At 39.9% G+C, this 72089-nt stretch overlaps 1 long non-coding RNA gene across 1 annotated transcript; it reads right to left on the bottom strand.

The window, feature by feature from the left end:
• Positions 1-22772: 22772 nt before the first annotated feature.
• Positions 22773-61486, bottom strand: LOC122461034. The gene is made up of 3 exons (XR_006282720.1): positions 61377-61486; positions 23918-24011; positions 22773-22835 (listed from the first exon to the last, which is right to left on the bottom strand). It is a non-coding gene; the product is annotated as an uncharacterized LOC122461034 (long non-coding RNA).
• Positions 61487-72089: the final 10603 nt, after the last annotated feature.

Raw genomic sequence — 72089 nt, 5'->3', positions numbered from 1 at the left:
AAGCAAATATAAAAAATGATGCTTCTGTCTCTAGTTTTGACTTTCACATACAGTCTCACTTCTGCAAAAACATAGGCATAGCACAAGCTCTTATCAGCTATTCCAAGACCCAGCAAACTTGTACCGGTCAGGCCGTTTAGGGCAATGCTTGTAGCTGTCTTTTCAATCACAGGCTCACAACTGTATTGCAAAAGATGCAGTCTTGGCTGGCTATGTCACACTCACATTAAGCAAAAGGCAAAAGGAGAGGGATAGGAAATAGAAGAAATGAGATAGAAAAGAAAAGGACACAAAATGGAAGGTGACAAAGTCTCATGTCCCAGATAGTGTTCAGGAGTCAGCCAGAGTTAGTGAAGAGGGTGATGTCATGTGTAGCCTGTCTGGTCAGGACATTCCTCAGGATTAGGAGGATGAAGGCCCAGTGGTGTTAGAGTGGATCCTGGGATCCCAGGAAATGATGTGGGTAGTAGCCACAATGGTAAAGTTCACTCATTCCTATTGTCCCACTCCCATCTTTTAGTCAGCCAGTGTTTGCTTCCCGATTCCCCCCAAAAGTCTTTTCTTTGAAGAACGCCAAAAGGGAGCTATGAGCAGAATAGGCTGTCCTCTCATTAAGTTGTCGACCAGTTAGGCCTAATTTCTGACACACTGATTTTGGTTTATTGATTTACAGACCCACACTTCTCTTGTTTATCAGGTATGATCTTAATATACTTCTTAAGATATATGAATAGGCTTTTTAGTTTATACTAATTCAGTCTGCCTATCTTTTGCACCTTTTCCCATCAACATTTGTTATAGATTATTATGACATTTTATGAACTTTCACTTACTTTTCACAATTGAGATCACAATTACGGTAAATTTGTAGGCCCGATTATTATAAACAGACCGCTTATCCATATGCATTATTATATCATCTTTAACTACATGATCATGATGGTTTTTTTATGGGCCACCTGCCTGATTCAGTACATGGATGGACCTGCTACGTGCAGTGAAGGAGACTGTTGTCTGTAAGATCTCCGCTTCATTTTTGCAGAAATTGGAAGATGTGAAGAGAATGAAGCAGGGGACTCCAGGAACAGAAAGGATGGTTTCCTGGTTAAGGCAGCTGAATACTCTCCTGGAAAATTGGATTCTATCCCTGCCTCTGCCACAAAGTGCTTATATGATGCTAATCAAGTCGCTTAAACCAAACTTTTCATGTGTAGTCACTAATTGTGTGTTCCTCATTTTCTGGGTGCCTGACTTGAGACCCTGAAGTTTGATTTGAAGAAGTGCTGAGAACTCACAGCTGCAACTCAAGTCATTGGAAGTTGTGCTTTCAACATATCAAGTGCTGCTTTAATGCTAAGTATCTGAAACATCAACTGTTAGGCATCTCAGATTGAACACCCAAAATTAGTGGATACTTTTGACCATAGTTTCTTACAGTATGTCTACACTGCAATTAAAAACCTATGGCTGGCACGTGCCGTTGATTCAGGCTCTTGGGGTTTGGGCTAAGGAGCTGTTTAATTGCGGTGTAGATGTTTGGGCTCGAGCTGCAGCCCAGTCTCTGTGACCCTCCCATCTCACAGAGTCCTAGAGCCCAGTCTCCAGCCCAAGACCGAACGTCTACACCACAATTACACAGCCCCTTAGCCCAAGCCCTGCAAGCCTGAGTCAACTGGCATAGGCCAGCCAAGGTGTCTAATTGCAGTGTAGACGTACCCTGCATGCCTCAGTTTTCCAGCTGCAAAATAGGGCAATACCACTCCTCATCTCACAGAGGATGTTGTGAAAATAACATGTTTGTGAAGCACTTAGATAATGCAGTGATAAGCGCCCAGAAAAACCTATGAGGAAATTAATAATTCTGTCTTCAGAATAGGGTTTGGATAGTAAATAAGGCCTGTGGTCACACACTGAACAATAAGGAGAAGACAAAATATTGAATAGCTGCTCATTAAGTGAGCACTGTCCAGTCTGTCCACTGAATGAGGCAGGGATCCAGTGGAAAAATAGTACGTGATCATGTAATTAAGGACTGCATCATAATGCAGGCACCCAAGAGGGTCAAAGGAAGGTTGCACAGAAAACCTTAATACTGGCATTTCCTAACTTTTGAGTTTTTGACTTTGCAACCTTAATAATTTTCTTTTAACATAAATGTTGTGGGTAGTATATATTAGAGAGGCAGTGTGGCCTAGTGAAGCGAGCACAGGCTGGGACCTCAGAAGACCTAGGTTCCATTCCTGGTTCTGCCACTGGCTTTGTGTGGTCTTGGGCAAGTTACTTCACCTTTGTGCATCAGTTTCCCCATCTATAAACAGAATAACAATATTTACCTTGTTCATAAAACGCACTGAGATCTACAGCTGAAAAGTGCTATGTAAGAGCTTGTTGTTGCTATTACGGTCCAACTCTCAAAGTGCCTTCTTCAAGGTACAGAGGATCCACAACTCTCACTGAAGTGAATGCATCTACTTGCATGTTGCAGGACTGGGCCTTTCCTTATCAAGTATGATAATTATAGCAACAGCCACTAGTGTTGCTGCAACTAAGGGTTTGTGAAGAGTGTTCTTTGAAAAACTAGATTTTCAGCCATACAAATTCTCTCCTGGCTGAATCTAGTTAGATAATCTAATAGAAGATCCAACTCCAGCAGAGAATGTTTTCTACAGCTATGGCGGGGGGGGGGGGGGCGGGTGGATGTGTGGGAGACTAATTGGAAGGAAAGATAGCAATTACTCCAATCAAACTATGTTTAGGAAGAACAAAGGAAATATTCATTCAATATTTCATGTAATAATGGTGGCTCTTTCACCTTGACTTAAGACAAAGGAATCTGAAAATGGAACAAACTCTTGTAGGAGTACAAAACACACCAAACAGAAATGAATGTTTACTAGTTTTAGATAATTTTTTTTGCACTTCTATATAAGAGGACCCAATTCTGTTACCACTAAAATAAATCCCAAAATGAGCAATGAGAGCAGGATCAGTCCCATAATTATCATCTGTTTTACAATGAAGTTGCATCACCCAGAAGGCCAAATCCCAGCCTTTCCTGCACAAAACCCAAGTAAAGAGGGCTTTGCAACAGGGAACCAGGAAGGTACAAAAGGAGGCCACAGTCTACACCTATGCTTCAGTTGATACTGCATCCTACAGGCAGGATTAGTTACTATGACCCTCTGCACGGCACTTATTTGGGAGTTTGGCCCCGTGGAATCATGCTCTGTCCACTACCCATGGCCCACTATTCCCTTGGTCCTGGCCTGTACTCCCGTGAGGAGAACTGCCCTCAATGCTGCTCTGTGGCAAGCTAGTGATTTAAAAATCCCTGCACCCAGTGCAAGGAACAGAACAGGGGACCAGGACTATAACTTCTGTTTAATTTCCAACCTTGGGTGCCTGAGGATGGAGCAAAGGCAGAATGTAGCCCTAAGTCTAACTTTTGAGGGGATACCTACTGTAAGTTATATCAAATATGCACAGTCTATATTGTAATGGCTCAAAAACATACATATGAATATTATAGACTATACCAAAATGTGCTACAATACCTAGGCACAGTAGAATGGTTTAAGGATGGACTGCCACTCTTATTTCTAATTTTTCTGTCTTTGCTGTTTTAAATCAGATCATTAATATTATTTGAATGTACAGTTTTTTTCTGTGGTTTAATATAGCTATAGCTTTTACCACCAGCCACATATTCCAGCTCTGACACATCTGAAGATAGAAGATCTACAGGGAAATGTAGAATCAAGAGCCATAAGACACTGGGTTACAGTTCATGAGAATTTGCAATTTAAGTATATGATGACTGAGAAAGAGATGTAGATGCATTGTGAAATGTATCTTTTAGCTGATACAGCTACAAGTAGGTTAATTAAGTCACCAACATTCTGCAGAGAAGAGGGTAAAACACAGTTATCAAGTGAACTCTTCTCAAAGGTTACACAATTTGTTCCCTAACTGTAAAAAAATGTAGAGCTCTCCACCACAGTTACCTAATACACTGTGTTATACAATGGCTATCCTAACAACGTGCATTATGACACAAATAAAAAAGTCCTCCTTTAATTCAATTAAATCTTGAATGTCTAGATCAAATTTCCAAAGCTCTTATGATAATTATTACTGGAGGTTTTCTTATTCTGTCTTCAAGGAAGTCTGACCTATGTATCTGGTGAGTTATGCAAGTGAAATGATAACTGCTCAATTCTGCAAGGTACTGAGTTTCGTTAAACTCCCATTAAAGTCAATGGTAGCTAAGTTAACTCAGCTCCTTATAGGAGATAATCAGCACCCTACAGGGTTGGGCCCTGTCGTATGGGTTATGTGACAGGGAAGAACGACTCTCCGCCCCCTGGTGGGTGAAGCCAGGCAAGCTATACCCCGACCAGAAGCAGAGGGGTGGGACAGGAAGTTTAAAAGACAGGCCCTGCGGTTCAATTGCGCAAGAGCCAGAGAAGGAAGCAGATGCCTGCCTGCCTGCCACACTGAGGACCCAGAATTGGCAATGGGACTGCCAACCGACCATTACCCAGAGGAGCTACTGGGACTGCCGCTGGCCATGTACCCCAGGGAGATGAAGGAATCCTAGGAGATGGAGGTATACACAGAAGTAGCCCAGAGACACCAGACAATAGTCTGGTTGTGTTGCCAGAGTTCAGATCAGCATGTTTCAGTGGGATCCCAGAACGTTTCATCCACAGATCTCAGTGTGCTTTACAAACAAGGTAAGTATCATTATCGTGACCGAGTGATGGAACCACATGCCACCGTTAGGAACCTGGTCTGGGACCTGATGGAGTAGGGTGGGCCTGGGTCCCTGCAGCCAGCCCACCCTGGGGTGGCCATTTACCCACCTTAGGCAGACACCTGTGTTTACCTGCTGTCTGCCTGAGCCAGCAAACCAGGCAATAGACTGCTGATTGCTCTGCCCTGCACAGCCAGCCAGAACTCTGAGACCGCTAATTCTCCATTACATTCTCCTGAGCCTTACATTTATAGACATTCGGCAGTGAGGGGGCTTGGCCTCCCTCAAAGACTGATGGAGAGGGATGGCCACAGGGATACACACCCTAAAATCTTCCAAATTATGAAAATTAGCATATGGAAATTCTGCTGTTGAGGAAGCAGTGGAGATGCATAAGTGATTTGTAGATTATAAAATCATAAGGAAGGATTGTGATCATCTAGTCTGATCTCCTGTATAGGACAGGCTATAGGACATAAAAGGGTGCAGACAGTTAAACAGGATGAATTCAGACCAATAATCAAGTTATTCATTGTCTCCAGTGAATTGTAAGTTACTGCAGTAACACACCCAAATATAAGGTAGTTCTCCCAGAAAAACTTGCCTCTCTTCACGAAGAAGCATCTCCAAAATACGTAAGGGAATACTCGTACACATGTTCTGGAGTTGTTCCCCGTTGTTGGAAAAGTATTGGAGGGAAGTGTTAAGTGCCATGTCTGATACTATGAAAATACCACTACCATGTCCTAAACTAGGTACTCTTCATATAACAAAAGACATTGCCCCAGATAAATAACAGAACAGATTTGTTAATGCTCTGTTACTGGCAGCTAAAAACCTGATCACTCTAGACTGGAAGTTTGAACTACTGCCATCCAATAACAAATGGATGGCTCAGCTTAAGGAGTTACTGCCAATGGGTAAGGGTGAAAGTGCTATACAAATACAGAAATAAACTAAAAGAGTTGGAGAAAGCATTAACTTTGTTGCATGCTTTCCACAAAACATAGGCAAGTTGGCAGCAGACAAGAAAGAAGCTCCTAATAATTTAAACATTGTTCCCTGCCTCCTTCCCGCTCTCTTTGGAGTAGTACATGCCCCAGTGGCATGGGGAGGCGCAGTGTCAGTACTTTCCTGAGCACAGGGATGCAACTTTGCCTGGCTATTTATTCTGGCTGCGAAAGAGAGTGGGAGAAGGCTCTTTATACCTCCCCACACTATTGTGCTCCAGTGTAAGGAACAGACCCAAAACTGAGTCCGAATCAAAACTCAACAGTTGAGCACACATGAACTTTGGGTAAGTTTGGGTCCAAATCCAAACTGTAAAGGAGTCGTCAATCTCAAATAATAGAAAATATTCATGGCCAGATTTTGGCAGTTGATTTTTTCCCCCTTCATATCACTCTAGCAGGATCCACCGTGCCTCCCATAGTTCATTCTACAGGGGAGCCTATCCACCATGTCACCTCACGGCTCTGCAAAATGGTACACCGGGGAGGAAGGCATAGCCCTCTGGGGAAAGCTTGCAGCACAGAAGGGGTTAGTAGCGAGCGGGCAAGGAAGAGGCAGGCAGTGTGCATGATCATGAGAGCCAGCTACAATCAGGCCCCATAAATAGATTTTCCTAATAAAAACATATATAAAAGAAAACAACACAGCTTTAACTCACATTGCAGCCACATACCCATGTCTAAATATAGCTCTTCTGTTTCACTCTCTCCCCACCACTGGCACTGAAATCATTTAAGAGCAGATGGAAAAAAAAAACAACCTGTCAAAAGCACACAAATCTCAAAGGCCAGGCTCTAGCCCAAACAGCCATGTAGCAGCACTAAAGCCCCCATACCAATCTCCTATGTATGGCACATAACACTGAAAAAATTCTGCTACCGTACAACCACAGTAGGGTGTATTTTGAGATATCCTGGATATCACCGCCACATACCTGCAATTAGCTGAGACTTAAAGATAAGAATGTCTATTTTTTTAAAAAATTGTGGTAATGCCAATGTATTTTTGCCACCTCAGTCTAACAATAAGTAACTTGTAAGTGGGGAAACTGCCTAAGGGATTGATTTATCTGAATCTATGATAGCAAACATTTGAAACTTCGTATCCCTTTTCTTCTTTCACAGGAGGACATAATTTGGCCATTGAGGGTATTATCATAATTGTTTAGATTTAATGGCTTTTTGGGAAGCTCAAGTTTTTTGTTGCCATTGAACAATTCACTTTGGATGCACTGAGGTCTTTCCAAGACACTACAAGATTTTTAAAAAGGTCTTTGAAGATTTATGTTCAGAAATACTTCTGATTTTGCCCTGAATATTCTCCTCAGTTGTATCAGTTTATTATTATTTTAGGAAATCCATTATATAATATACATATTTTAAACAGCACCATAATAATTATCACTCATTAACAGCTGGCTGGCAATCACAACAGAAAGGCCAAAGATCGAATGAGCAGGGAGAAGGAACTCACTTCTCATGCACAGTGGTCTGCTCCAGGTGATGGTTGTGGCACACTGATTGGGAAGCAAGGCCTCTACCCGTCCTATACTGATTTAGTGATAAATTGAGGATTTTGCTCTCCTCCAGTGCTGTCAAGCAGGCCACCTTCATGATCAGTAAGTTTACAGATGCACAAAAGTAGGGTTTTTAAATAGTATTTATACACAGTAGCCACTTGTCAAATTAAATATCTTATCTGGTTTGATTTTTTTTTTAATTTAAGTCACTAAACTGCCTCAAAAAAAATCTCAGAAGAGAATAGACAATGTTATCTAATAAACAGTTTTTTAACAAAACAGTCCTTTAAAAATTGAGATATTTTGTAACATGGATGCAAATAGGGCACCTGAAACTGGTAGCTCTCTCTTTTTAAGCACTCAGAAATAAAGAAGCCCAGATATGTACTGGAAAATCTGAATAAACTTTTATGCTGTGTCGTGAACTTGCATGGTACATTTAAGCAATGACTATATTGTCATGACTGTTATATAATCCTGTGATTAGGTGAATAGTACCCACAGCTGACCAAGTTAATGATCTGTACTGGACAGGGGGACTGAAGCCAGGCCAGCAACACCTGCAGGTGATATGAAACCTAATGAGAAGGCCCTCCAGGTGGAAAAAATAAAAAGACAGGAACAGGCTTCAGAGTTGCTGTCCTGTCAGAAGGAAAGGAGTACTTGTGGCACCTTAGAGACTAACAAATTTATTTGAGCATAAGCTTTCGTGAGCTACAGCTCACTTCATCGGATGCATCCTTATGCTCAAATAAATTTGTTAGTCTCTAAGGTGCCACAAGTACTCCTTTTCTTTTTGCGAATACAGACTAACATGGCTGCTACTCTGAAACCTGTCCTGTCAGAGAGATCTTGAGTCTGAGGCATAGAGGACTTGAGGGTTAGGCTGAACAGGTTAACCCTGTTCTAGGAACCCTAGGAGCAACTACACCTCAGGAGGAGGCTTTGGCTGGACTTAGCATACTGTTAACACAAAATAAACCACTTAAAGGAAAACCACTAAAACTTTAGTTTTGTTTTCAGCAAAGTTTTCCAACCAGTTCTTTATTAAAGCCAAACCTTAAGAAAGGGGTAGGAGGGAGGCAGGTGGATTGTGTCTTGGAGGAAATGGGAAAGTCACCTGCGTACTAACCTCTTAAATAATGAATAACTCCTAACTGTAGAGGTGCCAATTTATATTGCCAGATATACAGAGACTTCACATTTTGTATTATTATTTCAGGAAAATACTTAAATGACCTAGAGATGCTATACTGAAGGCTCAAGGGCTGATTTGCCACTCCATTACACAGAAGTGTAATCAGTAGAAAAACACCAGTATAACCCTGATATAACAGAGTGGAGAATCAGGCCCTATTATCTTAGAAAATTAATTACATCTATCAGGTAATTATTTGTACACAGCAGGTTATTAATCTTTGCACATTGAACATTAACAATTCCAAGACAAGACAGTTAAAATGTACATTGCTCTATCACTGTAAATTTAATAACAAGAATTAAAGACACAGTAAGGAGGACTATTTTATACAGTGAGTCTGGAACAGGAAAAGCAAGACTACTAACTGTATTTAGAGGAAACTCGAAAGAGGAAAAAAGTTTCCTAGTGAACATAAAGATTTGAATTTGATAATTACTTGGAACCCAATTAATATCAGAATGGCTGCCATTATTCTCAGAGGACAGCCATTTCATCTATTGTGCAGGTGTACTCTCCAGTAGTAGATCATACTGATGAAAGACTGAAAGAATTTCAATGACACCTTGAGGGATCTTATGAATAAAATATCAAAAATTGACATCTTTTTTGTCTATGAAGATTTTAATATCAGATTTGAAATAGGTCTATGGTACAGCAAGAACATTGAGATGATAAGATTTATTCTGTCTCTAGCTAGACAGGCAGGTCATAGCCAAATCAAGCTTTTTGATAATGATGGAACCTTTTTGTATAGACTCAAGTTCTCCTAGTCTTTAACAAGACAGTCCCTCTAGTTAGAATAATACATAAACATAGCAACTACACATTAGTAAACCAACACAAGTCTCTCAGGCACAAAGCCATTCCCAACACCTGGAAAGTTGAAAGTTTAACATCACCAGGCTTTAATAAAATAAATATTTTATTAAATATTTAATAAATTTCCTATTGTTCCACATGTTAAAATATGAACAATACAATAAATAAAGAAATTGAAAAATTATTTACTTATATCTACTCAAAGAATAACAACCTCGTTCTCAAGAAAAGGAAGCAGCAGGAAGTTGTTTAAAGGAATAAATTTATGATACATATTCCCAAGTCAGTATTTAAACATATTACCGAATGGGCTTAGGGATTTTCTTCTTCGTTTGATCAACTAGGTCTCAGCTGTGCATTGGAGCAAGTTGGTAAAATCATGGTGTGAAATCACCAGAAATGCCCAAAGGCTTTGGACAATCAGCTTTCACAGCCACACTCCTGTAAGTCTTTTCCATCTCCTAATTCTGCCCTTGTAGGATAGAGGAGGGGAAATGCTGATGGGGTGGAAGGAGGAGTCAGTGGAGTGATATAAGGAGATGGTATAAGGCATGTCAGGTTGCAAGTGATGAAGGACACAGCTTTAGTTACAATATTTTTGAATGAACTGGAAAGGAGCAGTGGCACAAGTGCAGCAAACAGAGTTGTAAAAAGGGGAGTTTGAGTGGGAATTCTGTTGGAGAAGATGGGAGGAACAAGCCCCTGGTCTTTCAGGGCAATGAGTGAGTTTTTGTGAGTGTTATGTGGGTTTTTTTCTGTTTTTGCAGGGTGGAGGTTCCTTAACAGGAATTTAGATGGGAAGACTATGACAGTTATAGAGGTAACAGTGGTAGTGACCAAAGCCATGGAAGAGACAATGAAGATGAATGGATGTGGAAGCTGCGGGATGTACGTGATCCTGGAGTGGGTACCTGAAAAGAGCTTCATTTGTATGAAGTGCCACTTGATAGAGCTGATGAAAGAGAAGATCTGAGGCTTGGAGATGCAGGTGGAAATTATGCTTGAGTTTTGAAGGGGGTTTGAGCAGATGATGGTGCAAAGGCAAGAGGGGGCTGAACAGAAAAGTCAAGAATTGCAGATATATGCTGGACTGAAGAACTTGGAGGGAAGACCGCTGGGTGAGGAAAGTGGGAAGTGGAAGCATGTGACTACAAGAACCAAGCAGAGGAAAAGATCAGCTAGTGAAGGTGAATAAGAACCCAGGAACTGGTTTGCTGAGTTGGAAAATGAAGAAGGAGCATAGCAGGCTGTAACTGAAGGAGGGAGGGCAAGGAAGAAGAGAAAAGCAGCTAGTTCTGTAAGAAGAGGAGAAAGCCAATGGAGATATGCAGAGTTCAGAGCCCCAGAAGACTACAGGATGACTTGCAGAAGATTGCAAGAGAGAATAAAAGACAAGAGGACTTGCAGCCAGAAAGAACAGGAGGAAGTCTGGAGGATCACACCATCACCAGGAAAAGACAGGTCTATGTGACTGGGGACTCCCTACTAAGAAGAATAAACAGGCCTTGTCGCTAGAGCTGATCTACAGAACAGAAAGGTATGCTGTCTTCCAGGAGCTAAGATACAGGATGTGGACCCGATGCTGAAGAGGATCCTAATGGGAGCAGAAAAGAATCCACTGATTCTCCTTCAAGTGGGAACAAATGATACTGCTAGATACTTGCTGGAACATATCAAGGGAGACTATGCCAAGCTGGGGAAGATGCTTAAAGAAATGGAGGCTCAGGTGATCTTCAGTGGGATTCTACCTGTCTATATGGGAGGAGAATGAAGGCGAGGCAAGATTATGATGATCAACAGATGGTTCAGGAAGTGTTGCTATAAGGAGGGTTTGGGGATGTTTGACCACTTGAAGTCATTCATGGATAGAGGACTGTTCTCATGGATGAACTCCACCTGAATAGGGAGGGAAACAGACTTCTGAGATGGAGGTTGACACAACTAGGAACTCAAGGGAGACAGTTGGGAGATGCTCATGTCATCTCCAGACCTGATTCTAACAGTGAGTGGGAAGAAAAATCAAGAGAGAATACAGCAATGGAGAAAGGAACAGCGGTGGATAGGAGAATGGACATTAAAAGGAAAGATAGTGCCCATACCAATGAAGCTAACAATCAGGTAGGTGATACTGGCAATAGAATGACTGTACCCAATCAGGTGAGAAACTGGGCAAAGCCAACCAGAAACAACTAAAATGTTGGTACACCAGTGGAAGGAGCCTGGGTAACAAAATGGAGGAACTAGAACTAGTGGTGCAGGATGTGAAACCAGATAGTATAGGGATAACAGAAACATGGTGGAAAAGTAGTCATGACTGAAGTACAGGTATCAAAGGGTATGTGCTGTTCAGAAAAGACAGAAAGGTAAAGGTAAAGATGGTGGAGTAGCATTTTATATTAATGATGAAGTAGACAGTAAAGAAATTAGAAGTGATGCAATGGAAAAGATAGAGTCTGTTTGGAACAAAATCACTTTGGGGAACAAAGCTACTAGAGGTTCCCCTGTTATAATGCTTGGTGTGTGTTACAGACCACCAGGATCCGATCTGGATATGGATAGAAACCTCTTTGAAGTTTTTAATGAAATAAATACTACTGGGAATTGTGTGATTATGGGAAACTTTAACTTCCCAGATATAGATTTCAGAGTAGCAGCCGTGTTAGTCTGTATTCGCAAAAAGAAAAGGAGTACTTGTGGCACCTTAGAGACTAACAAATTTATTAGAGCATAAGCTTTCAATGCATCCGATGAAGTGAGCTGTCTGTAGCTCACGAAAGCTTATGCTCTAATAAATTTGTTAGTCTCTAAGGTGCCACAAGTACTCCTTTTCTTTTTGCAGATATAGATTGGAAGACAAGTGCTACTAATAACAGTAGGGCCCAGATTTTCCTGTATATGATAGCTGACAGATTTCTTCATCAAATACTTGCTGAACCAACAAGAGGTGATGCCATTTTAGATTTGGTACTGGTGAGTAGTGAGGACCTCATAGAAGAACTGGTTGTACAGGACAACCTTGGTTCGCGTGATCATGAGTTAATTCAGTTTAAACTACATGGAAGGATAAACAAAAATAGATCTGCAACAAGGGTCCTTGATTTCAAAAAGCTAACGTTAATAAATTAAGGAAATTAGTTAGGGTAGTGGACTGGACTGAAGAACTCAAGGATCTGAACCCGGCATCAGAAGCAAGGGGAAAATAATCATCAGGAAGGGTTGCAGACCCAGCTAGATGAGCAAGCATCTCAGATAGGTGATTAAAAGAAAGCAGAAAGCCCACAAGGAATGGGAAATGGTTCAGCAAGTAAAGCTACCTCTTGGAGGTCAGAAAGTGCAAGGATAAAGTGAGAACTGCCAAACAGCAAGCACAGTTGGACTTTACAAAGGGAATTAAAATCAATAGTAAAAGGTTCTATAGCCATATAAATAAGAAGAAAAGAAGAGGTGGGACCACTAAGTACTGAGAATGGGGTGAAGATTAAAGATTATCTAGATATGGCCCAACACCTAAACAAATACTTTGCCAAAGTTTTTAATGAGGCTAATGAAGAATTTAGGGGTGGTGGCAGGGTGACTAACAGCAGCAAGTATATAGAGGTAGAAATTACCACATCTGAGGTGGAAGTCAATCTCCTTCTTTGAGAAGATAACTGATTTTTTTAGACAAAGGTCTTATCTACATGGATTTTCATAAGGCATTTGATACAGTTCCACACAGAAAATTATTAGTTAAACTGGAGAACATGGGGATTAAAATGAGAATTGAAAAGTGGATAAGGAACTGGTTAAAGGGGCAACAACAACGGGTCATACTGAAAAGTGAAATGTCAGACAGAAGGGAGGCTACTAATGGAGTTCCTCAGGGATTGGTCTTGGGACCAATCTTATTTCACATTTTTATTACTGATGTTGGCATAAAAAGTGAGTGCACTAAAAAAATTTGTGGATGACACCAAGTTGGGAGGTACTGCCAATACAGAGGAGGACCGGAATATCATACAAGAAGATCTGATGACCTTGTAAACTGGAATTATAGCAATGGGATGAAATTTAATAGTTCAAAATGCAAGATCATACATTTAAGGGCCAACAAGAAGAATTTTTTGCTATAAATTTGCTATAAGCTGGGGACTTATCAATTGGAAGCAACAGAGGAGGAGAAAGACCTGCGTATATTGGTTGATCACAGGATGACTATGAACCATCAATGTCATGTAGCCAGGAAAAAGGCAAATGCAATCCTAGGATGCATCAGGCAAGGTATTTCCAGTAGAGAGAGGGAAGTGTTAGAACCATTATACAAGGCACTAGTGCAGGGGTGGGCAAACTACGGTCCAGGGGCCACATCCGGCCCTTCAGATGTTTTAATCCGGCCCCCGAACTCCTGCTGGGGAGCGGAGTTGGGGGCTTGCTCCACACAGCTTCTATGTGTAGGGACAGCCAGGGGACTCCACATGCTGCCTCCACCCCAAGCACCACCCCCACAGCTCCCATTGGCCAGCAAACGGGGCCAGTGGGAGCTGCAGGGGTGGTGCCTGCAGATGGGGCAGTGTACAGAGCCGCCTGGCCGTGCTTCCATGTAGGAGCTGGAGGGGGGACATGCCGCTACTTCCGGGAGCTGCTAGAGGTAAGCACCGCCCAGAGCCTGCACTCCTGACCCCCTGTTGTGCCCCAACTCCCTGCCCTGATCCCTCTCCTGGCCTCTGAACCCCTCGGTCCCACCCTCCTTCACCTCAGAGCCCTCACCCCAACTCTCTGTCCCTGTCTGGAGCCCCCTCCCGCACCCTGAACTCCTTATTTCTGGCCCCACCCGAGAGCCCATACCCCCATCTGGACCCCTCACTCACTCCCACACACCAACCCCCAATTTCATGAGCGTTCATGGCCCACCATACAATTTCCATACCCAGATGTGGCCCTTGGGCCAAAAAGTTTGCCCACCCCTGCACTAGTGAGACCTCATCTGGAACACTGTGTGTAATTCTGGTCTCCCATGTTTAAGAAAGATTAATTCAAACTGGAACAGGTGCAGAGAAGGGCTACTAGGATGATCCGAGGAATGAACAACCTACCTTATGAGAAGAGACACAAAGACCTTAGCTTATTTAACCCAATCAAAAGGAGGGTGAGGGGAGATATAATTGTTCTCTCTAAATACATCAGAGAGATAAATACGAGGGAGAGAGAGGAGTTATTTAATGTAAGCACCAGTGTTAACACAAGAACAAATGGCCATCAAAAGTTTAGGCTTGAAATTAGGCGAAGATTTCTAACCTCAGAGGAGTGAAGTTCTGGAACAGCCTTTTAAGGGAAGCAGTGGGGGCAAAAAACCTAACTGGCTTAAGACTGAGCTTGATAAATTTATGGCGGGGATGGAATAATGAGACTGCCTATAATGGCATGTGGCCCTTCAGCGACTACCAGTAGCAAAAATCCCCAACTGCTGCAGGTGGGACGCTATATGGGGAGGGCTCCAAGTTACTAAAGAGAATTCTTCCCAGGTATCTGGCTGGTGGGTCTTGCCCACATGCTCAGGATTTAACTGACTGCCATATATGGGGTTGGGAAAGAATTTCCCCACAGGTCAGATTCACTGAGACTCTGGGGGGTTTATTGGCTTCCTCTGCAGCATGGGGCCTGGGTCACTTGCAGATTTAAACTTGTGTAAATGGTGAATTCTCTGTAACTTGAACTCTCTAAATCATGATTTGAGGACATCAGTAGCTCAGCCACAGGTTAGGGGTTAATTTCAGGAGTGAGTGAGGTTCTGTGCCCTGCAATGTCCAGGAAGTCAGACTAGACACGATGGTCCCTTCTGAATTTAAAATCTATGAGTATACGACAAGGGATATTTGCATCAGAGAGGCCAGAAAGGAGAAGGCTGTAATAACCAAGATGGGTTATGATGAACGTGTGGACAAGCATTCTGTCTGCCTGGATAAAGATGGAATTTCAATATGTTGTGGAAGAAGAAATGGCAGGATTTGATTAAATGACCTGAATCACACCACTAGCTCAAGGGAAAGGAAAAATTGAAGACTGAAGTGCCTTTGGTTTGTGATGTGTAGTGGTAACATGCAGTAAATTCAGAGATACCACACAAGCTACATCATAAGAAATCATGTGACAGTGAAAACATTTTGTCCCATTGAAAAAAATTGAGATATTTTCCTATAAATCTCACAAAAATATATAATTCCTATGATACTTGTGAAATTACTGTGGTTGTCACCACTTTATGTAGAAGATTTAGGGCATATGGTAGAAAAAACAGTGGGTTACACAAAGAGCACTGGAATTTCTGCAGAAGTTTCTGAGTATCGGATTGACATAGTGCAGAATACAACGATGCAGAAACTACAACACTGTGAAAGGAAGTGATTTAAGAGAGTGATTTGGAAGCAAGCACAGTTTGTACAACTGCTGCCAGTGCTCTTTGATGTCATCATAGAAAACGTGTGGCAGGAACCTTGGATGATGGCAAGGCAAGGCATAGCTGTGTAAGGATGTCACTGACAGAGATGAAGAGAGAAGCAGAAGCTGAAAGCACTAGAAGTCAGCGGTGTGATGCACAGTTACCCCACAACCATTCAGAAAGAAGATAGAAAAAGGGAAATCGTCTGCCTGTTGTCATTATGGCTTATTGCTTTTAATTTTCTTTTCATGGATAAGATCACCTTTTCTTGATTCATTTAACTATATTGCTACAATCCTAGGTACTTAGTAATGTATTGTGCCTCCCTCCCACTTATTCCTCTAAGTGAGAAGGCTCTTTAAGACATTATGCTGCACAGTAACATGCCACTGGGACTCGCAACATTTCAAATGTATATGTTTGCCTGCTAATCTGCATCTAGTCAGTTTATATTATGTAAGATGTTTAGGTTCAAGGGTGTTTTAGTAGCATAGCTTATTGGGGACTACATTTTCTCCAGGGTACAAGCCAAGCTCTACATCAAAGCCTGATTGAGCAGAAAATATGTGCTAATGTTCACAGCAGTACTCTATTATAGTATAAGTATGCTTGTAAATATTCACTACATGTTATTACGCCATTTGAACCAAGAATATTGCGGGGTTAAAGGTCAGCCCTAATGCTCTCTCAGGAGGCAGCAGTTTTGAATATAACCAAATGGGATAATGGTCAGGAATACCCAGAGGGGGCAATGTAGCACATCGTAAAGAATTGTGCTGTGAGTTTTAAGTTTTCAGGACAACAAAGATGCCAACGGGATGGCTCATAAGCAGTCATTATTAATGGAATGACAAGGCTAATGTTAAGCAGGATGTCTTTACTATAATAAATCTTGTCCCTGTGCCATTAGTAGTCCTTACAACTGCAAATAGCAGTTAGGTTGTAACCTAACATGGCAGAATTTTATCCTCTCAATCTCTAATGTATTTTATAATGCTGTTAAAGCAGGAATAGCAACTGTTTAAGCTCACTTAATCTATGAGAAGTTTAAACATGAATTTAAATCCAAAATCTGCTTTGATATTAGTTTCTTTTAATTAAATAGAAGATTTTTTTAGAAGTAGACCTTTTAAAATATACACTGTGCTGTATTAGAAGGTGGGAGGAATATTGTTGAATTTAAAATGTTAAACATTTTCCTTCAGATATAACTCTTGAATTCCTGGGGAAAAATAGGTGTTTTTTTTTCATTTTAATAGAAAATTGTTTCTTTTTATTACATCAGTCTTCTATTGTTCTAGTACTCTTATTATACCAGTCTAAAAAATAAAATTCAAACAGTATTCTTTAAATTTTAAATAAGTATTTTTATAGTTAAAGATTCTCACTTTTAAAAAGGCTCTCTTTTTAAAACTATGGGTCAGATTCTGATCTCAACATAGTGCTGTAAATCCAGAGTAAAGTAAATGGAGTTATTATAGAAATATAATAAACTCAGAATCTGGTCCAAAGGAATTACATTATTTTCTACATCATTCTTCAAAATGATTTACAGAGCGAGCATACCCAGGTATGCATATATATATATAATAATAATTTTCAAAGGTTAAAAACAAATACATTACTACAGCACAGCAATAATTCACCTTAATGTATCAGGTGCAGTGAACTTAAATACAGTTCATGAAATGAAACATTCAAATGGAAGCTGAATTTTAGCAAATTGTTGAAATATGTTTTTAAACAGCTTCTCTGCAGGCCATCCATTCCACCTGCTTTGCTGGTTTTCTCCTGACCTTCCACTGAAATCTATAGAGATCTACAGCTCATCAATTGTAACTAGTACACCTGGCATCATTGTAAGGTGCTCTTTGCTGGACTAACCTGGTATATTAGTCAGGAGTCAACACGTTAGTCTACAATACAATAATGTTTCTGAAATCTGCCAGTCTGGGAGAGATGATTAACTGTGAATCTAGCATTATTTTCCCTTTGAATAGAAAGCTGCCCTCATGGCTGCCTGGTCCAAAAAAATCCATAACCTAACAATCCGTGAGCAAACTAGACTCTGGAGAAAGTCCAAAATGTTGAAACTGTAACTAGAGATAGCCCAAATATACAGATACAGATTATTCCCCAAGCCAGAGGATGTTCAGAGCCACAAAGTTGTCTCAGCCCAGTTGTGACATTTTAAATCCAGATCTGAATCCAAACTTCCTTAAAGTTTGGGATTGTTCAAGCCTGGAATATTGGTTCATGTACATCTCTAGTTAAAATAGCCTATGATTTCAGTTACAGAGATAAAATAGTCTAGTGCAACTTTTTTTTTATATTGGACAAGTAACAGCAACCCCTATCCTCGAAAGTAACAAATAAACTCAAATCAAACCATACCACAGAGAAACTTTCAGTCCAGTTTGAATTTTGTATAAAGAATAGTGACCTTATTCAGAGGGTTTGGTTTTCCATGACATTGCAATGAATGTCTAATTATTTTTTTAAAATTCTGAAATGTAGCCTGTTGCCTTGCCAGCTATAAACCACAACGGCAAAAAACATTTGACATGTTACTGTAAACCCTATAAACCCATGGGTTACTGTAAACCCAGATATTTACTAGGTCACAGTTTTAGAACTAAGAGATTTTGGTCATATTTGAGTATTCTCAGGTATGTTTTGCAGCACAACCAATTGTGGATTCAAGTTTTTGTAGTGCAGTAGAGTATGCTGTACTTTGGCCTACTTGTTCAGAAGATAATAATGGTACACTATTTTCCAGAGGACAGTGAGTATTAATTCTCTATTTAGTATGCTCCATCTTTATCTTTTCAAATACATTCAAACTTAGAGTGAACTTAAATGAACCTCTTGAATAAACAGAACTACATAATTGGTTAGATGTACTGACATTATCTGAGCATGGGAGTTCACAGAGAGATGTGCCTCAGATGAAGTGAGTACAGCTTCAACTCAATGAAAAGATTGTGTTGATAGAGTAATTCTATTGACTCTTTGTAGTCAATACTAGCACTGTAACACAAGAAACTGATTTCTTTCAACTATAAAAACACTTTTTGAACAGGATATATAATTAACCCTTCAGCTACTAGGATTGGGATCATTTGTTTTCTTACTATGAACAGGATGTTTGTTACACTCCAACGCACTAGATATCTAACATCTTTATCAAGAGGGTACATTAACCTAAAGTTGTGTAGTTAAGAAGTAGCTTTGCTGTGCCTTAAAACAAGTTGCATAAGACTCACATCTGCCCACACACTTCCCCCTACATCGTTAAAATAATATATTGAACACCATTGTGTCCAATATACTGGATAATGTCATTTACACATGACAAATCAACATTAAATATGGGAATTGTACTAATACATACAAACAGTACCCATCTCTTTTCTTACCCCAACAGCATGTGTAGGTAACACACTCCTGGAATTAATATCCCCCATGCCAAGTAAAAATAACCTTATGGACTGAGGACCGAATTCATCACTGCACCACTGCAGAGCTGAGCTCAGAATAGGGTCTGGGTTAGAGGGCGCTTTATGTTACCTTTGTAACTCCACTATGCTGGAGGTGCCAGGGCGGTATCCTAAAGGCTGAAGTACCCCTTCCCTTCCTAACCACCAGACCATCCTGCCTCCTATCTGCAAAGACTGCCACAGAATTTCTCCCTTATCATGAAGAGACCAGTTCTTGATTCTATTTCATGCCAAGGGTACTCAAATAAGGTATGCCAATATGGGCAGCACATCATTTACACTATCCATACCAGTAAGGCCTCTGAACATTATGCTTTCTGCATACCTCTCAATCTTCTAAACATAACATTTCAGATTCTTACCACTGGCCTTTGATTTTGCAAATACAATTTGGCACCTGCAAGTGGTTGCAGCTGCACAGAATTGCAGGTTTAAATATTAGGAGTGAAATGTCTAATTACCTATTATAGGTGGGAAATGAGGGTGAATGAATTACTCTGAAATGAAAATTTGACCCTAAATGTGTAGCGGAGACCTCCAAAGGTAGAACCAAGGGCCCAAATTGGTAGTAGTCACTTTTTCCCATGCTTACATACAACTGTGATGATACACCATTGGAAAGGATATATCTGTGGGTGCAGATTTTGCACAGCCTTACGAGGATGTCCAAAGGGGAGGTATGGCACAGAGGACTGCACAAGGCTAGAAGCCAGAGTAGTGCTAGTGTCGCAAAGTGAAGAGTTGCCACCTTTCATGGTTTTATCACGAGTTTAATAATAATTCATGTTATACTTAAAGCATCAGTTTCTGGAGTCATGAGATTACATGAGACTCAATTTTCATTATAAGGATAGCAGGTAGTTACCCCTATTTTAAGGTTACCTAACACTTTCCAAAAGATTCTTGCAGCCTTTTTTCAGAAGCTAGCTGTAAAACCTCCATTGTTTGCAGCAGGCTTTTGATTTTGGGCAGGGAGAAAGTCCTCAGGCTAGGGAAGTGCCTTTTCCTTTTCCTTTTCCCATTACATACACATTCAGGTTTAGCTGAGTGATAAATTACTAAAAAATACACTTTTATTCTCTGGGGGAAGAGAACCCCAGAAAAACTGATACTGTCAGGAAAAGGATGCAGCGATTGCAGCCAGAACCAGAGTAGTGGCTGGGCAGCAAATACAAAGCATGCACATGGGGGAGGGAGAAGGTAGAGCTGCTGAGCACTTCGGATTTTCCCACCCAAATGCAGAGCACTCTGCAGAATACAGAGTGCTTAAGAGGTCTTCTCTCTGGTGAGGTTCAACATTAAGATGTGACAAGGTCCTCATATACAAGAGTATAAATTATATGCAAAGTCTATAGTCTTTGTTCTGACAACTGTCCAGAGGGAAAATGCTTTAGATAAAGCTGTAGCTTTCTATGTCATAAGGGTAGGGTGGGTAGCGTGAAGATTTTGTCAAAGGAGTTGAGCACAGGAGCACTAGAAATCCCAGCACTTCCTTCGTCTGCACCTTTTCCCCACTCCAATCTGTTGTCCTTATTTCATTGCCAGCCTGTCCAACCACCGGAAAGGACAGAAAACTACTTCCAGCAAGTATAAGGTGCTTAGTTTTATTTGATATGGATGCACCAAAGCAAAATTTTGACTGACTGAAAAACAATAAGAAAGACCACAGAGAACTTTTCCAAATAGCTCATCTGTTTGGCAAGTAAAGAGTAGCTTTGTGCCACAACCAAAATATAACAAGACCATGAATCAGTCATTCAAACACTAAGATCAGAAACTCACGTAGCAGTTAAAGAATAATATACTGTATTCACTAATACTAATTATTGTGCCAACCAGGATTTCTACATATCAGACCAAATTCATCTAGTTCACTTATGCCAGCAGTTTGGCATGGAACTACTCATATGTGTAAACCAAGCCAGATTTAGGCCTAGAATATTATTAAAAATAGCTTTAAAAAACCATGTGATTTCATTTTCAAGAAAAATATATCATCTCACAGATAAACCTTCTAGTTTCTTCTGATTGTATGTTTTTCAAAATTACACAACAAGACTATTATTTTAAGGCCTCTCAATGGAAGCTTTCAATCTATCTGTCTAGGTACTTATGTGGCTCTTACCATGTTGGTCCAGTCTAGGACCAGAACCAAAATTATGGAAGCTAAAAGCATGTGTGTGTTGGGGGAATGGGAAATAAACCCACTATTACCGTCATATGCTTTAGAAACAGTCATAAGCCCTGATCTTGTGTTGAGTAACATGCAGATGGACTCCTGCACTCATGTGGCACTAACTTCTGTGCAGGCTAAGGAATCTGACCACATGGAGCACATTGTAAAATCAAGGCTACACTGAGGTAGGTTTGTGATCCTGACAAGCCCTGTACTTTCCGCACTTAGCAACAGGTACTATGAACCAAAGCATACTGAAGTTAAATAAGACACACGGAGTGGCTGCAAATCTCCATTAATAACAGTTGTCCATTAAAATAATTCTATAATTCCACAATCAAAACATCCTGTTTTAGTTTATTAGAGATTAACAAACTAATTCATTATTATGATGACCTTATGTAATTAGTGAATTTAAATCCCAGTGATACAGGATAGTATGAATTTGATATTACAGCAATAATACTATAAACAAAGATAGAAGAGAGGAAATTTAAATATTGGCTATCTTGTTGAAAAAGTTAAATCTATTTGAAATCTATTTTAATATTAGAGGACAGTTCTCTTTTACTGGCAACATGCTATATATTTATTTTGTCCATACATCTACATTAAGTGGTTTAGCTGCTATACAGTAAATTTGGGATTGCACTTTCCCAAAATGCTGTAACATGATTATATTCCAAATTAAGCTATATTTTAATTTACATAGGATTCCTAAACAGTGACATCAAACCAAATAAATATGCAAATAAGGCTTAAACATCAAACACAATGAAAATCACCCGGAAATGGTATTACAGAAAAAATCCCAGTGATATTAATTAAAATTTGGAAAATAACTCACAGTGGCAACATTCCTATTGACATCAGTGGTGCAGGATCAGTTGCTGTTTGAATTTGCTGAACTTTTTTTGGAGACCCATCACTGTAGGAAAGACAAGGGGTTGTCTACTACACTCTTGCCAAACCACCTCCCATGCAGGCACCCTTTCATATGCACAAATATTTGCAGGATCAGGGCCTCAGACTCCAATCCTACAATTTAGCACATGGACGGACTGCTATACCCATGCAGGGTCTCACTGAAGGCAATATCAGTTGTTATTTTCTCTCTGTATTCACAAGTCTATCTCAGTTTTTTCTTTTTAAAAATGGCACCTGCTAGAGTTCTGAGCTCGTGCCATCTGACTCTGTAATTTGTTCTCTTTCTCCTGTTGCTGTTGAGGAATTTATCTTTCTATGGTTTTGTCTTCCCTCTTTTCCTCCTACTCACTGCTAGTTCCTTCCCAATATCTCTCTTTCGCCTTTCAAACTCTACTCCCTCTCACCTCATCACCCCAGATTCCCCTGATCCCAAATGATCATCCCTCACCTTATGATTCTTTGCCCCTGCTTTTAGATGGGCTCCTCCTCATGATTCTGTCTCTTCTTTAATCTACAAAGCAAGGTTCTGCAACTGATTCAGGAGACAGCTAACTTTAAGCCAAGCTCCTGCCACTCTCCCAACTCTGCTTTCAGTTCTGGCTCTGTGTGCCAGCTGCCCAAGCTATACTCACAGCAGGGTTGGGAGCAGCAGGCACATTAAACCAGCTCTGGGCAAGTGTAGTTGCAGTCCTGATGGAACATAGTCAGAGATGCAACAGGATGCAGCAACAGAAACTCAGCTGCCAGAGTACTGCTGCGGCTTAAATCTTTTGAACTGTCCTAATGGAGTCCCTGCAGTGTCAGGCATCTGTGTACCATCGCAGCTGCAAGGGAAGGATTTACATTCCTGAATACGAAAGCTAAACCTAGGAGTTCTGACTCCCAGTTCCTCCCTCCCCTCCCACTCCAACTCGAATCACGAGAGCACACAACCCCTGAGCTAAAAGGAAGATATGTTGGGATGCAAACGGGTGGGATGGGGTGAAATCTCTGGATGTATTTGGACATCTTTATGATGGGCTAGTAACCCTGTACTTTATTATATAGATTGCTATAGGGTTTTGTGTTTCTCTCTCTCTCCCTGTTTTTCTCCCACATATTGAGACAATTTGGCAAGAAATATTGAGGACCCTTTGTATCCCCTGATGGCTCACTTGGAGCCATCAGAACCAGCTCCATTTTCAGTGGACCCTCAGAAGAGTCTCTAGAAGCAGCTTTGGGCACAGTGTGCAAATTTAGCACCATCCTTCATGATTTACACCAGCTTTGCAGCTACTCTACATTATACTCCACCTTTCACAAGTTATGTGCTCCCTGCCAGGTAGTTTAGATTCAAAAGTATACTTTAGTCATAGTTTAGCTGCTGAGAACTGAATATGATCCAATGGGACTACTCCTGTGAGTAAAATTAGCAGGATTTGGACATTCATTACTCCAAGCATGACATTAAGTATTGTTTGAGTTTTGCAACACTTTAAATTTGTTTGTATGACCTGTGAAAAATGTCTTTCTAACTACAGAAAGGTTGCCGCTCCTCCAACAAAAGGTCAAACAGTATTTCCAAGCAATGAATGTAAACAGTACGTATTTTACCTTGCGCTGTTTTAATGTTGCAGTTCTCATATATCCTTATCCTGACAAAGTTGAGCCTGAATAGCTATTTTGCTCGGTGCATAACCATATTTGCCTGCGAGGAATAAAAACAACACATTTTGGAATTCCAGTGGCATTTATTTAAAATAAAAACAACCTAGGAGTAATCTATTGTTGGAAAGTATGGCATTTTAAAAGTATAGTTGGCTAGAGAATTAAAATAATTTAGCATTGAATATTAAATACTATTATAGTACATTTTATGTGACTGGCAATTGACAAATCAGAGCCTAAGAGAAACAACAAATTTTGTTGATCAAAAGCATAGTTAGTCTTTTTCAGCATGCTGCTTATATAAATGCAACATCAGTATTAAAAATATGCCCTTAGTAATGTTTATCTCAAAACTGTAAAGTTTATTGGTTATTAGATATTGTTTTAATGCACACAGTATGCCTCCACAATATGGCAATAAGTCCCAAAGATGTATGTAAAATATCTTTTTTTTATCATGTCTAGTTTCGTAGACAAAAGTAATCACTAAAAAGCCACTGGCTACAAAAACTGCAAACAAAATGAACCTTTTAAAAGCTAATTACTTAAGGGTGATTTTACAGACATAAAGTATGTTAGGGGCTTACACTATTTGTCATTAACACATATTTTGAAAGCTTGGCTAATATAATGTGACACAAAATTAGTCAAACACAATTCATGCAATATTGTTTAATTTTACTCCTCATTTAACGTGGTTTTAAGCAAAATCATTATGTCACATGATAACATTCACTTGAACAAGAAATAGTTTATAATGGTCTCTCCATTTAGAAATGAGTTATTATGAACTACATGCTGAACACATTCTTAACTATGAAAACTATAAAGCTAATAGCTTAATCATATTTTGACAACATCTATGTACTTTATGCATTATTTACAAGTAAGATATAAAAATGAAACCACTGAATATCTCACACCATACTTCACAGTCATAGTTAACTGGTTAAAAATATAACACATTTATCTTCTAGTGGTTTTATATTTGCATAGGGATATTTGCATACCATGTTGTGATGTGCTCTTAATGTAAAATTTAACCTTTGTACTTTCTCTCTGATGTGTAAGGTATACTGATTAAGTTAAAAATAATGGTAAAAATAGTCTGCTAGTGAAATACAATTTAAGAATGATTCCCTTGAGCTGAGAGGAAAGGTGAAATACATGTGGGAAAATGTTTGTAATTTAATTTATTTCTTATTTTTTATATTTTCATTTTTACTTTTCAGGGATTGAGAGCAATTTGACTGGTATTTGTCAACCATGTGAAGTACACAAAATTTTATCTTAATTATTCAAGTCTCTAACATCCCCTTAATCCTATATGAAAGGAAGGTTACATTTCAACGTACAGATGTAAGCCTCTAAAATGTATGATATTAATTCCATGGTCATTTACTGTGCTTTGGGACTTTGTAAGAGATGCATAAAGCACAATTTATTTTGTTGTTATTGAACCTTTGGACGAAGTTTATAAGCTTCAGATCTGATCTAATTCCCTAAAATTCAGATGCTAATTCTGATCTTTAATTTGAAACAAGGCTAATAATATTGACTTCAATATCTGTCTAAAAAAACTGCCTGATTATTTTTCAATTACTTCTCTCTTGTTATGGTTAGGCTTTACACACTAAAATAACCTGTTTAGTTCCAGAGAAATACATGACTATTAAGGACCTTAAGAATGTATGATCCACCAGGACTGCGTCTTACACACCTAGGAATATATATGCAATATATAGTAGTTTAGCAGCTTGACTGCTCCAAAGTAGTTAATAGCTGTACCTTGTATTCCTTTCTTTCCAAAAATTCATCCAAGTACTCCCATGAACTCATACTTCTGCTACTGAGTTCTCCAATTTGTTCATACTCTAAAAACCCTTTGTGTAAAGAAATTCTGCATGAATTGCTTACATACTGTAATTGGAACATGTTTGTTTATTTTTTCCTTTTTAGGGCAGATCTAGTGTTGGAGTTTCTCTACTCTGACCCACCAATGACCTCTAATGTTGACCTCCAAGGACTACTTTCTCTTTTGGTAAGGGATAGTTCAGTTTCTTTGGTATGCCTCCAGTCAAAATTATGTCTTGTGATTTTGTGATGTGGACTACTGTCTACTAAGGACTGAACTAATACCACTATATTCAATTAATTCAGGACCTCAAGATGGCCTTGAACTATAGTCCCAGTTGGTGAATGACTGTCTCCAGTTAGCTACCCAGTTCCCTGTAGAATGTGCACCTTTAATAAACATTACTATTTAAAAATAGACACAAAGCATATAAAATATGTAAATGTATGTATACATTTCATAAAGTGAGTTATATTCCAGTCTCTAGTTCACTTTAGTATAGATAAAACTACAGAGACAGAGAATTCCTGGACAGTATATAATTGCTTTACCATCCTTAACAAACGAATGATTTGAAACGAAAATTATATCACCACAGAAAGTTTTAAATAAATAGTAACAGGCTCTATTTCCTGAGTAGCAGATTCACTGTATATACTGGAGAAATGCTGTATTGAACTTTTACTCATTTACTATATCATCTGGACTCCTGCAATATGCGCCAGTGATTGCTCTTGTAAAGGTTCTTACTGAGGTAAATAAAACTGTAGAACCTTAGGAACATGCTATTATTACACCACACAGCTAAGCTGTACAGAACAGGAAATAACTCTCTGAGGGATAAATTACATGTGATGAGGGCCAAAAGAATACAGTTCCTATTTCAGGAAGTCTTCCAGGCAAAAGCAGAGATTTGGCAGTTTTAGCTTTCCTTTCAAGACAATACACGTACACCAAAAACATTATTCTTCACAGAGTACCCCAGAGGCCTTTCCAATCATCTGGATGCTCGTAGTTATTCCATTCCCTCAAATTCAACACAGATCTTCTTTATTAATTTTAATTTGTCATCAATAACCTGACAGGCTCTCTTTCGGCAAGAAATACTGTATTAACTGTTTCACTCACTGTGGCAGCTATTAAAAATGTGATAATGATTAGCAGTAATGAGGTCAAATAGAATAATGTGAGTATAAGTTGCTACCAGCGAAATATATAACACAAGAGGATTTATTATGTTCACTTGCTGAAATGTAATTTAAAAACAGGATATTACCACCTGCTATGCTGGCTCATAGGGTTATCCAGATCATTTAAGCATTTCCTGCTAATATGTTTATTTGCTTCTGGCAGATATTACCACTACTGTATTTCAAATAACTACAGTTAAAACAAAGTTAATTGTTGCTATCTACTTAATATAAACAAGATTATGTTATCAAATCATGAGATAATTAGCTTCCTCAATGACAAATAAAATGATTTGAGCATCAATATTATCTGGAGAAAATGTACAAGATTGTATGCAATGAATCAATCTTTCTTAACAGCTAAACTTGTGATTAAGAAACCTTGTTGCCCCTTAAATATTGTAAGACCAGAGCTGTTGAAATACTGTCTTCAGATATGCTAAACCTATAATAGATATAACCTTTAGACACAGAGTGAAATGTTAAAACTTTGCCAATGAAAGAAATCTACAGATAATCTCATTATTCACCTATAACCTCTAAAAAGATTTAAGATTTAGATGTCTTTATATTACTTTTCAATATGTTGATCTAAATATAATAATCCCAGGGTTTTGACTGTAGTAACATAGAACAACCTGACAGGAACCTGGATGAAACTGTAACTCTGCCTGATCTACAAAAGCTTTTTTAGATTGGGGAGATAAGAATTTAATACAAAAAAAAAGCTTTTTCTCACTTGGTTGAGCTTTAATTTTGAGCAAAAAAAAATATTATGGATGCAAGGCCAGATTCTGGCTCCTAGTTAGTTTGGTTTAAATCCACTGAAATAAGTGGATATTCTCATCTTTAAACCTGTGTAATGTAGAGCAGAATTTGGTCCGAGGACTTTGAAATTGTTATACCTTGTGAAGAACTGGTCTCAAAATAGAAGTCCCTCTGGATAAAGGAGATATCAACTGGATTATTTTTTATGTGAAATATGTATTATAAATTGGCTCTTGGCAGTTAATCCCTACATTACAGATTTTTTAAGTGTAAACTGCCTGACTAATATTTTCTATTGTTTGTCCTTTCCATATACTATTTTGAAGAGTAATAACATATTAATTACAAATGAGCAAAAAGAAAAGTAAAAAGGAATAACAAATGAGTGATTGTTACAGGTCATGTTAAGAGCATAGAATGGATAGATGTTTTGGAAACAAACAGAAAAAATATAACTGTCTTTTAATTTTGTCTATTTAAACTAATAGATTTTAATTTATTTTATGCTTCTTTATGCTATCATACTTGCACATGTCTGTTGAATAAATTTTGACTATAAAAGTGATATTCCCTGAGAAGTATAGAAACTATATTCAAAAATAAGTTCCACATGTATCACTTTAAATTATTGCTATAGAACAAAGTAGTAAAAAAATAAGAATTTTGAGTAATTGTAGGAGTGTAACCTGCAATTACCATTAACACTATGATGTAAAGGCTTTCTCCGCCTGCATCTTCCTGAGCATACTAGAGGGGGAACCAGTGCTGCTAGTCATGTCATAAAGACATGCAAAGATACCAGGAAAAAGGATTGTCTGTTTTGACATTTTTGCAATATAAAGCAGGGTATTTCACTCAAAGCAAGCAGTGCAGGAATATTTTGGACTAAAACCTGTTCATCTCATTTGAGTAAGGAAAGCTGATGGTTCCCTATTCACAGTGTTCTTCCAAGCACTAGAAACTGAAAGAGAAAGATCCTGATCCACAGTTACATTGGGACTGCTCAAGAAATTCTAGAGTCAACTTTTCTGGTCTTGGCTTGATCACCTCACCATAGGGAGATCTGCTGATGTCGTAGACCTGGCTTAATGGCTCCCATGCCTTCCCCGCTCACTCACTGTAGGAGACAAGGCTAGGGTTTTCCCTGCACCCCAGCAATTCTTAGCTGCTGTATGAGCTCACTCGGGTCATTATCAGTCAACATAATTTACCCACCAGGGGACCATCCCAGCACACAGTCAGCCCATGATCCAGGGAATGCAAAGGCCAACAGAAGCCATCTTTGCATCATCACCTTCCCAAGTTACATCTTGTACCCCTCAGCAAAAGCCGGAGATCAATGATGTTGTTTGTACAAAATTCAAATGATTGACAATGAGTTTGGGGTGTGCAGGGTTTATAGTTGGATCCCGACAGTTAAACACTGCATATTAAACACTATACATTGTGAATATAAATTCAAGATCTTTGCTTTCACCATAAGAAAACAATAGCTAGAGCTGTGTTACTGGATGAAGTCACTAGAGACTACTCTGTCTAAACACTTTTTTTGTATAACCATACCAGTTAGCTTTCCAAGGTTACTGTTTGCCTGATGTAACAATAACCCAGACTTTACATATCAACTAAATTTGAATCGATGATAGGTACAATGTTTGTAATTCTACATCAAGCAGCACTTGTATCTGACATTTATTTGTGTTGCTGCTTTGGCAGGTTCTTCCAGAGATTCTTCTCATCTGACATGTCAGGTCTACTATCAAAGAGGAATAGTGAATTCACTTTTACAGTTAGGCAAACTGAATGTATTACCCATGTATTTGTCACCACCCTGAAGATCCCAGCTTCCAATCTGCCATCTGGATGGATGCTACAGAGTTAAGAGCCAGGGATGTGCATTTCTCAGTAACTACTTGCTGTCACCTATTCTTTTAAGGATCCTGTGATTTTCTTTTATTTTGACTAGAAAAAATGAGGCAGCTACAGTAGTAATAAAAAGGAATATCAAGTAGCTACTTTCTGGCAGATTTTTCACTGGTATGGATACAGTAGTGGTGGGATTGGGGTTTGTTTTGGGGGGACTGTTAGCAAATATGTACACTGGGATCTAATACTGTAAAGCTATAGTATGTTCTTTAAAAATACATCCTTTTTAGAACCTTGCATACCAGTTAGCAAAATAAAAAATGAAAGCACATTTGCATGCCCCTTATTGTACACATGCTTTATATATTTATTCTATAATATTGTCCACCATATGCAATATATTTTTAAACAAACACAGTATTTAGAAAGTGTTACTGTCCTCCAGTCACCATGGTTCTGATGGTTGTTTTGTATTACTGTAAACATCCTCTGTCACTCTGATCATAAATGTTTCCAGAGAAATAAGGGTGGGGTTACACTTTGGGAAGCCTCAGTTCAAAAGTTTAGCTTTGCAAGCCAAATTAATTTATAAAAAATAATGTTTAAAAAACCCAAAGTCACTAGAAATGCAATGAGTGACAACATATTGGGCCTGAAGTAACTATTTAAATCAATGTAGTTACACCAGGATTAATTATAATTAATTGCTCTTAAACATTTTAATATAGTGCCATTGGTGCAAATGGTGATAAACACAGAGTGAGAAAGATACAGTTCCTAACAGCCCAACCCATACAATCTAGGCTGCATGTGAAGAATTTGGACTACTATCTTGAAATACGATAAGAAATTTTGCACAACTGGTCAAGCGATTTTTAAAATCTCTAATGAAGAATGTGCCTCTATTCCACAACATAAGTGTAAAGCATCCTAACCAGTTGAAAAGGTGCAATACCATGGGGATAAGCCATGGAGGTAAATGCAGATGGGCTCTGCACACCATATACTGTGGACAAAAATGTGAGGTGGTTCTCTCCACAGCAGCCTTCACAGGGGATTTGGAGGCAAGGCAGGGGCATGACCACTGGGTGTGAGACTATGCAGAGCAAGCAGCCAACCCACACTGCTACCAGTGTGAGCACAAGTGCCAGCCTTGGAATGCTGATATGGGTGTGCTAGGGTTGAGGAAAAAAAACCCTGTGCCTTGTAACCCCTGCAAAGATCCCTTATGCAAGAGTTGTGTCTGGATTTGTGAAAGAGACCAATATTTAACCCTTAACAAATACCGTAGACATTCTCTAAATTTAACCAGGACTTGCCCATGTTTTCTATAAGAATCTTTTAATAATTTGGAAAAAGAAAAGGAGTACTTGTGGCACCTTAGAGACTAACAAATTTATTAGAGCATAAGCTTTCGTGAGCTACAGCTCACTTCATCGGATGCATTTGGTGGAAAAAACAGAGGAGAGATTTATATACACACACAGAGAACATGAAACAATGGGTTTATCATACACACTGTAAGGAGAGTGATCACTTAAGATAAGCCATCACCAGCAGCGGGGGGGGAAAGGAGGAAAACCTTTCATGGTGACAAGCAAGGTAGGCTAATTCCAGCAGTTAACAAGAATATCAGAGGATGAAGTGAGCTGTAGCTCACGAAAGCTTATGCTCTAATAAATTTGTTAGTCTCTAAGGTGCCACAAGTACTCCTTTTCTTTTTGCGAATACAGACTAACACGGCTGCTACTCTGAAACCTGTCATTAATAATTTGGGGTTCTTTATATGTCAGACCACATAAAATTGCACTTTTCTTCTTACATTTCAAAACCAAAATGTTCTCCTCAGGATTTGGTACAATATTGTAGCCCTCGGAGAGTTGCCATTTTAATGCCCACAACTGATTAGGGGCATAGGTTGCAGATGTGTATTGGACCTATATCTATCAGTCAGGCAGTTAGCCAATCAGATTTACCCAGGTCTGGCCCTGGTATTGTACAGCCCAAATTGTTGGGGAACAAGTATCACGATTGTGACAAATAAGAGGATCAACCGGGTAAATACATTTTCTCTTTGGTCTCTGCCCATGGAGGTTCCACTTTGGGCCGATATGGTCAGGGATGCAACCCCATGCTCTGGGTGTCCCTAGCCTCTTACTGCCAGAAGCTGGGAGTGGACGACAAGGGATGGATCACTTGATGATTGCCTGTTCTATTCATTCCCTCTGAAGCACCTGGCATTGGCCACTGTCAGAAGATGGAATACTGGGCTAGATGAACCATCAGTCTGCCCCAGTATGGCCATTCTTATGTTCCCCTAACTGACCTTCATATTTTGAGTTTGTCAGTACTTCCATGATCACACTGTTCTGTAGAAAGTCACTGCTGGTTATCTAATCACATCAGCCACACTAATCACATCAGCCACACTATCAGAGGCTCGTTCACCTGCGCATCTACCAATGTGATATATGCCATCATGTGCCAGCAATGACCCTCTGCCATGTACATTGGTCAAAATGGACAGTCTCTACGTAAAAGAATGAATGGACACAAATCAGACGTCAAGAATTATAACATTTAAAAAACAGTCGGAGAACACTTCAATCTCTCTGGTCACTCGATTACAGACCTGAGAGTGGCTATTCTTCAACAAAAAAACTTCAAAAACAGACTCCAATGAGAGACTGCTGAATTGGAATTAATTTGCAAACTGGATACAATTAACTTAGGCTTGAATAGAGACTGGGAGTGGCTGGGTCATTACACAAAGTAAAACTATTTCCCCATGTTATTTCCCCCCCCCCAACCTCCGACTGTTCCTCAGACTTCTTATCAACTGCTGGAAATGGCCCACCTTGATTATCACCACAAAAGGTTTTCTTCCTTCCCCATCCCCTACCTGCTGGTAATAGCTCATCTTAAGTGATCACTCTTCTTACAGTGTGTATGATAAAACCCATTGTTTCATGTTCTCTGTGTGTGTATATAAATCTCCCCACTGTATTTTCCACTGAATGCATCCGATGAAGTGAGCTGTAGCTCACGAAAGCTTATTCTCAAATAAATTTGTTAGTCTCTAAGGTACCACAAGTATTCATTTTCTTTTTGCGAAAACAGACTAACACGGCTGCTACTCTGAAACCTGTCATTATGCAAGGCACTGAATTTAGCCGTATGGAGTGGAAATCTATCAACTTCATGAAAAAACTCGTACAGATACAGACAGACATCATCTTCCTTTCCAAATGCAAACAGATGGACATCATACCAAAAGGACTGAAGGTAAAAAAATCCATTACAATCTACATACCACACAGACTATGCTGACAGCTTGTGCCACACGCTCTCAAAGAAACTGCGGAACCACCTGATCAACATCCTCTACAACAAACAGGGAAAGATTAAGAATGAGCTCTCAAAACTGGATACTCTCATAAAAAAACAACCTTCCACACAAACTTCCTCGTGGCTGGAATTTACAAAAACTAGACAAGCCATTTACAACACACACTTTGCTTCTTTACAAAAGAAAAAGGACACTAAACTATCTAAACAATTACATGCCACAAGGGGCCACAACAGTGGTTCCCTTAACCCATCCAGCAATATTGTTAATCTATCCAACTATATACTCTTAGCCCAGCAGAAGAATCTGTCATATCTTGGGGCCTCTCCTTTTGCCCCTCCACCCCCACGAACATGATACAGTTCTGTGGTGACCTAGAATCCTATTTTTCATAGATTCATAGATTCATAGATACTAAGGTCAGAAGGGACCACTCTGATCATCTAGTCCGACCTCCTGCACAGCGCAGGCCACAGAATGTCACCCACCACTCCTATGAAAAACCTCACCCATGTCTCAGCTATTGAAGTCCTCAAATCATGGTTCAAAACTTCAAGGAGCAGAGAAGCCTCCCTCCAGTCAACCATGCCCCATGCTACAGAGGAAGGCGAAAAACCTCCAGGGCCTCTCCAATCTGCCCTGGAGGAAAACTCCCTCCCGACCCCAAACATGGCAATCAGCCAAACCCTGAGCACATGGGCAAGATTCACCAGCCAGATACCCAGGAAAGAGTTTTCTATAGTAAATCAGATCCCATCCATCTAATATCCCATCTCAGGGGATTTGGCCTATTTACCCTGAATATTTAAAGATCAATTACTTACCAAAATCACATTATCCCATCATACCATCTCCTCCATAAACTTTTCGAGTAGAATCTTAAAACCAGATAGATCTTTTGCCCCCACTGCTTCCCTTGGAAGGTTATTCCAAAACTTCACTCCTCTGATGGTTAAAACCTTCGTCTGATTTCAAGTCTAAACTTCCTGGTGGCCAGTTTATACCCATTTGTTCTTGTGTCCACATTGGTGCTGAGCTGAAATAATTCCTCTCCCTCTCCTATATTTATCCCTCTGATATATTTATAGAGAGCAATCATATCTCCCCTCAACCTTCTTTTAGTTAGGCTAAACAAGCCAAGCTCCTTAAGTCTCCTTTCATAAGACAAGTTTTCCATTCCTCGGATCATCCTAGTAGCCCTTCTCTGTACCTGCTCCAGTTTGAATTCATCCTTTTTAAACATGGGAGACCAGAACTGCACACAGTATTCTAGGTGAGGTCTCACCAGTGCCTTGTATAACGGTACTAAAACCTCCTTATCCCTACTGGAAATGCCTCTCCTGATGCATCCCAAAACCGCATTAGCTTTTTTCACAGCCATATCACATTGGCAGCTCATAGTCATCCTATGATCAACCAATACTCCAAGGTCCTTCTCCTCTTCCGTTACTTCTAATTGATGCGTCCCCAACTTATAACTAAAATTCTTGTTATTAATCCCTAAATGCATAACCTTACACTTCTCACTATTAAATTTCATCCTATTACTATTACTCCAGTTTACAAGGTCATCCAGATCCTCCTGTATAATATCCCGATCCTTCTCCGAATTGGCAATACCTCCCAGCTTTGTATCATCTGCAAACTTTATTAGCACACTCCCACTTTTTGTGCCAAGGTCAGTAACAAAAAGATTAAATAAGATTGGTCCCAAAACCGATCCCTGAGGAACTCCACTGGTAACCTCCCTCCAACCTGACAGTTCGCCTTTCAGTAGGACCCGTTGCAGTCTCCCCTTTAACCAATTCCTTATCCACCTTCTGATGTTCATATTGATCCCCATCTTCTCCAATTTAACTAATAATTCCCCATGTGGCACGGTATCAAATGCCTTACTGAAATCTAGGTAAATTAGATCCACTGCATTTCCTTTATCTAAAAAATCTGTTACTTTTTCAAAAAAGGAGATTAGGTTGGTTTGGCACGATCTACCTTTTGTAAAACCATGTTGTATTTTGTCCCATTTACCATTGACTTCAATGTCCTTAACTAATTTCTCCTTCAAAATTTTTTCCAGGACCTTGCATACTACAGATGTCAAACTAACTGGCCTGTAGTTACCCGGATCACTTTTTTTTCCTTTCCTAAAAATAGGAACTATATTAGCAATTCTCCAATCATTCGGTACTATTCCTGAGTTTACAGATTCATTAAAAATTCTTGCTAATGGGCTTGCAATTTCAGGTGCCAATTCCTTTAATATTCTTGGATGAAGATTATCTGGGCCCCCCGATTTAGTCCCATTAAGCTGTTTCAGTTTCGCTTCTACCTCTGATATGGTAATATCTACCTCTATATCCTCCTTCCCATTTGTCATGCTACCATTATCCCCAAGATCCTCTTTAGCCTTATTAAAGACTGAGGCAAAGTATTTGTTTAGATATTGGGCCATGCCTAGATTATCTTTAACCTCCGCTCCATCCTCAGTGTTAAGCGGCCCCACTTCTTCCTTCTTAGTTTTCTTCTTATTTATATGGCTATAGAACCTTTTACTATTGGTTTTAATTCCCTTTGCAAGGTCCAACTCTACTCGACTTTTAGCCTCTCTGACTTTATCCCTACATCTTCTGACCTCAATTAGGTAGCTTTCCTTGCTGATCCCTCCCATCTTCCACTCCCTGTATGCTTTCTGCTTCTTCATAATCACCTCTCTAAGATGCTTGCTCATCCAGCTTGGTCTACAACTCCTTCCTATGAATTTTTTCCCCTTTCTTGGGATACAGGCTTCCGATAGCTTCTGCAGTTTTGATTTAAAGTAATCCCAGGCCTCAACTACCTTTAGATCCATAAGTTCTTCAGTCCAATCCACTTCCCTAACTAATTTCCTTAATTTTTGAAAGTCAGCCCTTTTGAAATCAAAAACCCTAGTTGCAGATTTATTTTTGTTAATCCTTCCATTTAGTTTGAACTGAATTAGCTCATGATCACTTGAGCCAAGATTGTCCCCTACAACCATTTCTTCTATGAGGTCCTCGCTACTCACCAAAATTAAATCTAAAATGGCATCCCCTCTAGTCGGTTCAGCAACTACTTGATGAAGGAATCCATCAGCTATCGCATCTAGGAAAATCTGAGCCCTATTATTATTACTAGCACTGGTCCTCCAGTCTATATCTGGGAAGTTAAAGTCTCCCATGATCACGCAGTTTCCATTAGTATTTACTTTATTAAAGAGATTAAAAAGGGCTCTATCCATATCCAAATTAGATCCCGGAGGTCTATAGCACACCCCAAGCACTATCGTAGGAGAGGCTTTACTAGTTTTCTTCCCCAATGTAATTTTTGCCCAGACGGACTCTGTCTTATCCATTGCATCGCTTCTTATTTCTTTACATTCTAACTCATCGTTGATATACAATGCTACTCCACCCCCTTTACCTTTGTTTCTGTCTTTCCTAAACAGCACATACCCTTCAATACCTGTAGTCCAGTCATGACTACTATTCCACCATGTTTCTGTTATCCCTATAATATCTGGTTTCACTTCCTGCACCAGTAGCTCTAGTTCCTCCATTTTGTTACCTAGACTCCTCGCATTGGTGTACAAACATCTTAATTTTTGCTGTTTGGCCTCGCTCACATTTTGTACCCTATTAGGCACAGTCATTCTACAGCCAGTAGATTTTTGATGTCTCCGACTCAAGGAATATTTCCAACACGACTCTGAACAACATACTAACCCACAGAGACCTTCCTACCAACACTACAAAAAGAAGGATTCTGGTGGACTCCTCCTGAAGGTCAAAACAACATACTGGACTTCTACAGAGAGTGCTTCCGCCGACGTGCATGGGCTGAAATTGTGGAAAAGTAGCATCATTTGCCCCATAACCTCAGCCATGCAGAACACAGTTGCCAGAAACAACTCTGACATCATAATCAAAAAGGCTGACAAAGGAGATCTGTCGTCATTATGAATAGGTCGGAATATGAATAAGAGGCTACTAGGCAGCTCTCCAACACCACTTTCTACAAGCCATTATCCTCTGATCCCACTGAGGGTTGCCAAAAGAAACTACAGCATTTGCTCAAGAAATTCCCTGAAAAAGCACAAGAACAAATCCGCACAAACACACCCCTGGAACCCTGACCTGGGGTATTCTATCTGCTACCCAAGATCCATAAACCTGGAAATCCTGGATGCCCCATCATCTCAGGCATTGGCACCCTGACAGCAGGATTGTCTAGCTATGTAAACTCCCTACGCTACCATCACTCCCAGCTATCTTCAAGATACCACTGACTTCCTGAGGAAACTACAATCCATCGGTGATCTTCCTGAAAACACCATCCTAGCCACTATGGATGTAGAAGCCCTCTACACCAACATTCCACACAAAGATGGACTACAAGCCATCAGGAACAATATCCCCAATAATGTCACAGCTAACCTAGTGGCTGAACTTTGTAACTTTGTTCTCACCCATAACTATTTCACATCTGGGGACAACGTATACCTTCAAATCAGCGGCACTGCAATGGGTACCCGCATGGCCCCACAGTATGCCAACATTTTTATGGCTGACTTAGAAAAATGCTTCCTCAGCTCTTGTTCCCTTATGCCCCTACTTTACTTGTGCTACATTGATGATATCTTCATCATCTGGACCCATGGAGAAGAAGCTCTTGAGGAATTCCACCATGATTTCAACAATTTCCATTCCACCATCAACCTCAGCCTGGACCAGTCCACACAAGAGATCCACTTCCTGAACACTACGGTGCTAATAAGCGATGGTCACATAAAAACTACCCTATACCGGAAACCTTCTGACCACTATTCCTACCTACATGCCTCCATCTTTCACCCAGATCACACCACAAGATCCATTGTCTACAGCCAAGCTCTACGATATAACCGCATTTGCTCCAACCCCTCAGACAGAGACAAACACCTACAAGATCTCTATCAAGCATTCTTACAACTACAATACCCACCTGCTGAAGTGAAAAAACAGATTGACAGAGCCAGAAGAGTACCCAGAAGTCACCTACTACAGGACAGGCCCAACAAAGAAAATAACAGAACGCCACTAGCCATCACCTTCAGCCCCCAACTAAAACCTCTCCAACGCATCATCAAGGATCTACAATCTATCCTGAAGGATGACCCATCACTCTCACAGATCTTGGGAGACAGGCCAGTCCTTGCTTACAGACAGCCCCCCAACCTGAAGCAAATATTCACCAGCAACCACACACCACACAACAGAACCACTAACCCAGGAACCTATCCTTGCAACAAAGCCTGTTGCCAACACTGTCCACATATCTATTCAGGGGACACCATCATAGGGCCTAATCACATCAGCCACACTATCAGAGGCTCATTCACCTGTGCATCTACCAATGTGATATATGCCATCATGTGCCAGCAATGCCCCTCTGCCATGTACATTGGTCAAACTGGACAGTCTCTATGTAAAAGAATAAATGGACACAAATCAGACGTCAAGCATTATAACATTAAAAAACCAGTTGGAAAACACTTCAATCTCTCTGCTCACTCGATTACAGACCTGAGAGTGGCTATTCTTCAACAAAAAAACTTCAGAAACAGACTCCAACGAGAGACTGCTGAATTGGAATTAATTTGCAAACTGGATACAATTAACTTAGGCTTGTAGAGACTGGGAGTGGATGGGTCATTACACAAAGTAAAACTATTTCCCCATGTTATTTCCTCCCACCCCCCCACTGTTCCTCAGATGTTTTTATCAACTGCTGGAAATGGCCCACCTTGATTATCACCACAAAAGGTTTTCTTCCTCCCCCCCCCCCACCTGCTGGTAATAGCTCATCTTAAGTGATCACTCTCCTTACAGTGTGTATGATAAAACCCATTGTTTCATGTTCTCTGTGTGTGTGTATATAAATCTCCCCACTGTATTTTCCACTGAATGCATCCGATGAAGTGAGCTGTAGCTCATGAAAGCTTATGCTCAAATAAATTTGTTAATCTCTAAGGTGCCACAAGTACTCGTTTTCTTTTTGCTGGTTATCCGACTACTATATAACATCCTCAGTGAATGACTTTTGTTTTTGAAAGATGCTATTGTACCATATTTCACTGTCTCATTTTATTGCTCAACACTGTGTTCACGTGGACTATCCCAGAGATCACATCTGGCCACTTCTGGGGTCAGGAGGACATTTCCTGCTAGTTTTCTCCACCTTAATTCAGCACATACTCGATTTATATTCTTCCTTTCAACAAGTTTTTGCCTTCCTTGGAAATACAGAGATACATATCTGCATATTTCTTGCAGTCTGTGAATTTCTGGGTATTCACTGTTCTATTTTCTGCCCGGGGTAGGCCAACAGAGCATGATCTAGGTAAACAGCAGCATCAAGTGACCTGCCTCTGACAATGTGCAAGATGGGATCTTAATCACATGAGCATCCTCAGGGTCATCTTAGCATATGCGCAACGCACCTCACGTAGCATGGGATCAGGATTCATCACCAAATTTTTTCCACTGGTTTTATCATTAGCTTTCCCAGCCCGGATACTGATGGGAAGTGCAACATTTTTGCTGATCCATGCCCCCCATCCTCAGGATAAAGCCTCATAATCTGAAATGGGGAAAACACCTCTGTGTTTGTGCCCTAGCAATGGCCCAACCTAGTGTGTTGTACGTGTTGCAAGTCCTAGGGCCACCCCTTACCAGAGGGAGCTGACCCTAGCAAACTAATACAGAGGAGAGCTGTTTTACAGCACAGACCATGTTTCACAGCCAGAGTGTGGGCGGTCATGCCTAATAGTTGGAGCTGTTAGCCAAGGGTCAGAACCAGAAGCTGGAACTAGGGTTAAGGGTCAGAGCTGAAGTTGGAAGCCAGGAACAAGAGCTAGGCAAAGAAATAGAGTCTGTCATAGAAGCCAGCTAGAGAGCCACCCAGTTGCACAGACAAATTCCTGGCATTCCCTTCAGGCTTAAGTAGTGTGCCTGGACTAATCGGGTAGAAACACTGCCAGTCAGGCCCTCGATGGGCAGCATATCCAGTTATCCTTGGTTGCACAAGGTTCACAGCCCATTAATCGCTCCTCTGCAAGAGCTGTTCGTGGTGGTGCAGATATTGCAGTGACTCACGGACCCAGGCCCTCGCCCTGTGGATCCACACACCATACTAAAGCAGCAAAGAGTCCTGTGGCACCTTATAGACTAACAGACATATTGGAGCATAAGCTTTCGTGGATGAATACCCACTTTGTCAGCTGCACGTAGTGGAAATTTCCAGAGGCAGGTATAAATATGCAAGCAAGAATCAGGCTAGGGATAATGAGGTTAGTTCAATCAGGAAGGATGCAGCCCTCTTCTAGTGGTTGAGGTGTGAACACCAAGGGAGGAGAAACTGCTTTTGTAGTTCGCAGTCTTTGTTTAATCCTGTCTTTGTTTAATTCCACTACATGCATCCAACGAAGTGGGTATTCACCCACGAAAGCTTATGCTCCAATACGTCTGTTAGTCTACAAGGTGCCACAGGACTCTTTGCCGCTTTTTCAGATCCAGACTAACATGGCTACCCCTCTGATACTTGACACCATATACTAAGACAGCCATCACGTTCCCACAAGTCATGGGTTACCAGTGCACATGGATTTGGGTCAAATTGGCAGGATCTTCCTTCATAATTAAATTCAGTAATTGATTCTTTAACAGGAAAAAGGAAAAAAGTGAACTTTCTCTTAGCAATGGGGCAAATGGAACCCATACTGAAATAGTCTGCCTAATATATGATTTCTTCATCTCAGGTTTTCCCCATAGTTATGTTATTTAGTGGATGTTAAATATTAAAATGCTTGTACATTTTGATATTTTGAATTCTATTTTAATAAAAATCCTTCCTTCTCACATTAATCTTGGACAAACATATGTCCCCACTTTTCAATACATTATTTATTTAATTAGCTTTCTCATTGAACTGAAGACTTGCTAAAAGGCTTGCTGTTGTTTTTTTAGAGGAAACATATATCATGTAATTATTCTTTTCTTACAAGATAAATGTTGACCATTTAATTACATGGGACTCGATTCAGCAAAACTTACTTTCATGCTTTGTGGCTCAGAAAAGCTTCTCAAGCCTTCTGGTCTCCACAGCTGTGAAGGATAATCACTGTTCCCCAGGGAAGGCTGCAGACTGCTACATTAGGCATTATGCACTATTCCACTGGTGACTGCCAAAGAAGAAAGGTGAGGAGAATCTGCTGAGCATACTCAGGGATTCCCACTCAAGGTGGGAGAGAAAGAGAGAGAGAGAGAGAGAGAACCATATACCATACCAGTTACATGGCTTAACGTCCTTTGGCGCTCAAATGCTGGCTGGGTCAAATTTCTATTTCATATTATTCTCCCAGGCTCTTGCCAGGAACCAAATATCAGGTTTCAGTTTCCTGAAAATTTTGCATTTTAGTAGACGATTTTTTTCCATTTTTGGATTTTCATTCCCTCCCCCACAAAAAGATATAAAAACTCCAAAGAAAAATGTCATTTTCAATGAAAAAAAAATATTTTACAAATTAGACCATGATGGCAGCTGGGACCCCAGGGCAGGCAGCTGAGACTCTGGGCACAGGGTGGCCGCCGGGACCCTAGATGCAGGGCTGGCAGCCAGGACTCTGGGGCTGCTGCAGCATTCCCCCACCTCTAGTTCCCGCACCTCTGGTTAATGTTGTGAAGCTGAATATATACATTTGAACATATCAAAAAAATTGAAGAATCCAAGATGAGAATAAATTCTATTTTCAGTATACAGAAACTTTTACAAGTGAACATTTATAATATGAAAGGCATCTTCCAAAGCCAATTTATTAGATGCTGGATATCAACCAGGAACTGGCATATTGGCTTAATAATTAAGATTGCCATTGTTCACAAGATAGATGGAGAGGAGAAGGAGGGAATAACCATTCTGAACTACAACTCTTTCACCTGTCACCTTTTGCTTCAGAAATCAGCTGATCAGTTAGCTTGAAGTTCTTTAAGTGGGCTGTCGGACTCAGAAGCAGTATATTGAACATAAAGAAATTACAGAACTTGTCATAATTAGCATTCCCAAAATTATAGACATCTTATTAACAAAAAAAGGAAAAGAAATCCCTATACTTTGTTTATCTATCCTCCATAGAACTATCAAAAAGATCATTCCTTTTAAATGGGCACAAGGGTAGAATCTTTGCCTGCAAAAGTAATCTTCTATATATACACACTAATTTAGAGTTATTTAGTGCACAAAAATTCTGCTAATGGATGAAAAGACTGTCTCCTAACTTTTAAGATTATTTATTAGTAATTTATGAATACAGTTAGAATGAAAATGGCTGTTGTTTTCAGAATTCATTTTTCAGCCTGTAGTCTTATACCAGATGACACTCAGGCTCTGGTTCTTTGGGAATACACATCAAACACTGGTTCATAATTTATGTAATGACATATACTTGGACATTGATTAGATACCTTATCAGCCCTGTAATAAAAGAAGCATAACCTCTAGTTTATCATTCATTTATCTGAAGTAATTTTGAATAATATCACAAGATTGTAATGTAATCATTATGCTGTACAGCATGTGTGGGCCAATACACTACACTGTCAGTGTCAGAGGACTGTCATAGTTCATACTACTTAATTTGCTCACTTCTTATACATTTATGAAATTGGAGTCAACAGTCCAGTACAGTAATAATATTCTGAATGAGATATTTACACAAATTGTTAATAAGATGTTCAAGGCAAGTGCAAGAAGATGCACGACAAAACTGGTTTTGTGGCTGAACTTAGAGAAAAGATGACCTTATAGTCAATGAGTTGATTGAATGTCCTTTGACTTTTACATCAAAAGTACCTAGAGATTGCGTTGATATTTTTTCTAGTTATAACAATTAGGGAAGATGAAGTTTTCTAGCAAAATGCTTAAATCACATGGTGAAAGCAGGATGCTTGCAAGGCAACGAGATGCATTATTTCTCCAATATATTTTGTCCAGGTTTTGGAGTTAATGATGTGGACTAGTCAAAATAAATGAGGGACAGTTCTGTATTGCTGACTCTGGTAAGGGTATCTTTTCTGCTGAAATAGAAAATAGAATGCAAAAGAGTGCTGTAAGGACTAGAACACAACAGGATACAATACATACTAAAGTACAGCTTGTATCTATCCTCCATGTTACTAATTCTTGTGATTTTATCATGATATTTAATGTTTTACTTAAAGTCCCAGCTCCTGGAGTCAAGTGATTACATGAGAATTTCAGCTTTCATTTTTAAAGAAAGTTTCTAGCCCTTGTGGTTGAAGAGAAAAGCTTGAAAATGTAATCCTAAAAGAGTCAAAAACCAAGAAAGCTCAAAATTTATTTTTTAAAACAAATCTCATTATTTTTAAGCAAAGCTCATGTATTTTTTCATGCCTGACTCATGATTATCGAATATTTGAGGTTGACAATATTGTATCCCTTAGTAAGCTTGTAATAAAGACAGAAAAAATATCCATAGTAAGGAATTTCCAGAGCAGAAAGAATGGCCAAGAGTCTGTGAAGCTGATATGATGTCTGGATGATGGACCAGTAGTATGGAAAGGAGATCACCTCATGTGAAATTTTAACCACTCCCTGCAAAGCTCCTTGTGCACCCCTGTGCTGGAAGCTAAACAGATAACCCAGCACTCTGGTCACTTAGACACCAGTCAGCTCCACTGGAGGAGGGTGATTCCAGATATGCAGCAAATTAGTTGATCAGTCCGGGAGAGCTGATGAACCAATTGCCATCAGATGAGGGTACTCCTGGGGGAATTCTGCACCACTGCACACGTGCATAATTAATGAGCCATGCATATTTTAAAGTTTTTGTGCAGAAAAAAGCTTTGCCAAAAAGTTGCTGCAGTTCCACCTTTTGCCCACTAAAGGGTGCTATGGTGCTAGAACAGAGCAGCATCAGCAGAAAATAACTTTGGCTGGAAAGTTTCTGCAGTTCTGCCTTTTGCCCACCAGGGGTGCTGTGGTGAATGACAGAGCAGCAGCTCCCAGTCAGCTAAGGAAGAGAAAGAGCCTGCCTTCTTCACAGCACCTGTCAGGCAAGGTCAGGAGACAGGGGCTATGGGGAGACAGACAGTGTGAGACTGCTGGAGGATCAGACAGGGGCTCATAAGGGCTAGTAGGGAAGGACAGACTGGGGCAGGGGCTGAATGGGAGTGAAGACAATGGGCCACAGCGGGAGGGAGTTGCAGGGCCATATGGAGATAAGGGGAGGGGGTGCAGGGCAACACGGGGATAGGGGAATGGGTGTCTGAGTGTGCGTGGTGGGACACATGTGGACGGGGCAGATGTGCCTGACAGAATGGGAAAGGCTAGGGGTCATCCAGGGTCTGCATGGGGGAAGCTCCCTAACAATCCCTCCCCACTCCTGCAAAAAAACTGTTCCACACTCTTACCACCCATACCCAACAACCCTCCAAGTTCACACCCATGCTCCTTCCTAGGAATTACTTCCCTTTCTCTCAGCTCCTCCATTACCCCCAACTCCCCCAAGTCTTTGCACTGCTTCTGAGGGGTGCGGGAAATACAGTTCTGTATTGTAGTTTACATGAATTATTACTCAGAGTTCTGTATTAATATGCCTAGTAAGGAATCTATTTGTAAAAAAAAAAAAATTCCTGAATCTTTTTTGTTGTCTGTATTGTTACAGACATACTTGCTGACAGATATTTTTAAATAAATGACCCAAAATAATTGAAATTGGTGAATCATCTTGTGATTATATTGTGATATTTTCACAAATAAACTATGCAGAATTTTGCAGAATTTGAAAATATTGTGCACAGAATTTTTAATTGGTTGTTGCATAATTTTTAATTTTTTGGTGCAGAATTCCCCTAGGAGTAGTTGAGGGTATAAAAGATGACATAGAAAGGAAGTAAGCGGGGAGGACTTGGCCAAGTTGAGCTCAGTATGTGCTGAGATCCCAAAGAAAGGAAGTAAGTGGGGAGGACTTGGCCAAGTTGAGCTCAGTATGTGCTGAGATCCCAAAGAAAGGAGATGTCTGATCCTCCCTGGCCCTGTGGGAAAGGGCAAGAAACACTGTAAATACTTTAAAAGAAAAGGAGTACTTGTGGCACCTTAGAGACTAACAAATTTATTTGAGCATAAGCTTTCGTGAGCTACAGCTCACTTCATCAGATGCATGCGATGAAGTGAGCTGTAGTTCATGAAAGCTTATGCTCAAATAAATTTGTTAGTCTCTAAGGTGCCACAAGTACTCCTTTTCTTTTTGTGAATACAGACTAACACAGCTGCTACTCTGAAACCTGTAAATACTTTGCTGCATGAGACTGTATTGGTGTTGGTGATGGGAATATAAATAAATTCACAAGAAGTTGCTAGCTACTCATGGAGTCTGAGAGCATCAGAGGATGGGTGGCCCCATTTACATGAAGTAAATCTGTTACATGAAGTAAATTATTACATGAATAATTCCACTGAAGTCCATGGAGTTACTCTGGATTTTTATACTATGTGAAAATGGGGGCAGAATCTGGCCTATTGACTTAAATATCAGTTGATGCTGCTCAGTACTTTACAGAATTAGGCTCTAAGGGTTGTAATCTAAGTATTTGACCTTTCAAGCCTTAATTTTATGAGTTTGGTCTTATCACTGGCTTTTTGTGCTCTATGGCAATGTATGAAGTGACAATATCAGACAGCAGAAGAGCAAACACTAGGTTAGCATAGAAGAATGAAAAAATTGGCTGTAGAGGATTTCTAGGATTTTTCACTCAGGCTCTTCCTTAAATACACTGAAGTTATGGTAGTGAAAGGGCTGCGATCTCGAATGCAGAATCCGAATAGATCAGGCACTATAATAAAATGAAGAAGGCCAGAAGCCCCAGTAGAATGAGGGATGCTGTTGCAGACTCACAACTCTGAAGTGGGATTGATGGATAGAAAACTCTGTGACAAGTGGCACTAAGATAATGATTGTTGGGCAGTATGAGCTATTACAATATGATGAAAAAAATGCAAGATTAATGATCTTGAACAGGGTAACTTGCTTAAATAATGAAAAAGGAACAGAATGAAATCAGAATGATAATATTTATTTTAAGATAGGTAATCAGAAGAAGAAAACTACATTTTTTCCCAAAGCATATTAGTTTAATGGAACTAATCCTGCAAACACATTATTACTGAGTAATAGTGTCCTAACAGAAGCAGTCAAAGCACCATTACTAAGGGTTTTTTTAAAAATAGAGCAGGGAAAGTTTTAGGAAAATGCACGGTAAGGAACAATCCTGCCCTAGCAGTGTGATGGGCAAGATGACTTAATAGGTCTTTTCCATCTCTGGTTTCTATGACTATGAACAGAAATTTAAATACTATGCTTTAGACTGTTACTGCTCTTCTGTCAAAGATAAATAATTACTCTGATGAAGAAGTAGAGGATATGTTTACTGTTAAACAATTAAATATTGTCTTGCATTCAAAAAAATTCTAGACTAAAAGACAAATGAGTTAATCATCAATCTTGTATCCAACTGTTATTCATGAAGAATTGAATCCCATTTAAGATTTTATTTCCAACAGAATTCCTTACTGTCTTGTTTCACCACAACTTTGTTGGCAATCAAAAACTCTGACAAATCTCAGCATTTGCCTTCAAGGTTTATGTAATAAAAACGATATTCAGAATACAGTATACCAGATTATCTCTTCATAAATACCTAATACAGTCCATGAAGGAGTGGTAGCATCTTATGATATGCTAGAATGTTATAATTACTGTAGCTATCACACTGTGAATATTTATTTTGTTAATATTAGATATGTGATGAAGATCAAATCATAGTAAATGACAGTGATTGTACCAAACCTGGGTCAGAAGCAGATGATACATAATAAAAAAGAGGACTGTGATGCACTGAACAGCTGGAATATCTAGGATGGGTAACAGCATGCAAAAGTAGAAATAAACTTGAAATACTGGTCTTCATTTGAGCAATACATGGCACATAAAACAAGTTGGGGCACATCTGGAAGGACAGAAATTTAAATATGATAGAAATGTATACATTTTTGCTTGAAAAATAGAACATGCAAGAAGCTGTTCACATGTAAAAACTGACTTTTACTATAATCTTAAAATAACTAATGTTTTTTTAAGTAGAATAAAGTAGAAATAAGCAAAAGGAAAAGGTGTCAATGTGGACAAAGATGTCAAACTAGTATAAGTTATTGAAATAATGGGTTACTAAAAATGGTAGATCTGGTAAAATGAACGATACTAAAAAATTAATGCAATTTGGAGTACTGTGCAAAGTTCAAAACAAGAGGATATGGTTATAGGGAAAAGTGTTTCTTTCTGACCTCCACAATGATTCACTTCTTTCTGACCTGCACAATGGTTCACTACTCCCCATAACATACAGAAAATTCCCATTGACAATTCCAGTGATGTCAATACCAGTGATGGAAATTAGTTAATGATATCTGATTGTTTTAGGATATTACAAATATTTCATTAAAAATGTTACATGAAGTGGAGGTATTTTCACATACTGTGATCTTTCGAAATGCTGTGCTGAATATGAGTGCAGCTTTGCTTCAAAGCAAATTCATCCCTTAAAAAAAAAAGGCTCTGGATGGGGGAAGAGTGCAAAAGGCTGTTCAAGGGCAGGTAGCCAAATTAGAAACTGTTTCAAATTAAACTGAATCAGACCTTTTATTGCTCACTCTCTGCAAACATTTATGCAACAGCTCTGTTTTTATGGATATTTGTAAAGAGTACATTTCAAGCATGTAGCCAAGATCGAATATGTTTTGTAACAATTTGAAATTAACTTTAGGCAGGTGCGGAAGTAGGTTGTAAAAGACAGGTCATCCAGTGAGAAACTAGACCATATGACTTAGATCAGGGGTTGGTAAACCGTGGGTCAATACCCCAAAGTGGGTCACAACCCCATTTTAATGGGGTCGCCAAGGCTGGTGTTGGCCGTGGGTTCAAGCAAGGCTGAAGCCCAAGCCCAAGCCCAACCACCCAGGGCTAAGGTTACAAGTCCCCCGCCCAGTGCAGAAGCCTTTGGGCTTCAGCTTTCCCCCCCCACATCCCCCCACCACCTGAGGTCATGTAGTTAATTTTGTTGTCAGAAGGGGGTCAAAGTGCAACGAAGTTTGAGAACCGCTGACTTAGATGTTTCTATGTAAAAGTCTTTGATAATGTTATTTTTCTGTGTGAGAGGCACAAACACTCCTCCTTCCTGTCTTATCCACGATGTAAAAATAAACAAACAATAAATAATAATAAAGTTGACTTTCCTAACAACTTGATGCAAATTTTTCCTTAAATAATAACAACATTTCTTTACGTTTATATAGCACCTTCCCTCTGCAGATCTCAGAACACTAAAAATATTTGGGACCAGATTGTACCACTACCACACACCTTTGTGTAAGGCAGGGGTCTCAAATATGCAACCCGCTTGTGCCCCGCAGAGTCATTTCCTGCGGCCCACCATAGCTCCCACCCCGCCGCCCCCCTGCCTCCGCCCCAACAAGCATGCCACATCCCCGCTCCTCCACCTACCTCCCAGCGCTTCCCGCCGCCAAACAGCTGTTTGGTGGCACTTAGGACTTCCCAGGAGGGAGGAGGGAGGATGCAGCGCGCTCAGGGAAGGAGGCAAAGAAGAGGCGGGGCAAGGGCAGGGATTTGGGGAAGAGGTTGGAAAAGGGGCAGGGAGGGGGCGGAGTTGGGGTGGGGACTTTGGGTAAAGAGTTGGAATGGGGGCAGGGCAGGGTTGGAAAGAGGCAGGGCAGGGGCGGAGTCTCATGAAAAGGGTGGAATGGGGGCGGGGCTGGGGCTAGAGTGGGGGGGGGTTGTATCTTTGTATGAAAAGTCAGTGATGTGGCCCTCTTGCCAATGTATTAGTCCTCATGTGGCCCTGGTGGTGATTTGAGTTTGAGATCCCTGGTGTAGGGGAAAATGCAGAACTCCAAAGGGAGCATTAATTTCCCTGGTGTGAAAGATGCATTCACTCCCCTACATCACCAGCAAACTGCACTGGCTGGAGCCAAGGTGTGGGGGGGAGTTCAAAGCCCTAAATCCTGCCTTTCCCTGCCTTTTTTTGAGTGGGTGGTAGAAGCAGAAGGATTGCAACTGTGGCCATTACTTTGGCAGTAGGAAGGATCCCTCCCAACCCTCACTAGAATAGAGCCACTAGCAAGGCTGTGATGAGTTTTCTTCTCCCTCATGTATTCTGTTATCTTCTCAAATATTATATTGCATTTTTATTTACAATTTTCAAATTGGATTAAGCACCTGTGTTTTTAAATGGAAAATAACGAAGGTGTGGTATAGCATTCTTTCAATGCACTGAAGGCACATTCTCAGCACCTACTTATTCTAATTTGCTTTCCTTTGAGGTCATGTTTTAATTCCATCCTAAGTATTCTGCTCTTTTTGAAACTATGACAAATAGAAAAAAACATGCTTGAAGTTTTTCCAGGATCTTTGCACGTACTTATGGCTCTTGGGGAGAGAAGAAGGTAGGTATCTGCTTACTAAATTAATGACATACAGCATAAAAGATAACAATGCAGCATTAAATATGCTAAAAACATTCTATAAGTCCATAAAGCTTTTGTACATAATTTCTCTGAGTTCAGCTATGGAACTTAAAGGCTCATAATCCAGGAAGGCCAACCAAACTGTTCATGGTTCGGAGAATACTGTAAGCCTATATATAGCAAGGAAAAAATAACTGAAATCTTTCCAAAAATGCAAGAGTGTAAATTACTACTCCTGAAAACATGGATACTGCTGTAAATATGCTATATAGTGACACGGTCAAGTACCTCAAGACCTCAAATTTTAATTACCTTAAAAATCAGATCTTCTTTTAGTCATTGTGCTTCAGTTATACTGATATGTTTTGTTATAAAATTACTCCCACCAGCTTTGACTAATTAGAAAACAAACCAAAATAAAACAAATTGCCGCTTTAATTTAGGTCACAATATAAACAAACCTGTGCAGAGTGCCCTCTGCAATAGCGGCACACATTTTACTTTAATTTAACATTATAGCTGCAACTTTGTAAGGTCATTCCTAGCTATTTTTAAATTAGCAGAATAGCCCAGCAATGCCACTATATCTGAGAATTTGTTAGCATTTCCCTTATAATAGCCCTGTTTTTAAGGGTCCTGTAACACTTATATTTCTATTTATACTGAGGGGAAAATTGGCAAATAAGTTCACAAATCAGACACATTTTTAAAAAGGGTTTTAAATTATGTTGTCTACCTTTGACAAAGAGTTGTGCAAAATATACAGATCTTTAAAATATAATCTCCCTTCTATACAGTTCTAGAGTTAATAATGTAGCTCAGTTGTGGAAATAAAATGCCTGGGTCTCAATTTTCAGGTCTGGCCTAGAATCACTCAGTGCAGAACCTAGTTTTGGGGCTGTTCTGGGGGAAAGTTCAGCCCACCACTATTTCAGAGCAGCCTGGCCCAAAAGTGAGCTCTGGTAGCCAGGAATAGCTGGAGTACACAAGTGCAATAGCAACTCACCATTTTCCCAGCCATCCTCCCAGTATAGGGGACTGTAAGGGTGGTGGCACAGATTCACTAAACCGGTTCTGCAGGTCTACATGTCCAAGGGCTCCTCTTACTTGGGGTAATTCCTAGGTAGCTGATTAAGCCATCATTATGGCTCCTTTGCACCACCAGAGTTTCACAAAGGGGTTGTACGAGATCTAAGACCTGGGCCCTGACCAAACAACATGATTCTTTGTTAACATGCAAGGAAGCTTCTTCTCCAGAAACATACGTAGCTACCACTTCAGCAAATAGAGTATCTCCATCAAGTATTGGTAGGAATACTGCATTTATTATATCCTGTTTTCAGACCAGCCACTAGACAATTTCAAACTGAGCAGATTGTACAACAATAGTCACTATGTTAAATGGGGCACTATCTCTTGCCCCCCCCCCAACTGGCTTTTATGTGTTATCTCAAAAGTACTGCTCTGATGTTGCTTCAGTGCATCATTCCCAGAGCAGCCTTGACACAAAGCCAAAACCAACACTTGAAGCACCATAAAACCACACTTGCTCCTCACTTTTCAAAGAGTTGAATAGGTCAGGATTTAGCCTCTCAACTCCTATCGATTTTAGAAGAAACTATGTGGCTTAACCCTATCCCCTGCAACTCTGAATATGTCGGGGACAGGTCATAGGCCCCCAGGATACTGTACGTACCTTACCATATCATTGTGAAACATACTTTTGCTAATATAATATACATTACCACTAAAACTATGTCAGTACAAATAATTACAATCATAAGATTATGATGTTAATTGGCTTAGAGGACAATGGGTTTAGTAGACAACAGATATGAGAACTCCAAATGAAAAAGGTATTACTCAGGTTATTATTGGTAATGTTGGTAAAATTCATTATTTTCTTTATTATCTATATTGTGCCATAGCTGTGCTTACGTATACATAAACTGCATATTTATGTGCCAGGTAAGTCTCTGTTCTGGATATATGTCCACTGAAATCTTCATCCACAAAGTCTAGGGATGTGTATGGGACCAGAAATTTGGAAGTCAGGAAGATTTGGATATCAGAATTGTCATATTAGCATTAACATACTTTGAGCACTGCTGATGTCTTTTAAAACTCCCACACACATGCTCAGTGAGTCACCCTCTCTCCTCAATGGCTGACAAGTCACTCTCTCTCTTTCTTCCCAAGCATGGGGAATGGGTTGGGGCCAGGAAGCTCCTTTCTTTTCCTTATCCCTGAAGAGAGATCCAGGGCCATCCAAAGGGTTATCCTCTTCCCCTTTCCAGCCAAGTTAGGAAAATGGAGAGGATCCAGTTACTACAAGAATCCCTTTTGGCCAGGTAGGTGAGTGATAACTTAGTTCTGCCTGCTCTAAGATTGCAGTCTTGCTTTTGTGGCAGCTACCAAACATAAAATGGAGCCTGTGGTTATTCTTCAAATGCACATCGTAGTCTCTTGACTGGCACTAACATGATGTAAAGCACATTTATGTTTGTACTGAATGAACAGAACCACAATAATTAACCCAAAATATTGTTCCAGGAGGAATTATGTGGGATAATGTTTTCCAGAAATGTTATGTCACAAAAGGCCAAATATTATGCAGTTCCTCTGCTGGAGCCTCCAGTAAGTCATGTGTCATAAAATAAAGGGAAGGGTAACCACCTTTCTGTATACAGTGCTATAAAATCCCTCCTGGCCAGAGGCAGAACCCTTTCACCTGTAAAGGGTGAAGAAGCCAAGATAACCTCGCTGGCACCTGACCAAAATGACCAATGAGGAGACAAGATACTTTCAAAGCTGGGGGAAGGGGGGGGGAAACAAAGGGTCTGTCTGTCTGCGTGATGCTTTTGCTGGGAACAGATCAGGAATGCAGTCTCGGAACTTCTGTTAGTAAGTAATCTAGCAAGAAATGCGTTAGATTTCCTTTTGTTTAATGGCTGGTAAAATACACTGTGCTGAATGGAATGTATATTCCTGTTTTTGTGTCTTTTTGTAACTTAAGGTGTTGCCAAGAGGGATTCTCTATGTTTTAATTCTGATTACCCTGTAAGATGTTTACCATCCTGATTTTACAGAGGTGATTCTCTTACCTTTTCTTTAAATTAAAATTCTTCTTTTAAGAACCTGATTGCTTTTTCATTGTTCTTAGGTCCAAGGGTTTGGGTCTGTGTTCACCTGTACATATTGGTGAGGACTTTTACCAAGCCTTCCCCAGGAAAGGAGGTGTAGGGCTTGGGGGGATATTTTGGGGGAAGATGTCTCCAAGTGGGCTTTTCCCCTGTTCTTTGTTTAACACGCTTGATGATGGCAGCATCGTGTTCAAGGATAAGGCAAAGTTTGTACCTTGGGGAAGTTTTTCACCTAAGCTGGTAAGAATAAGCTTATGGGGTCTTTCATGCAGGTCCCCACATCTGTACCCTAGAGTTCAGAGTAGGGAAGGAACCTTGACATCATGTTTAACAAAATGTTAGGTTCCAAAAGATAGCAGTAAGGGCTACAAAATTTGGTAGCCTGTTGCATGTGCTTGTAAATTAAATGACTTATGTATTGACTCATGATACTTCTTTCCATCTACAGTTGCTAGTTTAAGAGATGGCCCATATTAAAGCAGGTATTGTACAACAGCCAAAAACACTGGTGTTTTCATAGCTGAAGATGCTGTTGTGTCAGCTATCCTACTTCTAAGGGACATAATATATTTTGAGCCTGAAATGGTAGTTTCATCCAATGTCAGCACAGTTTAATTCAAACTTTTTTTGTGTGTCGCAAGTCTTGCATCCATTTGGAAATCTGTTTGCTGCAACTTGAAGGTGGGGTGGAGTCTGTAGGAAACACTAATAGAATCTTGTAAGTATACAGGGGATTAACATTTCTACATTACAGCCAAAATAATCCTTCACTTCTACTGAGTATCTGATATCAATCTGTCTGAGACCTGCCCCATAGCAGATTTATCGCTAAGAGTAGACATATGTCAATGAAAGTTTGGTTCAGTTCTTCTTTTTCTCATCATCATTCCTTTGCAAAATGGAGTTCTTCCACCCTATTGTTTTGAGATCTGCATTGCCAACCCGAAGCTCCGCAGCATGATTATCAAAGCAAGGAATATAAACTTGGCAGATGCTGTTCTCTGTCTTGGCCAATCATATTTTATTTCAAATAGTGAAAATAACAGTTCCAGCTACATAAAAGACTTAGCTTTAGTTTGTTTAAACAAAAAAAAAATCACACAGGATTTCTCTAAGTAAAAGCCAAAGTCAACAAAAGATTGGTACTTTCCCCCACAAATGATAATGCATTCAGTCACACAATGCTCCCCAAGTCTCCTTCTCCCCAACCCCTCTCCCAGCACACAAACATATAGAATCTTTCACTTAGCAGTGAAACTCCAAAAGAGTTGCTTATCTAGCCTTTCCATTCACTCATCTCCCACAATGTATAATGTGTGAAGCGCAGGAAACTGATTCAGTTAGAATCATTAGGCTAAATTTCCTGGTGATGCAACTCCATAATTTCACCCACATACTTTCTATTATTATTATATAGCTAATTCTTTCTAAATGGCATCTGCCATATTATTTGTGAACAGTGTATGATAACTGTAGGAACCATATATTTGGAGCCAGCAAGGGAGGATTGTGTTAAGGACTGCTCGCTGCATATGCCCTCAGGGAACAGGGAGGAATGAAGTTGAATGGGGCTGCCACCCTGGGAAAAGTGTGAAGTACTGCAAGAAAGGGTGTAGCTGTGGGTTATTCCCCTTCCATTTCAGGCTGCTGTGGAGGTGGTGTTTCACCTTGAAGAAGCATCCACCAGGTACTGTAGCTCCACACTGCCAATTAAGCAAACCTGTTGCTAAATGCCACCATTTGTCCATTATAAACCTTTTCTCATTTACTTTCTGGGCCTGATCCAAAGCTCATTGAAATTACATTGACTCCAGTGGGCTTTATATCAGATCCTGTCACTCACTAATAGGCAAGCCTTAAAATAAAACCTTGCTCAACTATATGCAGAGACTAATACAGTTTTGAATCATGAGACCATATTTGCTTCATTTCCATACTAAGGAGGCTACTAGATAAGCCGATCATATACCAAAAAAGTTCTCTTAACCCAGTTTTTGTTGTTTTACTCTTTCACCAATTTGAGTACCCTTGCCGGTAGTTTCCACTTTATTTAACTGAACCAGCTATTATGACAAAATCCAAAGTAAGATGCTGAGTCTTTAAAAAGAATCTGCATTTCTTATTCTTTTTTAAAAAAGTACTATATTCACGACTGCCCATATTTACTCAGAACCATCTGTTACTCATCTAATTAAAATATATTTGTAATGAGCTTATTAGGGCACAGAATATGTCCTGAACAGGATGTTAGTTAAGAAACAATTGGTTTGGAAGATAAGGTAACTTAAACTCCTGTTAGTTTAACACAATAATGCATTGATATTTTAACCCAATATAAGAGCAAATTCAAAGAGGCCATGCATTCACATATTTTATAATAATTTTCTTTCCAAATATGTTGCTGTTCCTTTCTAATACAGAGTCAGATGGCCTCTTATAATTGCAGTATCAAATCTTTGCCTCAATTTTCAACTGCAGGTGATTTCAAATGATTAAAGATGCACAACAGGGAATAAACAAAAATGCTTACATGCAATTATTTTTAATTAGTATTTGGCTATAAAGTGTATGCCTTCATAAAAAAAGTCTGTTATTCACATAAACATCTGTTACCATACACACAAGGAAACACACTGTAAGTCTGTCATCACATCACCAAAACAGAAAATACTAAGGAAGGCTGGACAGGAAAGCCAACACTTTGAGTTTTTAAACAAAAGATATAAGCATAACTGCCAAAACAGACACAGCACCACACCTTTCAATTAGCGTAGTTCACAATCAAAGGAAGAGCTATTACCAATGGAATTATACTTGAAAATGTTAAAATAGATGGAATTATTCTTTGAAAACAATAGAATCCGTAAGCATAAGACAATTTCAAACTCTTTACTAATTTTGCACCAGCGAACATAATCAAAAGGTTTCCTGTTTGCACAGTTTCTGGTGGGTACTCTTCTGACAATTTTTTAAAATCTTATTTTTGTCCATTATTTAAGAACTCTTCCCATAGACACCTCACACCCCACCAAAAAAAATAAAATAAAATAAAAAAAATCTGCTATGGAATTAGCACATGAAGAAACCCACAATATTAAATTCTGGCCTAATCTTACAGAAGCCTACTCCGGGAAGTAAGTTAAGCATGCGACAAACAGCTAAGTCAGAGAGATATATACAGCAAAAGAAATTAATACCACAGTAATTGATAGGTGGAGATGAGGTTGCTCTGTGGAATACTGAGAATAAAATGAAAAGGAGGTATGAGAGTACCTTGCACATGAATTACTGAATCAGTAGAAATTGCTGGGCTCTGCTGTGCAGAAGCTCTTGGAAATGCTTTGCTACAGTGACATCCCCAGCAACTGAAGTTAACACGTTACTTTCAAGTCTATAAAAATCTGTAGCATTATTAAACACACAACTCAAGAGCAAAAATAACTTATCTTAATTTGCATGAACACGAAAACAATAATTTAATTAAACAGCACAAATGACAATATATATTATTGTGCTGCAAGGATGTCTGTAGTTAGATTAGGAAAAATCACTGCATATCGCTTGTAACCTTACGGGGACCAATAATCAATCATTATACTAAAGCCAATGTGGATGAAGATGCCACATGCAATCTTGAGGAGCATATGCACCTTGACCCATTATTTGTAAGCACAAATTCTTCCACCTGGATGAGGAGTCATCCCTCATATGATCTTTCTTTCATATGCTGTTAAAGAAGGCCCCTCGGCCCCAGCCACCTATTCAGACCAGTACCTCTGTGCCCAAAAGGAAGTCAAAACCATCCGCAGAGTATATAATGGTAAAGATGACCCTCTGCCTGAAAGCAAATCAGAATCTTTTCCAACTCCCTTTGATTTACAAACCTTCTCTTGCATATCAGCATTTCATATATCTTCCAAAGTGTCAGAAATGTGAAAGCCATACATTATGTGTGTGGAATGGCCCAGTTCATTATTATCATTTTATTTATTTAACAAATACTGTATTTAATCAGGAGAAACAGACAGCTACAATAGTTTATTGCAATCATACAACACAACAATAAATAAACATTGCACATTAAGTAGTAGGTACAAGGATAACTGAAACATCCCACATAAAAAACCCTCCTAAGAATTCCTCACTAAACAGACAGTATTCACAAACCTATTGACAAAGAGCTCCAAAAAGATGAAGTGGTAAATAAAAAAACATCAGGATCAGAAAAGGTAGGTTTTACATTAGGAACAAGCAAATTTGTTCCTGGGGTGGCATTCAGAACAGAACTACGGTTCTTCCAGCAGATTTTCCATAACAACATAACATGGTACAGAGTCTCTCATAAATAAAACAAGCTGGATGAAAGTCTAATCTGCCTTTTGGTGATAACTAATTTCTCATACACTAAACAGCAAATTACCATTTTTCAGTGGTATATATGATGTTAGGTGAGGGTCAGCATCCAATAAAGCAAAATCCTTGGGTAACTTATTGGTGAGCATGTATTACAAGTCCCCCTCTGTGCCAATTCACAGAGAATAGAGCTGTAGCACAGCTACAGAGCTTTAGCTCAAGATGTAGTAGTTTTTGCTTTTAACTCTGGAGTCCCCCAGTTCAATCTCCACGTGTCTGCCAAGAAGGAAGCCATCACACTTGCCATCTTCAAATTCAAAATTCCCTCACTCCCAAATGCCTGCGGTTTGGTTTGGTTTCATTACCTGATGCAACAAGGATGAGACACAAATTCAAGGAGACGGATGGACTTGTCCGAGGCAAGCTCTTAGGGCTCTTCTCAGCAAAACTCTCACTTTTTCTGATTATAAGGCAAATGAAGTTTGGCTCTTAAAGGTACCTCTATCTTCATAAATTCAGTGCGAGTTCTGCACTATTAAGTTGAGCAGGATTTGGGTATCAGTCACTGTGACAGATGGCTAGGCTCAAGTTTGTAAATTACAATTGCCTCGACTTTATTATCCATTCTCATTAAATTTGCCACAACACCACTGTAGGGCAGTGGTTCCCAAACTTGTTCCGCCGCTTGTGCAGGGAAAGCCCCTGGTGGGCCGAGCCGGTTTGTTTACGTGTCGCGTCTGCAGGTTCCGCCGATCGCAGCTTCCAGTGTCCATGGTTCGCTGCTGGAAGCGATGGCCAGTACATCCCTCAGCCCATGCTGCTTCCAGCATCTCCCATTGGCCTGGAGCAGCGAACCGCGGCCACTGGAAGCCGCGATCGGCTGAACCTGCGGACGCAGCAGATAAACAAACCGGCTTTCCCTGCATAAGCGGTGGAACAAGTTTGGGAACCACTGCTGTAGGGGGCGAGAATAAAGTTGGTACTTTTCTTGATTTCCGTTCTTGGTTCAGTCTTTCATCTGGCTTAAATAAAAGTATAATTCAGAGTTGACTGATGTCTGTGGAGATGACAAAGACCCTGGTAGAGAAAAAGCAAACAGAGGGATTCCGCCAACCTAGCAGTGTCCAGCTTACCACATCCTGGAGAGTCTGCAGGCCCTGTAGTAAGAGAGAGCCTAGAACAGGGGTGGCCAACCTGTGGCTCTGGAGCCGCATGCAGCTCTTCATAGGTTAATATGCATCTCCTTCCATAGGCGCTGACTCCGGTGCTGGAGCTATAGATGCCAGCTTTCCAATGTGCTAGGGAGTGCTCAGTGCTCAACCTCCTGCTTTGCCACAGGCCTTGCCCCCACTCCACCCTTTCCCCTGAGCCTGCCTTGCCCTTGCTCTTCCCCCCCACACCCACCGGAGCCTCCTGCACACCGCATAACAGCTGATGGCAGTAGGCGGGAGGTGTGGTGAGGGAGCAGGAGACACTGATTGGTGGGGCTGCCGGTGGGCAGAAGGCACTGCAGGTTGGAGTGGGGGGAACTGATGGAGGGCTGCTGACATATTATTCTGGCTCTTCGGCAATGTACATTGGTAAATTCTGGCTCCTTCTCAGGCTCAGGTTGGCCGCCCTGGCCTAGAAGGTGCACTGATCTTAGCAGCACTAGTTAGACTGAACTGTTGTCCCAGATATATTGATTCAATCCAGCGATGATTATAATTTATGATCTGTATTGTGGTAGATCCTACTCAGGATTTGATTCTAGTTATGCGAGGTGTTTTACAAACACATGGGAACACATAATTCCTGCCTCAAGGACCTTATGTGCACTGGTAGCTGGAATCAGACCCAGAGAAGGTATGTATACTTCCATATTTAATGCATAGTTGCAGAGTTTAAGGTTTGGAGATGAACTAGAAAGGAAGGAGGAAACATTGGAAGAGATAGTAGATGTTACAGCTCCACTTGATTCTTGTTTTTTCACATTTGAAGAAGAAAGTTTTAAACGCAGTGTCTGATTTCAGTGCAGCCAACAATGAATGAAGACCATTGAAATTTCAGTGAATATTCAAGGAGAATCAGTTTCTTCATAGGAGTAATTTGAGATGGAAGGAGATGTGAATTGACTGGATTCTGCTTTGTTTGAGTAAAGGGGAATATAAATTAGGGATTGTGAATGGGAAACGTCTACAAATGCCAAATGCATTGGAAGGATCTGGAAATGCCATCCCTGTTTTCAAATAGGAAAAGGCTGTCATAAATAAGTACAATCAAACAACATTTCCACAGTGCTTTAAGTATAAAAGGAATATGGTCGCTTTGGATGACACAAGAGACAGTGGCATGGAAAGAAAACACTGACCGGGGTGAAGGAACTGGCCACCAACTCACCTCACCACAAAAAAGCCACTGAGCAGGGCCTCATTTGAATTGTGAGCAAGAGGTTCAGTTAAATGCACAGTTACACAAAACTATGAATGACACAGTCCCAATCTGAAATTTTACTCTTAAGCCATTTGTAAATATAAGGCCCATTGCACCTGAAAGTGTAAAACCACAACAACAACAACAAAAAACAAAAACAAAAAACAAAAAAAACCCACCGCCTCCCCTTAAATTGCTAAGCAAATCAGTTTGGGGTAATTCACACTTTCTATAAAAGTGGCAAAGAGTCCTGTGGTCCTGATGCATCTGACGAAGTGGGTATTCACCCACGAAAGCTTATGCTCCAATAAGTCTGTTAGTCTAGAAGGTGCCACAGGACTCTTTGCCGCTTTTACAGATCCAGACTAACACGGCTACCCCTCTGATACTTCACATGTTCTAGAGTACATGCCTCATCTAGATGTGACTACAATCTTTAAATTCAGATAATTTAAAATATGAGTGAGGACATATCTGAACCCAAAACTACATGAAGAAGAGATGGAGTTCAATTTACAACCACCACAAAGTAAAGAGATTCAATGTAGCTAGGATCACAATAGGATCAAGGGGTTAAAAATAATAAATCTGTATTTATCTTCAGATTTGGCTTGGAAAATATTTATCTGCCAATGCTGTTTCAAATGAAAAGTGAAAGACACACTGAACAGGTTCTACAAAGCACTAATATTGACTCATACTGACCTACATCATGGAGGAACAGCCAGACTAATTCTGAACATGCTGCTTAGAAATGAATAGTAATTGACAGTACCAGAAAAGTGATTCATTCTCGGTAACTAAGTGCAAAACATAGAAATTCTTTGAATAGCCTTGACAACTACAGATGTTTTAGTTTCAAATTTTTAAGAACCCCAGGATAAGAGAGCAAAGAACATCACGGGGGAAAAAGCTGTACTCAGCTTTGTCTGTGATGTTTTATACTTATTTGTGTTTGGCTCAAAATAAATTGTGAGTTGTGACAGAAATACTAATGCAATGTACCCAAGAAGTTCAAACCCTAAATTTAACCTACACCTTTAGAGCTGTAAATTATAGCTGTGTGTGAGATTCTCATTACATTCAGTGGCAGAAAGATAGAGGAGAGGAACTCAATCTATTCCAGGAGTGAGAAGTTTTAAAAATCTGCATTAAAGTGGTAATTAAAGAAAATTCTTCAAATAAACAATGCTATGTATTGAATAGGACAGTGTGTGCATATCTTTGCTTATGGTTAGGATTAAAATAAGTATCATGTCTAGAAGAGATTAATTTTAGTTTGTTTTTTTTTAATTAAACTCCACCCAGAAACATAGTACTCCTATATCATACAGCTTTAAAGGAATGTTCTACTTGGGGCCCAAGCAGTGCTTATTTAAATACGAAAATATATTGCAAGTAACCATGTTTCCAAGTCTTAAGATTTTATCGTGATTGTCACAATATTTGGTGTTTTCCTCAAAGTCCTAGCTCATAGAGTCAGGTGCTGGCAAGAGAATCTCAGCTATCATTTAAAATTAAAAAAAAGGAAAGTTCCTAGTCTTCATAGTTGTGGTGAGAAATTTGAAAACATGAACCCTAAAAGCTCAAAAACTAGCAGGCAAATAAAAAGGACCCAAAATATATTCTTTTTAAAATCTTGTGAGTTTTTAAGTCAATCTCATGACCGGGGGGGGGGGCTGATTCATGATGTGGAACCCTTCAGGGTTGGCAAACTGCAAAGTTGAAAAAAAGAAACAATTCAGTTACAAGTGCCAGCTAATAAGTCACCACTAATGCTAAACAGACAGATATCCACACAGCTGATAAAAACTGCTCCAAATACCCCAAACTCCAGTTTCTCAATCTAACTCATTATTACCAGCTTCTTTGGTCTTCTCTAGGATTCCTTTTTTCAGTGCTGCTACTCCTGAGGCCTAAAGCTCTTTTCCTTCAGAATCCTGGTTACTAGTTGCTGTTCCTGCTGCTCCTCTGACCTGCAGCTCCTTTTCGGGGCCTATCACAGGTTGTAGTCTCTAGTGTTCCTTGCTGATAATGCTGTAGTGGGCAATTCCTTCCTCTCCAAATCACTTCCACAGGCTGCAGTTTCTGCTCCTCCTGAAGCTATTATGTTTGCAGCCCCATCACATCTCCTCTCACAAGCTGCAGCTTCTGTTGTTCCCATTGCTATTTTAGCCTGCAGCTCCTTTCCCTCTTAATCTCACAGGTTGCAATCTTTGTGATTGCTGCTGTTGCTATGGCCTGCCCCTCTTTCTCTTCCCAATTCTTTTCACAAATGGCAGTCGCTAACCAAGGTCCCAGTCCCTCTCCCACTGAGTTAGTGGGTGCTTTGCCATTATGTCTAGGGCCCTACCAAATTCACAGTTGTGAAGAATGTGTCGCAGACTGTGAAATCTGGTCTCCCCCGTGAAATCTGGTCTTTTCTGTACTTTTACCTTATACCATACAGATTTCACGGGTGAGACCAGCGTTTCGCAAGCTGGGGGTCCTGACCCAGAAGAGGGTTATTGTGCAAGGTTATTGTACAAGGGTTGTGGTATTGCCACCCTCACTTCTATGCTGCTGCCTTCAGAGCTGGGTGGCCAGAGAGTGGCGGCTGCTGGCCAATGGCCCAGCTCTGAAGGCAGCAGCACAGAAGTAAGGGTGGCGATACCATACCATGCCATCCTTACTTCTGTGCTGCTTCTGGCAGTGACACTGCCTTCCGAGCTGGGCTCCCGGCCAGCAGCCACTTCTCTCTGGCGGTCCAGATCTGAAGAAGAGCACTGCCAGCAGTCAGGGTGGCAATACCACAGCCCCCCTACAATAACCTTGCAACCCCCTGACAACCACCTTTTGGGTTAGGACACCTACCATTACAACACCATGAAATTGCAGATTTAAATATCTAAAATCATGAAATTTACGATATTTAAAATCCTATGACCGTGAAATTGACCAGAATGGACTGTGAATTTGGTAGGTCCCTCATTATGTCCAATGAAAGCTGGACCAGTCCCTCAGCTATTAAAAAAACTCTCTTGAGATTAACCACCACAGAGCAGGTATTCTCAAGAAACATTTTGAGGAATGCCTCTTTGTGTTCTTTAGCAGGAAGAATGTTTCTTTGATAAACATGACGTTATGCCTCAAAAGGAGATGTCTAAAATACAGAAAATAAATCAGAGTACATTTTATTAGTTGATTGTTCCTTAGTTTTATCTGAAACATTTCCCAGAGCTCTTCACCAGGTTATCTCAGGTGCTAGCGCATGTCAACACTTGAAAGCTATAAATCGGGACATTAGATAGAGAAAAATAGGGACCTCCCTTTTAATTCCACTGGAAATACAAGAGCTTTTTGGAAGAACAACATGGAAACATGGTAAATATTTTGCTGGAAAAATCGTGGCTATCAAATAGAGACTGTTGACATATTTCCTAGGGCACTTTTGCTACAGTATTTAGAAATCATGTACACAGACTCGGCCAGCTTTGTTCCTCATTTGCAACACAAAAATATTCAATCAGTTGCATTTTTTCCTTTTGTTTTTTTTAAACCACAGAGAAGAAGAAAGGTCTTGGTTGTAGAATATTCTCTTATTAATGAATGGCAGAATTTTCTTGTTTTTCTTAGAGACCTAGGAACCACTTACAATGATCAATTTCTGTTCCTGCTTGTCTGCCCTATAATTCCTGGGACTAGTTAGGGTCCATCCTAGATAATACAAGATGTCCAAACATTAGTATGTCATATCAGGAGTCAGGGCATATGAAATCGGTTAAACAACAGTCTTTTATGTAAATGATTCGGCAAGAAGAGTTACACAGTCTGATTCTTTACTGAAGTTTCTATCTCCCATCCCCCAGGTTTCCTGTTTCCTTCTTGTTGGCTCTGATCCATAAAGAGATGATACTCTCCTACTGTAATAGTGTATAAAGCTATAGAATTATTCTCTTCCTTTCTAATGGAAATAATTCCAGTAGCAGATTAATTTTTAATGAATGCTAAATTTATAGTATTTGCTATATTTTTTGCTAATGTGACACCAGTACTATCAAATATGCTTTCTTCTCATCTGCTTGTACTTTTGATATCTTCCTGCTAGATTTTAATTAGCCCAAATAGCTGGCCAAGGTAAATGGACTCCTTAACATTCACCATAGCAGTTTTCATTTCTGTTGCAGATGGATTCAGCATGATCTCTCTTACTTAGATATTTCAGGTTGACTTCATTGCTTTTATTTTATTTTAATTTTATTTTATTTTATCGATGACACACCACTATGTAGAAATTATCCTAACAAAACAGGTTTCTGATAGTGGGCTACACTGGGTGCTTCAGAGGAAGGTGAAAATAAAACATTTTCACCTAGCAAATGCACCCTATTAATCCTCATTTAGGGCCATACGTTCCCATGATTTTTATACTGAAAAGTGGAGCAACTTACTACAAAACTTGCTTCCAAATTCTACACACAAACTAAAACCTCCTATTTGGTTTGCTGCCATGCCAATTTAGAACATGACAATTGTTTCAGTGCAGGAAATCTGCAAAATATCTAAAAGTTCCAAAAACCTGAGGTGTGCATTGGAGAAATATGGGAGGACTCAGGCCTAAACCCAAAACACTTGTCTAAGTAGGCTACCCTTCAAATTCAGAATTCTGCTCCAACGCTGCAACTAGAACTTAATGGAGCCCCACTGAGTTCAGTGGGGTTCTGTGCTGTGCAGGGATCTGCCCACAGAGTTTTCTTTCCAGAATCAGGGACTAAGTTACTAAAGAAAACAGAGTAAATTTATGCTGCGCTGACAGTAGTAAATTACTTCCAGCCAAAATCTGTGCCTCAGTCTGACAAAATATAAACATTTCTACAGGCACTTAAGAATTCTCATACTTCCTGGAACCAGTGGGGACATGTTTGCTTCATCTCACATGGCAAGATATGTAGCAAAGATTTCCAAACATTCCCTTATGTGCTTTCTCCTTACTATAGAGTCTGCCATGTAGTGATACAGTTGTTCACATCTTCCTCAACCTAGTATGTGGAGTTTTTAATCTCTTTAGTGAGAGTTTCTAGTCAGTCCCACTAAATTTATTACATTTTTTGTAATAACTGTATTATGATCTGAGCACCTTCTGCACCTTTTTAATAGAAAAGGGAGAATACAGGCATTGGATTTAGGGTTTTCTTTGCTTTGCTTTTGTTTTTAAGGGGTAGTATTAATTAAAGTTTTATGTGATTCCCCTTTAGCTGTGAATATTTTGTCTGTGAAGCTGAGAAGAATGAGATGGATATTGCATGGCTGCTGAAAAGCTTCTTCTTATGGAGAAGAGTTCCAGGGAAGTCTTGACCTCTGTTTGTCAGTAGAGGCTAGAAATATCCCTGCTTTTAACCATCCCATTTGTGCTTCAATCTTTCAGCACCCTTGCCACTTATCACATTTTTCAAGGTCACCCACTAACACTGTCTTCCCCAGTTGCCAAATCAATACAGGAAACATCACACTCTCTCTTTTCATAAAAACTGCTTTGCTTAAATTCAAGCTCCATAGAACAAACTTATGCTGCAACAACACAGATGTCCCCTCAGTGGAACAACCCAATCCTGATCCCTTTGAAATCAACAGAATTACACCAAAGACTTCAGTGCAAGCAGGAGCTGGCAGTACTGGAAATTCAGCAAGCCTGTTAAGCACATGTCTAATTGTAAGCATGTGAGTAGTTTTATGCTTAAAGTGAAGCATATGCTTACGTATGTGGTTGAATCTGGGTTTAACATTGCTCAGATCAGTCAAAGCAAAACTGCCACTGAAGGTGAAGATGCTTTGACTGAGTAAAGAAAGCATGTTCTGGCACCAAAAATAAAAAATGCCTGATTTATAATTTAGACCTTTTTCAATATGTTCTCTCCTGCACTGCAAATTAATTTAATACACTTTCCTTACTAATATGTGCAGAGGTTTTATTATTAGATCAGCCTATAAACATTTTGTTCTTCTCAGTCTTTCCACATACATCCAAGTGTGGGTCTCTATTCTTATGCATAGTCCCAACACAAAAACCTTTTGAGTTTCACCTCTGTCTTGTCATTCAGGGGCTACTTTGTAGTATTTGATGGTCCTTCATGTGTGTGGAGGAGCTGCTGATGTGTAAGGATCTGGGGTGTGGCACACTGACCAAAGATCATCCTTCATTTTGGAAGGCAGGGCTCTGGCTGTTGCAATCACAATGGCAGATTTCAATCACCAGAAGGTTTTGGTTGCTTTTATGTTACAGTTATGCAATGTTTAGATAACAATATTTCCAGTATTAAATAAAATATTTCAACACCTTAATAAAGAGAATGCCAGAAAATACCTCTTTATAATATTTACATCTTAGTGCCAGAAAGCAAAAGGGCAAATGGCCTCCAAAATCAATACTTCTTCATAAATTCAATGAAACACAGAGTTCACAGAGCGAATAGTTCTCATTCTCCTTTCACTCCCTCTCTTCCCCCCAGTCCATATACTCTCTTGTCATGACATGACTCGAATAACCAGGAGGGGGAAAAAAAGCCTTAAGGTTAATTCTGAACTGAAGCTACTGTTTATTATATATTAATGACGTATGCCTGGATGTCTACTTGCCAAAAATGGTTTATTCATTGAGAAATTCAGGCACATTGTTATTATAATCATTTTTATTGTTATACATTAGTATTATGTCATAATCTTACACTTTATATTATAGGCAAAAATGCCTACTACTTAGTAACGTGAGATTGGGATTTAAGAGACTTGTGTTCTACTCCTTGTTTGGCCATTGGCTCGGTGTATGACCTTGGGTACATCTCTTAACTTCTCTGTTCCTCATTTCCACATCTGTATGATAGGATGAATAATTTTTAGCTTTGTAAACTATGTTTACATCTTCAGATGAAAACTGCTACATGAGTGTAAAGTAATAATAATCAGACCTTTCATACAAAAGAATTCCACAATATATAGGAATCGTTCACCCACCAAGGAAATTCAGCTAGCAGCCATTTTATACCAGCAATAAAACTCAATAGTTTTTAGATGGAAGTAAAAAATATCTTCTCCAGCTGAAACTACAGTGGGAATTTCAGGTATGATATGAATAATGGTACAAGAAAAACATCCAGGAATGTTGTAACTTGACCACATGGGACTAGATATGTCAGACAGAGCAGATTGCGGCTCAATATAAGCCCTCATTATAAATACCAGAACCATTATCTTTGCTATGTATGGGAACAACTTTAAGTTAACAGTTTGCAACCATTCTAACTGCCATGAAGACATTTCATCTAAATGGTTAAGGAAAAACAGCAATATTTCATATGAAGCTAAGTGGGTTTTTTTAAACCATGCTAAAAATTTTAACTTGCAAAGTAGTTCTTGTCAGTAAAATTATATTCATGCTAAATTCAGATGCCCTGTTAAGGACAACAGCTGTTCAAATCAACTGCTTTAGAATATAATCCTCATGTTCAATAATGCCTTTTCTTCCAACACTGCAATTTGCATTTTTGCCAAAGAAACTTGCACTTAAATGTGAGAACTGTTGAGGATCTTGCCTCTTTGTTTCAAGACAACTGATACCCCAAGCTCTGCTATGGCATTATATAAATATTCAAAAAATGCTTGTGCATACCATATTTTCTCCAGGTCTCACAAATGAGGAATTATCCAAATAATGGATTATGAATGGGATCACATCACATGGAAACATTACCCACTCAAAACATATTAGAACTCCCAAAGACTCCACATGAAACAAAATGGCTTGTCGTCATAGGTTTAATGAAATAAAGCTGTCCTCTCCTGAGATTTAACCCTAGTAAGTCAAATTCACATAGGTGGAACCAGCAAAAGGTGAAAATCTGTGTAAATATTGTTTATTGATTAAACATATTGTCAGAAGTTGATAGATACAGACTAATGTAAACCACCACCAAAATGAATGAGTTTTGACTAAATATAGAATTGTAGGACTGGAAGGGACCTCGAGAGGTCATCCAGTCCAGTCCCCTGTGCTCATAGCTGTTATCATGTCCCTCTTGGTCTTTTCTTCTCCAGACTAAACAAACCCAATTTTTTTCAATCTTCCCTCATAGGTGAAGACCTTAAATCATTTTTGTTGCTCTTCTCTGGATTTTCTGTACAGCTTTCCGAGGGGCTGTGTGTGGGCAGGAGGGATAGCACAGGGTGCCGGGTGGGGTGCAGGGGCTGTGTGCGCACAGGGGGTGGCTGGATGCAGGGAGGGGGTGGCTAGGGTCTGTATGCTGTCAGGGGGGTAGCTCAGGGTACAGGATGGGGTAGCTCACAGTGCAGGGAGGGGTAGCTGGGTCTGTGTGTAGTCAGGGGGTAGCTCAGGGTGCTGGGTGGGGGGTGGCTAGGGGCTGTGTGCAGGCAGGGGGTAGCTCAGGGTGCAGGGAGGGCATAGCTCAGGTTGCAGGGAAGAGGTAGCTGGGTCTGTGTGTAGGGAGAGGGTAGCTGGGGCTGTGTGGAGGCAGGGGGCTATCTCAGGATGCAGAGGGGTAGCTGGAGCTGTGTGCAGGCAAGGAGGTAGCTCAGGGTGCTGTGAGGGGGATAGCTGGGGTTGTGTGCGGGCAAGGGGGTAGCCTAGGGAGCAGGGAGGGGGTAGCTGAAGGTGTAGGGAGAGGGGAACTGGGTCTGTGTGTGGGCAGAGGGGTAGCTCAGGGTGCGGGGGGGTATAGTTCAGGGTCCAGGGAGAGGAGTACTAGGGACTGTGTGTAGGCAGAGGGGTAGCTCAGGGTACAGGGAGAGGAGTAATAGGGGCTGTGCACTGGGAGGATTCCCCTGCAGTTCCTGTTCTCGGAGGGGTCTGCCAGACATGGAGCCCTACTCACGGGGGCTCTTACTGGCTGCCTCTGTGGGAGGAAAGGGGGCTGGGACTCAGGAGCTGAGGAGCAGCTTCAACCTGGGGCACCAGCAGGAGAGGAGGGAACGCTGTGGCTGCTGGCTCCTGGTACCCCCCAGAGCAGCAGCTGCCCTGCACGGCCCAGTGTAATGGAAAAATGGCAGCCGGCACAATTTCCCACCAATAGCAATTACCTACTGAACCTGCTCAGTTTGGGTGAGCATGCTTAGTACAACCTAGATAGGAAATTCTTCTGCCAGGGAGCTGTCTGTGCTACTACATTGGCTCCAGCTTCCCGACTCTGACCTGGCCAGGGGGCTGAGAAAGGAAACTGGGGCGCCTGTATCGGAGTTTCAGCCATGGGGCCCCGCGGCCCCCTTGAAAGGGCTCATGGACCCACAGCGGGCTGCAGATCACTCGTTGAGAACAGCTGATCTAAATCGTTGATGAAGATGTTGAACAAAACTGGACTCAGAACTGATCCCTGCAGGTCCCCACTCAATATGTCCTTCCAGCTTGTGAACCACTGATAACTACTTTCTGGGAACAGTTTTCTAACTAGGTATGCACCCATTCCATAGTAGCTCCATCTAGGTTGTATTTCCCTGGTTTGTTTATGAGAAGATCATATAAGACTGTATAAAAAGCCTTACTAAATCAAGATATACCAAATCTACCCCTTCCTTCCTATCCACAAGGCTCGTTACCTTGTCAAAGAAAGCTATTTGGTTAGTTTGACACAATTTGTTCTTGACAAATTCATGCTGAGTATTACTTATCACCTTATTATCTTCTAGGTGTTTGCAAATTGATTGCTCAATTATTTGCTCCATTATATTTCCAGGTACTAAAGTTAAGATGACTGGTCTGTAAATCCCTGGGTGATCCTTATTTCCCTTTTTATAGACTGGCACTATATTTGCACTTTTCCAGTCCTCTGGAATCTCACCCGTCTTCCATGACTTTTCGAAGATAATCGGGAGGCTCAGATATCTCTTTAGTCAGCTCCTTGAATATTCTAGGGTATTTGAAGACATCTAAGTAATTTTTAACTTGTTCTTTTCCTATTTTAGCCTCTGATCCTACCTCATTTTCACTGGCATTCACCAGGTTAGACATCCAATTGCTACTTACCTTTTTGATGAAATATAAGATTTGCAGGATTGGATCAATATCTTGAAGTTTTACAATCAGCCTGAGTTTTCAAATATTTGGTACATTTTTCAATATGAAATTTTCTCCCCACCCCATCCCTACCCATTTAAATGTTGCTTCTGCCATCTTGATAGTTCTTCAGTATATTTTCATTTAATGAATATGGTAATTTTAAAAACAAGGGGTCCAAAGACAATGAAAGACATGACTAGTTACCCACTAAAACCCAGTGTCACTGCTTAAACATCACCTCACCAAAATAATTGTAAAACACATCCATCATAGAGTCACTAACAGTAGGTTTTACAGTGGTTGCTCAATTCATTCCTCCATTGGTGCCAGAACTTCCAACCATTTATTACATAAGTAATCCTTATACATGTGAGTGGGACATAAATAAAGATTACTCACATGAGTAGGAGTTGCAAAACTGGATCTAAGGTTGCTGCTCTGGAGCCAGCCATTGTATCAAGAGTGTGTTTGTAATGACTAACTTCTTTTAGGAGCCAGTCTATTTTCTGGGAAAGAAAGTTTGAAGATTTTTTTTTTCTACACTGCAACTTAACCCCCCCCCCCCCCAAATCATTAGTTTTTAAATTAAACAGCCAAATAAAGACTGGAACAACAATGGGTTATTTTTTATAGCAAATCTTTAAATTATAGGAAACTTGTTTCTCAGCCAAATTGTCTTGGCTTGGAGCCAGAATGGATATCTCCATTCTTAGCTTTTCCCGTATATTTTGATGAGCAAAATAAAAACCCTTACTTAAAAGAAAAAAAAAGTGAAACAAACAGACTCAGAGATAAACTGGATCCCCTGGTACACTGTATGACAGGCATGTAGGGCCGGATCTAAAGTCTGTTTAAATAAATTGAAGGATCCCCATTGGCTAAATTGGCTTTGGATCAGATCCTTACAAAGCATTTTTTTCATTGTATCTAGATATCACAATAAATTGGGAGATATTCAGATTCAATAGGAGGACAGACAGAGAGACGGACAGAGAAGATGAAACTACCACAAGAAGTAAAAGAACTCTGGTATAAATTATATTTGGTAATGTAAAGAAAAGGGAGGAATAACATAGGAGAAATAAAAAATGGCCCTTGCGTCTTGCATGGAGTCCTCCTAGAGCCAATTCCACTGCATTTAAAATTAGAAAATATACCAGTTTTCAGTAGCAAACAGTGAATATGTATTGAATCTATCAACCAAATAACTTTTGTGCAACACACTGGTCTCATATATAAGTAAAACTGAGACTCAAGTCAGAAAAAGAGCACTACCATTCTTATCTAGAGAGAACTATATTTGATTGGAATATCAGGGAGTTATCCTGATAACAAATCCCTAACACTGGAATTTTATTCCTTGTGCATTTTTCAAGAGACAGTCTAACATCAAATCACATATATCACTTTTTATTAAAAATAAAGAAAAATTATCTGGGGCCCAAACCTGCATCAAAGGTAGTTGGAGACTTGCATTTGACTTAATAGGATCAAGACTTGCAGTTGAGTTAATAGGATCAAGACTGAGTCCTTTACGTAGATGGTATATTTATGGAGAAATGTATAGCTAAAATGAAGAGAAACAGCAGAGCTAATTTCTTCATTATTATTGATGACAATAAATTCTGATTTTCATGAAATTTTGCATATATATATCAGCAAGTCCTCATATGAACTAGGGAATGAATGCACTTTGTTTGAACTCTATAGCTCTTACATTCTACTTTTTATTGATTTTTGCTTATACTTCTCAATATACTTCCACTGTGTTTATGGCAAAAATATGGGCCATTTTTAGTCCTACCATTTTCTTGTTTTCCTTTTTATTACTATTTCCGTGTGATTGTAGATTACTTCTTACCAATTTTCTAAAATAAACACACACACAAAACGTATAAAAATTACTGATGTCAGCTGTCGTAAAGAGGCAAGTTAGAAAATAAAGAGCTGATAAAGTGACATGTTCTGTTCTTGTATATGTATGGTTTCCATTGATTTCAATAGGAATCCTTCCACATATCTGAAGACATAATTCACCCATGACATAAAGAGGCCTGGTAGAAAAATGTCAGCCTTTCAGTCTTTTAAATGACTGAGTTAAGCAAAACACAATAGAAGATGAACTTGCAGCCTGAACCTGCTCTCTAGGTGAGTAGTCTTTAATCATGTGAGTAGTATCATCAGCTTTAACGGGACTGTTCATGCGTAAGCACAATTGGCATGTGAGGCTTTCAGCATCAGACCCATGCAGCAGAGGGACCCTAGCTGTTACATGGTAGAGGCTAGACAGCCTCTACAGAGACAAGGTGGGCCATGACTAACTGTCACCTACCACACTCTTGTTCAAACATCAGTTTTCTCCACCTGCCACTGAAAAAGGAAGAACTTTGAATTCCTCACGCTTGGGATGCAAAGCATTTGATATTGTCTGTCTGACTAAAGCACCCTCTTGAGTGGTATGTAACATTAACAATAATAAAAAGCTGCTCTTCAGAAAGGAACAGGATAGTGGCTTTTGCAAAGCTTTTTTGGGAG

Source organism: Dermochelys coriacea, chromosome 7 (assembly GCF_009764565.3).
Source record: "Dermochelys coriacea isolate rDerCor1 chromosome 7, rDerCor1.pri.v4, whole genome shotgun sequence".
Lineage (NCBI taxonomy): Eukaryota > Metazoa > Chordata > Testudines > Dermochelyidae > Dermochelys > Dermochelys coriacea.
Note: the sequence above shows the minus strand (reverse complement) of the source record. Positions and strands in the feature narration are given on the sequence as shown.